We start from the raw sequence: 72089 nt of genomic DNA on the forward strand, positions 1-72089 counted from the left end.
GTCTTCCATCATAACCCCTCTTTCTCCGTGCTTGGTCCAAACATTATAGTGGGGCATGAAACCGGACTTAAACAGGTGGACGTTAATGGTTCTTGACGTAGAGTAATTGTGATCATTCTTACAGACAGCATATGGACAAGGCATAAAACCATCCGCCCGCTTGTTTGCCTCAGCCGCAAGTAGAAAATTTTGCACGCCATTAATGAACTCGGGAGAGCATCGGTCATCGTACATCCATTGTCGGCTCATCTTCATTACACAACACCGAAAAGACCAAATTAATACAAGTTCATACATAAAGTTCATACATAAAGTTCATACAACACTTAAATGCAACAAACAAATAATTCTCTAACTAAAGCATTTAAATGCAACAACAAATGCGATCAAGATCGCAACTAAGGTAACAATTGATCCAACAGCATAATGATACTAAGCCTCACTATCAATGGCATATTTTCTAACCTTTCTAATATTCAAGCGCATTTTCTCCATCTTGATCTTGTGATCATCGACGACATCGGCAACATGCAACTCCAATTCCATCTTCCCCCCCTCAATTCTTTTCAATTTTTCTTTCAAATACTCGTTTTCTCTTTCAACTAAATTTAACCTCTCGACAATAGGGTCGGTTGGAATTTCCGGTTCACAAACCTCCTAGATAAAAATATCTATGTCAACTTGATGGGCATAATAATTTGTCATAAACACGAAATGCAACAACTAGTTTTAAAAGAGAATATACCACATCCGAATCATAACAAGGACGAGGGCCGACGGGGACGGATATCAAAACCAAGGCACTATGTATAACAAACAACGTACGGGTAAGATAATTATGCGAGTAACTATATATCCAAATCACACAAACATCAATTTGGTAATGTAAAACATTCATGAACAAGAGGCTCACCACAAGGTAGTGCCGGCGACGGGACGGTGCGGGCGATCGACGGTGGTTACGACGGAGATTTAGAAGGCACTACGTAAACCACACCTACATATGCAAACTAAGTGTTATTTTTGACCTCAAATTGCATATAAATCAAATACTAGCACGTATATTTCCTTCCAAATTACTAAACTCATAAATTAATCACTATACAAAGCATTGCAAGAGCTAATCTAGCAATGAGAGATGAAAGGACAAAGTTGCTAACCTTTGTGATCATTTGAATGGATGGGGGCCTTCAAATCTTGACAATTTTTGGGCAAAATGTGTGATGAGCTCGAGAGGAAGAGGGGAAGAACAGAGAGGAGAGGGGAAAGGGGAAGAACAGAGCGAGCTCGGGTGGACGAAGGGTTTATGTACGACGACCTTTAGCACCGGTTCGTGCCACGAACTGGTACTAAAGATGCTGGAGGGGCCCCGGACTGACAACATCCTGCCACCACTCACTTTAGTACCGGTCCGTGGCACGAACCGGTGCTAAATGTTTGCCACGAACCGGTACTAATGAGAGCGGCCGGCTAGCCGTCGGAACCGGCACTAATGCACACATTAGTGCCGGCTCAAAATCAAACCGGCACTAATGTGCTTGACATTTGACCTTTTTTCTACTAGTGAAGGATTTATAGAAATTTCCGTACCGGAGTTGGACCAACAGGGAATTGATTAAAAATTTCTAATGAAGTCCTATATATATTAAATAAAAAATTAAATAAAAAATACATAGAAAAGCTTCGTGTATAATTACTAAAATTAGCTATTACATAGGCCAGATATGATGAATTTGGAAACCTGAATAACTCAACTGGATTTGAAATGAATGTTCTATGAATTTGTAATTTTGACTAGAAATGGAAAATGGTATTTGACACTGTTCACGCAGGTTGAACAGGACGACCCAGACTCTTAGGCATATACGCACATGTGCCGCATTGGCTTAGCCCATGGGCTGGGATGCGACGTCCATGGCACACTCTTGAGGTCAAATTTGTCAGGACGTCATTCAAGTAACGGTTAATGATGGGCTTTGACCCGACGGAATGCTTCGTCTGGGCATTTGAGAGGCTGTGGCCAACGGAGGAGGGGAAAAGTGAGGAGCATTAAGGTGGAGGGGCAAAACTGAGGAGAACTAAGGAACCAGGGGCACGAAAATAGAAAGCCCTTTTTACTAACAAAACTCTCATCTAGCAATAATTTTTTCACAGTTTTCACACAAACTTAGAATTCATATTAGCATTCTGCTAACAAAAGCAAAAAGACAAAAATGCCATGAAAATGATACTGACGGATTCATCATAAAAAACACATTGAGTACCGCATGCATAATAATAAGGTAAAAAAGGATAACATATGTATTTATATGTCTATGACAAAACCAAATATACTAAGAAAAAACATTTTGTCTAGAGTTCTCTTTAGGCAGATTAAATAACTTGATCTCTTTATTAAACTTTCAAAAGTTCTAGCCCACGCATCGAGCATGCGACTTGCCTAGTTATTTACTAAAAGCAACATGTTACCATCCACAAAGTCTTGCAAAAGCCTAAATAAATAGAACATGAAGCTCAGAGCAACCCAACGCTAACAAGATTACATCTCTCAAATATGTATCCCATGATTGGATCGCCATCCAACCTGGTAGAAAAGCATGCATATTATCTTACCTGCCTGATTGGTACTTAGTCCATGTAATTTAGCGTTAGGGAACATGACTGACAAGATTTTGCCATCGGGTGTTGATAGAGAGAGCTCACCAGTGTTGATAGAGAGATATCATCAACCTCTCCATTATTATGGTGGATTTTAGACCATCGATCGTTGCAAAATGTTACAGTATTTTTAAGCCAAACATTATTGTCCCTTAGTTTTTTGTACTCAATCTCTTGTGGCTTGTAGTACTCAAGTACTACATAATATCAAAAAGCCTGCTAATTTGGAGGCCATGCCAATTCATTTGAGCAATAATACATAGGCAAAACCTTCCAACAATAGTTGCAATGATGCTCTGGAATTTGGAGATCAAAAAGATACAATCGCCAATACAATTAGGTAGATGCCCAAGGGTGTTTCCTTTCCATTTTATAAATTTACATGGTTTTGACTCTATCATAATTATGTGAATATTTTTACTTCTAACACGATTGGAATGCAATCCCTGTAAAGAGGAAAAGTGAACAGGATCCAAAATATACCATAGCAAGCGTTCATAGAGGGAGCTCCTCACCTTCAAATTTGAACTAAAACCACTACAAGATTTTGGAATGGAGGGAGTATCTCTGAGTGTGCATGATTTATTTACAACACGCACTACATCGAAATGGCTTTTGGGATAACACATGAAGTACTAACATACTTTTGTAGAGTCATTCAATTTGAAAGCTCCACGAAAAACATGTGCCAGATGATGGAACGTGGATATCACTGATGTGGTGTGTGTTACACGTAGTTGTTTCTTGGACTGCGCAAGTAAACCAGTTGTAGTGAAGAACTTTGACGTCGACCGCATGTTGATTATAATGTTTGTTTCTCCATTGCATGAAATGTCTTTTTCTGCAGTCGCGTCTCAGACAAGCTAGTGCTCGGATCGTGACACGACCAATAGTAGAGTCATGTCCTTTTGTGACCGACGAAGTGCTAGCGAGTATCGTTAGTGAAACCCAAGATAAACAGTTGGGGAGGAAAGCCTAGCAGGCAAAATGGACAAGGGAACCATGGTAATAAGGTGTTGCTCTCCAAATGACGTCGGTGCTCACGCACATTCTAGTCATGAAAGAAAAGAAGAGCAGTGGGCATGGGTGTAGGAGTTCATTTTTGTCTCGCATGCGAAGAAAAATACATGCATGTACCTAGCAGAAGTTCCATTCACATATTCTCGCGGGGCGGAAGAACTATGTTGGACCCCATGGCTTTACTATGACCAAGACCAAACGAGTTAGTTTTGCAAGTGCAAAAGAGTAGGCATAGTTTCCTCGATAAAAAATGAAAAACAGAATAGCTCCATCTAATAAGTCGACACCATCACTATTTAAGGGAAAAACAATTCAGCAGTAGCAATGAGAGCCACTTGCTTTTCTTTTCCTTGTCGTGTCATTGTATTAGAAGAAGGTGAGCCAATTGTTCGGAAACAAAAATGTAGGACATGCCATCTGATAGAAAAACAAATCCTATCTACCCAGCTAATGTCCATTTTCTTAGATATATATATATATACTGGAAGAGCTAACTCTTTTGTCTTCTCCAATCAGTGGTGCATACAGTCTAGTCTATTTTATGTTCTATAACTAGTGAAAACTGGGTAAGTTGATGTCTTCTACACAAAGCATGGTAACCCAAAAATATGAAGTTACACCCGCTGATTGGAAAAACTATCTTCAGATGGCAAATCAAAGGTACTTTGTCTTATGTAGATGCATAGGCATTATCTTTTCGTTTCGAAAAGAACGGGCTTCCCATATTGTAGGATGCACATATCCATATTATTTCCTAAAAGCAACATGTCGACTATCCACAAAGTCTTACGAAAATTTAAATAAAGCAACGTGTCGAACATCCACAAAGTCTTATGAAAATTTAAATAAATAGAGCAGAAAGCTCACAGCAACTCGAGACTTACAAGATCACATCACTCAATCACATATCCCATGATTGGATCGCCATGCAACTCGGTTGAAAACCATGCATATCATCTGACCTGCCTGATTGGTACCTAGTCCATGTAACTTACTGTTAGGGAAACAGATTAACAAGATTTTATCATCGAGTGTTGATAGAGAGAGATCCCAAGCCTCTCCATTATTATAGCAGATTTTAGACCACCGATCATCACAAAATGTTACAGTATTTTTCAGCCAACCATTATTATTCCCTTAGTTTGTCGTAGTCAGTTTCTTCTCGCTTGAGGAAATACTACATAATCTCAAAAAGGGCATCTAATATGGAGACGATGCCAATACATATTGATCAATGATATATAGGTAAAACCTTCCAACCATACTTGCAACTATGCTCTCGAATTTGCAGATCAAAAACTTACATTGGCCAATAGAGTTTGGTAGATGCCCTAGGATGTTGCCTTTCAATTTTACAAATTTAAATAGTTTTGTGTCTATCATAATGATGTGAATATTTTACCTTCTAGCATGATTGGAACACAAGCCATGTAAAGAGGAAAATTGAACATGATCCAAAATATGCCATAGAAAGTGTTAATGGAGGGAGATTCTCAAACTCACAATTATTTTCATGTACTTCAGAGCATGGAAGATTTATTTAAAACACACACTACATCAAAATGGCTATCTGGATTATCTTATTGCCATCTCATGAAGTGATATCGTACTTTCGTAGAGTCATTCAATCTGAAAGCTCCACGAAAAACATGTGCCAAGTGATGGAATGTGGACTACCTATGATGTAGTGTGTGTTAGACGAAGTTATTTCTTGGACTGCACATGTAAACCAACTGTAGTGAAGAACTTTGACATCGACCACATATTGATTATAATGTTTATTTCTCCATTACATAAAATCTCTTTTTCTGTTGTCGCGTCTTAGACAAGCTAGTGCTAGGACCGTGACACACCCAAGAGTAGAGTTCATGTCCTTTTTTGAGCGGCGCACTGCTAGCGAGTATCGTTAGTGAAACCCGAGATCAGCATTTGGGGAGGAAAGCCTACCAGGCAAAATGGACAACGGAACCATGGTAATAGGTTGTTGCTATCCAAATGACGTCGGCGCTCACGCACATTCTAGCCATTAAAAAAAGAACAACAGTGGGCACGCGTGTAGAAGTTCATTTTTGTCTCGTTTGCACACACACACACACACACACAGCTAGCAGCCGTTCCATTCACATATTCTCACGGGGGCGGCAACACTATGTTGGGGCCCATGGCTTTACTACGACCAACACCAAACGAGATAATTTTACAAGTGAAAAAGAGTAGGGATAGTTTTCGCGATCAAAACTAAAAGGTAGGACGGATCCGTCGAAGAAGACGATACCATCGTTCTTACGGATAAAAGACTTCATCGGTAGCGATGAGAGCCACATGTTTTTCTTTTCCTCGTTGTTTCATTGTATTAAAAGAAGGTGAGCCAATTGTTCTGAAACAACTAAGATGCTGGCCAGGCCATCTGATAGAAAAACAAATCATGTCTACCCAACTAATGTCCATTTTCTTAAATATATACTAGAAGAGCTAAATCTTCCATCTTTTACAACAAGTGGTGCATACATTCTAGTCTATTGTATGCTTGATAAGTAGTGAAAATTGGGTAAGGCGATGTCTTCTACACAAAGCGTGGTAACCAAAAAAATGAAGTTTACACCTACCGATTGGAAAAACTATCTTTAGATAGCAAATCAGAGGGACTTTGGCTTATGTACATGCATAGGCATTATCCCTTAGTTTTGAAAAGAGCGGGTTTCCCCGTATCGTAGGATGCACATATTCATATTAATTACCAAAAGCAACATGTCAACCATCCATAAAGTCTTACGAAATTATAAATAAATAGAGCACAAAGCTCACAACAAACTGGGACTAACAAGATTACATCACTCCATCGCATATCCCATCATTGGATCACCATGCAACCCGGTTGAAAACCATGCATATTATCTTACCTACCTGATTGGTACCTAGTCCACGTAACTTAGCGTTAGGGAAAAGCATCCACAAGATTTTGTCATCGAGTATTGATAGAGAGAGATCCTAAACCTCTCCATTATTATAGCTGATTTTAGACAACCGATCATAAAAAAATGTTACAGTATTATTCAACCAAGCATTCTTATTGCCTCAGTTTGTCGTACTAAGTCTCTTCTCGATAGAGCAAGTACTACATAGTCTCAAAAATGCCATCTAATTTGGAGGCCATGCCAATATATATTGATCATGATATACAGGTATAACCTTCCAACCATACTGCTGGCAACTATGCTCTCGAATTTGGATATCAAAAACTTACATTGGCCAATTGAGTTTGGTAGATGCCCAAAGATTTTCCCTTTCAATTTTACAAATATAAATGGTTTTGTCTCTATCGTAATGATGTGAATATTTTACCTTCTAACGTGATTGGAACGCAATCTATGTAAAGAGGAAAGTGAACATGATCCAAAAGATACCATTGAAAGCGTTAATAGAGGGAGATTTTCAAACTCTCAATTATTTTCATGTACTTCAAAGCATGTGTGATTTATTTACAACACACTCTACATCGAAATGGCTATCGGGATTGGCTTATTGTCATCACATGAACTGATAACGTACTTTCGTAGAGTTATTCACTTTGAAAGCTCCACGAAAATCATGTGCCAGGTGATGGAACGCGGACTACCTATGTTGTAGTGTGTGTTACACGAAGTTGTTTCTTGGACTGCACATGTAAAGCAGCTGTAGTGAAGAACATTGACGTCGACCGCATGTTGATTATAATATTTGTTTCTCCATCGTATGAAATCTCTTTTTCTATTGTCGCATCTCAGACAAGCTAGTGCTAGGATCGTGACACAACAAATAGTAGAGTTCATGTCCTTTTGTGAGTGGCGCACTACTAGCGATTATCGTCAGTGAATCCTGAGATAAACAGTTGGGGAAGAAAGCCTAGCGGGGAAAATTGACAATGGAACCATGGTAATATGTTGTTGCTCTCGAATTTGGAGATCAAAAACTTATATTGGCCAATAGAGTTTGGTAGATGCCCAGGGGTGTTCCCTTTCTATTTTACAAATTTAAATGGTTTTGTTTCTATCGTAATGATGTGAATATTTTAACTTCTAGCGTGATTAGAAAGCAATCCATGTAAATAGGAAAAGTGAACATGATCCAAAATATACCATAGAAAGCATTAATAGAGGGTGATTCTCAAACTCTCAATTATTTTCATGTACTTCTGAGCATGGATGATTTATTTACATCACACGCTACATTGAAATGGCTATCGTGATTGGCTTATTGCCATCACATGAAGTGATAACGTACTTTCATAGAGTCATTCAATATGAAAGCTCCACGAAAAATATGTGACAGGTGATGGATCGCGGATTACCTATGATGTAGGTTGTGTTACACGAAGTTGTTATTTGGATTGCACATGTAAACCTGCTGTAGTGAAGAACTTTGACATCGACTGCATGTTGATTATAATGTTTGTTTCTCCATCGCATGAAATCTCTTTTTTTGTTGTCGCGTCTCAGACAAGCTAGTGCTAAGATCGTGACATGCCCAATAGTAGAGTTCATGTCCTTTTGTGAGCGGCGCACTGCTAGCGATTATCGTCAGTGAATCCCGGTATAAACAGTTGGGGAGGAAAGCCTAGCGGGCAAAATGGACAACGGAACCATGGTAATAAGCGGATGCTCTCCAAATGACGTCGGCGCTGACGCACATTCTAGTCATGAAAAGAAGAAGTGCAGCGGGTACGCGTGTAGGATTCCATTTTTGTCTTGCTTTCTAAGAAACATACATGCATATATGTAGCTAGCAGAAGTTCCATTCACATATTGTCACTGGGGCGGAAGCACTATGTTGGAGTCCATGGTTCTACCACGACCAAGACCAAACGAGATAATTTTGCAAGTGCAAAAGAGTAGGGATAGTTTCCTCGATCAAATTGAAAGACAAGACAGCTCCATCGAATAAGATGACACCATCACTCTTTAAGGGAAAAAGAATTCATCGGTAGCAATGAGAGCCACTTATTTTTCTTTTCCTCGTCGTGTCATTGTATTAAAAGAAGGTGAGCCACTTGTTCCAAAATAACAAAGATGTAGGCCCGACAGTCTGGTTTTTTTCGGAAACGAAGGTTGAAACCCCCGGACTCTGCATCAATCGATGCACACAACCATTTTTTATTAATTATTCAACAATGGTCAGACAAGAACATACATCAAACCATCCGAAGTCATCACTCACACCTACAAACTGGATAATGTGGAGTGCCCTCACTCCCCACCTTATAGAACCGGGGTCACCGCGGATCCGGCTGCAATGACGTATCAGGAGCCTGCACCTGGTGCAGCAAACCTAAAGCAAACACCGCATGCACACGTTTTAGAAGCCACCACCACCATCGAACCGATGAACCATCTCCGGGAAGGTGCACAAAATCAGAGGGGGAAATAGAATAAAGGTGCACAAAATCGTGCATTAGACAGTTCATGCAAAAGTCTAAACTGAAGAAAAAAGACAGACAATATATTTCAACAATCCATGTCACATTTACACTAAAAAAACCTTAGACGCGGCATGGATAAATGTCGCAGCTATTTGTATTAAAAGCATGTTTCTTGGATCTTTAACTCCAACGTAGAGTAACCAATTTTTCAAGACACTGAGTACCCTGCAAGAAACACACAACAATCGACACATGGCGGGACTTCTATACTTGCTCACGGTCCCCACCGGGACATCAGAGTACTATTAAACAACAGTGGGCAGGAGTTGTCACAATAGTTGACAGCGGCCCACAACAAACATTTAGGGAAAACAACACCAATCGACTAAAAAAATGAGTGGTACTAGCTAGGGCGCAGTTTGTATGTTAATTATAATCTGCACCACTTATTTCTCCACAAGCCTTCACTCGGTGTCGCCAACCCCCGATCCGATCTCTGTGCAGGGCAGGCTAGGCACATCCCCACCGCAACACCACGACCAAGGACGGCTACAAGAGCCACCACACCAAGCATCCAATTTGTGGAGGCCCCACCCGTGGGATGGCCAGGAGCCCAGGACTGCTCGGCCCGGGTCCACTGCTGAAACCCGACGCCACACCCATCGGGGAAAGAACAACGGCACACGTGAACCCTTAAAAAAAGAATAAATCTAACCTGGTCGAAAATCATTTATACTAGTAGAATGCTCGTGCATTGCTACGGCGATAATGCATATAAATATATCAAACAAACTATTTTTCTAGCCTCACTGATACCTAGTCCGTCTCATGGTGGTAGCTAAATTAGTACATGTACCTAGCCATGGTAAGCGGGCTTCTGCTTTTTTTTTTATTGCAAATTTTTGTAGGTAGCTTACCAAGCTGACCGCTCGGTAAGCAGGCTTCTGTTTTGACGTGAATAGCTATAAAAGATCCAAGGCAAAGGATTTTTAATTTGAGTTTGAAATTAAAGGTGCATACTATTGATTGGAAAAAAGCGGACAATATATTTAAATACTCTCTCTCATGTTTACGCTCCACGAAATCTTAATGTGTATTTGATGCATGTCTCAACTATTTGTATTAAAAGCGTGTTGGCCAGATCCTGAACTCGTACCTGGAACAACTGATTGATTAGGCTTTCCCAATACGAAAGAAGTGGACAATTTTTCAAGATACCTAGCACCCTATAAGAACCACACAACAATCGACACATAGCGGGACCTCTATTATTGCTCACACTACCAATAGGGACATCCTAGTACTGTTAAACTACAGTCGGCAAGAGTTGTCAAAATAGTTGTTAGCGGCCAACAGAAAAAACATGGTGGGAAAACAGCACCAATCATGCTAAAAATTCAGTGGTAGCAGCTGGGCCACGGTTGTATGTTAATTATAATCCGCGGGCACTTATATTTCCATAAGGCTCCACTCGCCATTGCCTCCCCACCCACCCTCCCCATCACCCAACAGGGATAGGCCCAGCACACCACCACCACAACAGCACAACCAAGGACGGTGGGATCCGACTTGCTTACTCCCTCCCCATGCTCCCATATGTGCTCACACCTCATCCTACGGCTATCTTTTTTCTTTTTTCCTTTCTAATCTAATCATCTCCCCCCTGATTTTAAGGGGATGGGGCCGGGCCTTATTTTGTTCCAAACAAATCAAGCCACGTATGCGGGAGCACGGATGGACGCACGCGCCGGGAGCAGGCAAGTCTCGTCCAGGACGGTGGCAAGAGCCACCACGCCAAGCAGCCAAGTGGGAGATGGCCCGACCGTGGGACGACCAGGGCTGCTTGGCCTAGATCCACCACCGAACCCCCAAGGCCAGATCCTCCGGGGCAAGAATAGTTGAACTGGGCCGTGGATTAGGCACGAGCCACACAGCAGTACATCACCCAAGGGTATCCCCCACCCACCCCACCCCGTCGGGCGCGATACACTGTCGGAGCAACCTCCATCATCATGACGCGAAGTTTCTTAGCCCGAGCTCAAATGAGCTCAGATGAATAGTAAAATCGAAAAAAATTCAAAAAAATCAGAATATTTTTGTGACAAATGTTCTAAGAGCCTGCAAAATTTCATCAAGGAATCACATTCCTGGAAGGCGTAGCAAAAAAATTTGATACTCTAAAAATGCTACTTCCGAAAGCATTTTGGGACACTGATTTGTTTTTTTGCCACGACTACCATAAATGTGATTCCATGATGAGATTTTGTAAGCTCTTAGAACTTTTGTCAATGTTTGTCACGAAAAAACTTTCAGATTTTATCTGTTTTTACTGTTCACCCGAGCTCATTTGAGCTCGGGCTAAGTAGGTGACTTTCCCCATTATCAGTGCTCGCTAGGGGAGCCACAAAAGGTGAGGGATTGGCGGGGCCTTGGCACCGGAGGTGACCACCAGGGGAGGAGGGAGGAGGTGGCGCCTTTGGGAAAGAAATTAGGTGCCACCTGCCACCCTGCAAGAGCGGCGCGGAGGCTTTCTCTCGGGATCAAAAACTTTGGTGACTCTCAAATTTACGTGTGCCTATGAAAATAGACTAATTTTTTGATAAAGGGTGCTTCATTAACTCAAAATATAGCATCAAGAAGATACATAATTATGAGTGCAGTATCTGCATATCCATGATATACTCAACCCAAGGTAACAGGTCCAATATGAAAGAAAATAATACGACAGATAGGCAACAATAAATCCCTATAAGACCGACACTATACCTGTGTCAAAGGAAGAGGTGGTACGATCCGGAGACTATGTTGCCACCCATGCATGTTCGGTAAGAATTCTCTAGCCACCTGTTCCAACCACATACACACCGTTCTGAACAATGATTGGTACTCCATATGGTGTAAGATAGACCATGTACGAAGCAAAGGCATACAACAAAAACTAACCTGCAAAAGAGAAGATAGTTTACCATTAAAAACAAAATCATTGCTACTTAGCCGAAGCGGCCATAATAAGGCAGATGCTCCCACCCTTATTAGTGTGCTAAATCTATTTCGTATTCCTTCCAGCCAATGACCATATATATTGGCAACACTTGCGGGCATGTACATATGTGATGCTATTTGGATGAATGACCACATTGGAAGAAGAGGTGTTTGATCATCTTGTCGTGTGTACAGAATCTACATTTCTTACTTCCTTGCTAGTTGTGTGATGTTGTCTTTACTCAGCACGACGCCTCCCCGAGGATACCACATGAAAAACTTTATTTTTAGAGATACCTTCCATTTTCATTTTTTTAATTACCGACTGGAATATCAGAATGCATGGGAGCAATGTACATAGAGTTGATTATGAGAGAACTTGATACGGTGAGACTCCAACCAAACACATCCCGTCCTGTTTCCAGTCTGGATACCAGGTGTTGCAATGACATGAAACGGGGGCCAACCAAGTCCCGCCGAAAAGATACATTCGGGGGGGGGGGGGGGGGGGGGGGGGGAGGGTGTTGAAGCCAAAGCACTTGCGCAATTGTATTATTCTTATCGCAGGCAACATAGTACAATGCCGGACGGATGTTGTTCCCGGATAGTGTTGTTTCCTAATCACTTATCCATCCAGAAATGAATCTCTAAGCCGTCCTTTAGGATGCTTTTTTGCCGACATCAGGCCAGCCCAGAAATGTAAGTCCCACGGCTTCCAAAATGCCTCGGAACACTACTTTTTAACCTAGATACTTATTGTGTAGCAAAGTTTGCTAAACACCCTCCTCAGTAAGAAGTTTGAAGAGTCATTGACTGAGTAAGACATCATTCTTGACCTTGAGGTCATGATCCTGGTCCTCTGGTCGAAAAACCATGCTCCGTTTGTGAGGCGGTATTTTTATGTTTTCACTATCTACTTGTCGAAAGAATCTGGATCTGAAATAACACATCCTATACAAGACTCCTTTAGGGGGTACGAAAAATGAAAGCATATAGAGAACCATGTTCATGAGAATTGAGTTGACCAGAACTAACCATCGTCCAACAGAGAGCAATTTTCCTTTGGAAAGGTACTAATGTCATTTGAAAAAAAAAGTACAAGTTTATTTCAAATACTATATGTAACTTTGAGTTGTGGTAGTAACTTTGGAAAACTAGCAGTAACTTTGTAATATAAATTGTGTAACTATCATACCATGCGTGCACTGATGAATGTGTCGATTGAGAAACTGTGAGACTTATGTTTATATATATACACAAGGCTCCTATGCACGGTACAAGGCGAGAGCCTGATGGCAAAGCTCGAAGGCGTCACCAAGGATGTCGACGAGGCGATGGAGAGGTGGCACGACGAGCGTATCCGGCTGTACGACGCCTTCACCGTAGCCGGCCTCCGCGTTGAGGCCATCGAACCCGGCCGCACCCTCTGCTCGTTCACAGTCCCTCCTCACCTCACAGTAAGTAACCAAACATCCCATCCCATGCATACTCACAGTCTCATGGAGCGTTGAGCTGAACATCATATACATTTCTGCACGTACGGCAAAATCCAAGAACTCCAGCAAGCGCATGCATGGAGGCGCGGTGGCGTCACTGGTGGACCTGGTCGGGTCTGCGGTGTTCTTCGCCGGCGGCTCGCCGACGACCGGGGTCTCACTGGATATCACCATCTCCTACCTGGACGCCGCCAGTGCAAACGTACGAGTATCTTCCCGCGGTTCATTATCTTCCTTGTGACTGATCGATCAACTAATGCTCATTCATGGCTAGAGATTCTGATTAACAAACGGAGGCATGCTGCCATGCAGGAGGAGATCGAGATCGAGGCTCGGGTCCTCGGCATCCGCGACAAGACGGGATGCGTGACCGTGGAGGTGAGGAGGAAGGGCACTGGCCAGGTGCTCGCGCACGGCCGCCACACCAAGTATCTCGCCGTCGTCTCCAGTAAACTGTGAAGGCCTGCCATGAAAGAGGCAGACTTGTTCTTCTAAAAATGGAAGGGGCTGAGTATATACGCACAAACCTGTTGTCTTTGCTGGCTAGCTTCTGCACGATGTTTTGATGATGCAATATATACTATGTATATTTGTGCTAGCTGTCTTCATGTACAATATGGCATCATGGCCTACACGATGACTGAGCGTCTGAAATATTATAAAGAGATCTACTTAATAATGGTCCTACTGTTGTTCCTCTCTTCTCTTCTAGTATATGGAAATACCTCTTCCATACGAAAAGGCAGCGCTCACGAAAGTTTGTCAAAAAAAAAAGTGTGGTCAACCAAATTGTAAAATCAAATATCGTAAAATTGTACTAAATTAAAGACACTTATTTTGAGACGAAGGAAGTATTAGATTAGATTCTATCTTGATGAAAAAATTAACTACTTGTCAAGAGTTACTCTGCCTCCCGTCGGCACCCAGCGCCGCCACTGGCCCGTCTCATCTCGGCAGTCCTTAGGGCCATGGGGGAGCGGTGGATCCTGACCCTTGCTGGCGGGAGGGCTCCGTTAGATGTTTCTTTGACTTTTTGTTAGGGTTAGTGTCCTGCTCAGGAAGACGAGCCGGTGGAGACTCCTTGAAGATGGAATAAAGTTCTCCCCGCCTAGCCCCCATCCCGGTGTTGCGTCTAGCTTCGTCAGTGAGCCTGTCGAGATGTGCCCGGCGGATCTGTCTTTGATGGATTTGCTCGGATCTATTCATCGTTCGTCTACAATCGTGTGTCTTCAAGTTGAATCCTTCCGATCTATGGTACTCTCCATTGATGGCGATTGCTGTTCTGGCGCGTTGGTCCTATGGGGCTTTCGCACAACACTTCCCGACTTTTTACCACAATAAATTTTGCCTGGCTCCGGCGAGGGAGGGGTGATGACAGCGGCGCGCCTTCGGCCTGTTTCAGTGCTTGTAATTGTCGCTAGGTTGTATACGGATCTGGATGTAATTAATTCTATTGTTTGTGGTCTTCATTGTAATGTCACGATTGGAGATGAATAGATCGGAAGTTTTCTTGCAGAAAAAAATTAACTCCATTCTTAAGGGGCAGTCTAATAATGTGAAGGAAACACCTTCATGAATATCAGGCCCGTCAATGAAGGGACCAGAAGTGGGCGAGCACAGCGCCCCTGTCCCCCAAAAAATATCATGAGGTAATCAGGCCGAATTCATTTGTTCTGATTAGATTACGTGAGAACGACAGAACTGGCCATGTACATGTTATTATCAGTAGTATGACCTGCTATTATCAGTTTGACCTGCTATTATCAGTAGTATGCTTAATTTTTCTTTCTGGGAAGCGTTATAAAATCGCCATGTACATGTTGTGTGCTGCCTTGGTTTGGCCTCTGTGTCGGTAATTGATTTTTATTTTATCTGAGTTTGATTTGCGCCCCAAGATTTCTGGAGACGGCATTGAATATATTATACAACATAAATTGGAAAACACTAGCAAAAGAGCCCGTGCGTTGCAACGGGAGAAAAAAAATACCATACACCCCAAATTAGTAGGTAATATTTTTTTGTCATGACTTTAAATATTACACACCAAATTAAAAACTATAAACATTTTCAGAAAATCATTTGAGGTTTCTTTATATTTTATAGTAAATATGCCCGTGCGTTGCAACGGGATAAAAAAGTATCCCCACAGAAAGTATAGGCGTTTGGCACGTGCACGTTGTAATCGGCTAAGTAAATAAATACTCCCTCCGTTCCTAAATATAAGTCTTTTTAGATATTTCACTATGGACTACATACGGAGCAAAATGAGTGAATCTACACTTTAAAATATGTCTATATGCATCCGTATGTAGTTTGTAGTGAAGTTTCTAAAAAGACTTATATTTAGGAACGGAGGGAGTAAATTTCTAGTTCTTTGTTATTCCAGCATAGCAATTCATTGAGGATATCTGAAGACTCTATTAATATTTGGAATATCAGGTCATCAGAGGACCAACCCCATCATCATGAGGGCCTTTTGTTTCCAGCCGACGTGCAGTATGTCGTAGTCTTAATTGGCCTGGTTTTTATGTAGCATCGATTCGTGTCTCTTGTGAAGACCATGGCAATCTCTGCCTACATCCCACATCCGTTATCTCACCACTTAGGTGGTAATCATCCAGCAGCCAGTTTCTAGATATGTGCAAGTTTTGCACGTATATAAACTGGTATGGTTATCCCTATAAAAAAAACTGGTATGGTTGGATATAGAGAGCCGAGGTGGGCCTATCAATAATTGGACGAACCCTCTTAGATACAACACACAAATATGTGCTACGTCAACTGGTCACAGCTTTATACGCTGAACTGGAGGACCTGAGTTCGACTCCACGTAGCTCCGCCATTTTGAAACGGAGGGAATAAGGTATATTAATGTACAACAATGCATGCAACACATACGTGACCCAAGAGGTTACCTCATTTTTCAAAAAGTACCTGCCTACCTCAACATATACTTGAACTGAATTTTAATCTTCTCATTGTTGCGCTGGTCTAAAGGAAAAAAAAAAGATTGATAGCTGCTTGCTATAGGTTAGGTCATCATTTCATTAAGTAAGGTTGTTTTTCCACAAAGACAAGTTGTTCAACTCTAGATTATCAATGGGGCAGAGGAAAAGATCTATAGAAGAATAAAATTTTGGCACATATTTAATTTCCAGAGTATGGACTTGAGGCTGACATCAGTGAGAATGTAACCAAGGGTTCTTCTGGTTACAGATGGCGACCCTGTGGAGTCAAGAGGGATAAAACAAGGTACATCAATTTGCCTATTCCCATATCAAAATGTTGTGCGCTATGAGTTCGGCCCAAGTCCGTTTTAAGTGGAACCTATTTATCCTTGACCAACATCCACAATCATCAAATGATACATCATGAAAGTATATTCAAATATGAATCTAATTATATGTTACTTTGATGTTGTAGATACACTGGTAATGTTTTCCACATACATTACCAAGGAAAAAAAATAGCGCCGCCCTTTAAATTATGCTATTAGCCACATACATTGGTTTATTTAGTGAGATAATTCTCTACACGCTATAGCGCTCAATTAGCCATGCTATTTTTTTCAGTAGTACATACGTGAGCGTCTTATAGCCTTGCCACAGTGGAGGGCACAAGATTTCGGGCTGCATCCCGTAACTTCACCTTCTCAACCTTTCCCAGCGCGTTCCTCGGGAGGGCGTCGATGACGACCACCTTCCTGGGAACCATGAAGCGTGACATGCGCTCGCGGCAGAAGGCGATCACTTCATCCTCGCAGACCCCAGCAGCCTTGTCTCTAGCCACGAGGAACGCGCACGGCGTCTCGCCCCAGTGCGGGTGAGGCATCGCGACCACTGCCGCGTCCGCCACAGCTGGGTGCTGGAGCAGCGTGTACTCCAGATCCTTGCTGCAGATGTTCTCACCGCCGCTGATGATCACATCCTTTGACCTGTCCTTTATCTCCATGTACCCGTCCGGGTGCACGACGCCGACGTCGCCTGTCATGAACCACCCGCCCTTGAAGGCCTTCTCATTCGCCTCCAGGTTTTTGAGGTACCCCTTCATGAGGCTGCTGCCGCGCAGCGCGATCTCACCCAAGGACTTGCCGTCGCGCGGCACATTAGACATGGTGTCATCGTCGACCACGACATTGGCATCGGCGAGAGACAGGATGCTGACCCCCTGCCTGGCCTTGAGGTGTGAGCGCTCCGCGAGCGGTAGGAGGTCCCACTGGTGACGCCACTCGCAGGCCAAAGCGGGGCCTGCCTCAGTGAGTCCGTAGGAGTGCGTCACCTTGAAACCGATCCGCTCGACACGGTCCAGCAGGGCGGCCGTCGGCGGGGCGCCGCCAGTGAGGACGTGGACGGGAGCCGCGAGCCGCGGTGCCTGGCCGGCAAGGAGGATATTGAATACCACGGGCGCGCAGCACATGTGAGTGACGCCGTAGTCGGAGATAGCACGGTAGAGGTCGGCGGCGCGGTTCTCGCGGATGCAGACGTTGACGCCGCCGCGCGCCGCCACTCCCCACGTGAGTGTCCACCCGTTGCAGTGGAACATGGGGAGCGTCCAGAGGTACACGGGCTCGTTGCCCACCCCCCATGACAGCAGCTGGCCCATGGTGTTGAGGTATGCACCACGGTGGCTGTACACCACGCCCTTGGGCGCCGACGTGGTCCCCGAGGTGTAGTTGAGCGCGACCGCATCCCACTCGTCTTCGAGCGAGGGCAGCTCCGCCGCTGGGTCTCCTTTGCGGACCAGTGCCTCATACTCAAGCTTGAACAGGCCGAGCCGGACGCCGGTGGGCCTGTCGATATCGTCGATGACGGCGACAAGCGGAACGGGCGCGCCGGCATCGGCAACGATCTGGAGCGCGTCGTGAGCGAGGCGCACGTACTCGTAGTCGACGAAGAAGACCTTGGCCTGGGCGTGCCTCAGGATGACCGCCACCGCCTTGGCGTCCAGGCGCGTATTGATGGCGTTGAGCACGGCAGCAGCCATGGGCACGGCGAAGTGCATCTCGTACGTTGCCGGCACGTTGGGCGCGAGGACGGAGACCACGTCGTTCTTGCGGACGCCGAGGGAGACGAGGGCGGCGGCGAGGCGACGGCAGCGCTCGTGCGTCTGCCTCCACGTGAACTTGAGACGCCCGTAGACGACCGACGTCCGGGCGCCGTATACTGCACTGGCGCGCGGAAGGAACCCGACCGGATTAAGTGGCACGTAGTTTGCCGGGCGCTTGGGAAGCTTGTCCATTAATTTCTTCCACCACCACCGTACGTGCCTTCAGCTCAATATTTTGTTTATCGTATCCCGAGAGTTGAGAGGCTGCGACGCTAGTAGGCTTATTTATAGCTTATTAGGGAGCATGTTCAACTTTGTACATGTTCTAAGAGCATTTCTAACTAATCCCTAAAACCGGTCAGAGATGTAAAAGATCGATTTTGAGGGCCAAAACCGAACATAGCCGACCTCTTAGAGCAACTCTAGCAGACCCCACATCCCGCCCCGACCCGGAAAATAACCGCCAAAATACGGGTCGGGGCGGAGAAACCTGCCTGATCAGACCCCACATCCCGCCTCGGTCCGCAAAATTGTTTGAGGGGCGCGGCAAAATTCCAACCCCAACCCGGGAAAACGCGGGTTTCCCCCTCGCGGCTGCGGTGCCCTGCATATAAGCGGAAGCGGTTGGTGGGGGACATTTCAGCCCGCGCTTTCCCCCACCAACCACCTCCCCTCCCCACCTCGCGCCGCCGCCACCCCGCACGCCCAAGATTCCGGCGAAAGCAGCTGGCAGGAGCTCGCCGAAAGGCCGCCACACGCACGAGGCCTCCACTTTTGTGGATCTGCGGACCTTCACCGGGGGGCCGCCGGATTTGGCTTTTCCGGCCGCCGGTGGCTGCGCCAAGCGATGGAGTGGTCGGGGAGCATCTCCCGCAGCCCCGGCAAGGGCGCATCGCCGCATGCAGGTACGGGTTCGTCCTCCCGGCGCCGCCGACAATTTGCGGGCATGGATTCGTCTGGCCGTCCACCGGGCTCGGCACTCGCGCAACGGCTCAGTGGCTCGCCGTTGCCGCTCATACAGTGCGACGACTGCCCGCGGACAGTGCTGCGTCTAACTTCGGGCACGCCGAAGCACCCGGATGGGTGTTCTTCAAATGCAAAAACAACGTGGTACGTGCACTTGCGGTAGCTCATTTTGATAGCTCATTCTTTGGTTCGATTGCGGATCCTCATTTCGAACATGGTCATTTTTTGTGTAGGAAGATGGATGCTCATTTTGGTTTTGGGAAGGCCAATACATTGATTTGTTGAAAGAAAGAAACTTAATAAATGTTGATGCACTCCTTAGTAGAATCGAAGGCAATGATGTGGCTGCATGTGCAACTAGAGGGGAAGCAACGTCTACTTCTTTCGAATCAACGATGAAGAATGAAGAATGCAAGATCAAGAATCCGCAGATCAACAATGAGTGCATGGAGAAGATATTGCATCAACTAGTGGGAGCAGTTATGGAAGTTGAAAATCTTCTAAAATGCATACTTGTGGTTCTTTTTTTTTGTCTTGCTATTCTAGCAAAGATTTGGTGATGTCTTATGTATCCAATGTTGTTGAAAAAGCAAAAAAATGCATTATGCTAGATCAAATTAAGGTGCAAATTAAGGTTTTCCAGGCCGGGAGGAGCTGCGCCAGATCAGACCCCGCAAAGCCGACCCGTAAAAAAGCATATTCCGCGAATATCCTTTTTTACGGGTCCGTTATGCGGGGTCTGCATATGCGGCCGTGCGCGCCGGCCCGCAAACACGTTTTTCCGTGAACTGCAAACACGTTTTGCGGGCCGGACGGATGCGGGGTCTGCTAGAGTTGCTCTTCTCGGTATTAGAGGAGTACAATCTTTTACTCCTCGGCCATCCCGGCCATTAGATTTACTCGACGACTTAGTATAATTTTTCCCTTCCCCTCCATGGCTGCCGCTCAACCCCGCTCGGCCGCATCCACTCTGTTGCTGCCCTACTTCATTCGTCAACCACCACGCGTCACCGTCGACACCCTGTAGCACCCACCGCGCTCCTCCCCGCTTTGATTCGGTCGTTTCTCGTCGTCATCGCCGCCTAAATCGACACATCTACGCATGTCGCCGCCGTCACCGGATTAATTCGACGAACCCAGACCCCCGACGCCGTCGCATTTTGGCAGGATTCATCGTGGCCCGAACCGTGCAGCCACATCGACCGCTCCGCACTGCCTCAAGGTATGTCCTCCTCTTGTCGGCGCTCGCATCTCACCTATTGACCGAGTGCCGACACCGCCACGTCCTCCAGTCGGCCGTGCTCAGCCCTCGTCCAGCAGCTGTTGGCGAGCCTCTACTGGTCATCAAGTGTGGTGACTGCTGGTGGCTGGTGTTGCGCCTCGTCTCAAGCACGAGCAAACATCCTGAATGGATTTTCTACTAGTGTGAATGGACAGAGTGAGTGCAATTTTGTACGGTTGTTCTTCGGGTTCGACACAATTTGAAAAACATTGCTTGCTTAAATTTTTATGTAGAAAGGACACAAGTTTTAGTATCGGAAAGAAGAGTACATTGGTCTACTGATAAATAGAAATTTACTAGATTTTGGTACACTAATTGCTAGCGATGAGATTATAGAGGATGCAATGTCCAAGTTTGAGGAGGCAGAGAAGAAACAAGTGTGGAAGCTCGAAAAGCCTACAGATAAGAGCAACAATGTAGGCAATGAAAATGAGCTGGAGAAAGTATTGATCAGACTACTAGGAGCAGTCAAGGAAGGTCTGTCTCTATTGAAGTTTGTGATTATTCTTGTAGTTTTCTTTGGATTAATTCTCTTCACGAAGAACTCATGAAGTATGTTACCATGGTGTCGTTTAATGAAGTTTCACTCGATGACACAAAAGTAAATGAGTTTGCGTTAAATTTTTTAAGGAGTTAGGTTTTAGGGGTTTGGTAAGAAACTGCAATTTTTTTAAAGGAGCAAATATAAGGAGTTAAAAGATAAGAGGCCATATAGGGGCCTAAATTTTAATTGATCATTTAGAGATGCTTTGAGGCTACCAAATAGACATAAAGTTTAATGTGGCAAATTAATTATAGAGAGAGAAGAGAGTAGTTTGGTGACCCTAGCAAGAAGCGATGCTAAGCACGTGTACGTAGGCAAAAACACAATTCTAAGTCTATAACAAATTAATAGGAAGCTTAACAATAAAAAAGCTAATCATTTATGCATTGGGATTTGAGTTGCTAAGCCATTTAATGCACACATCACCTCATCTAAAAGCCTTTGTATTGGAACAATTGGTGTCAAAAGTATGCTAATTTAGTGTAAGCATGACATGAAACAATAAAAAATTATAGATACGTCGGAGACGTATCAGTAGTGTTGTTGCAAAACCAACCGCGGTTTACTGCAAGCACGCACGATGCTACTGTTGGATAACGTCTAATGCTTAAAACCTGCAATTGACCAGTTCGCTCATGGTTTGCACTTGCTCCCCACATCCCTATCACCCTTGTCTGTTCTAAGGGGGAGCACACGACGGGAAGGCCATCGCCTACGGCTCTAGTGACCAGACTCTGCTGGTGGCACCCCGAAAGGCGCCGACGCTGGATGCGTGACGTCGTATGCACCAAAATCTTAGGCATGTCACCTTGCTTGGGCAAATTGCTAGCGTCGTTGGCATGCAGATACGAACCGAGAAGTGCCAACTTACCTGCGCGGTACACCCCACCAAAATGATGACTTTTATCTAGCGTGTTATGATTTTAGTACAACGACATCAACAATTCTGCGGTACACAGTTTAAAAATTTGCCAATTACATCGGCGGCGCTTTTAAATTGGCAAGTTCTATGGCGTATCAGGCCTTCTAATATGTGACTCAAAAATCCCTAGCCCATCTATCAAGCCAAATCCTCTAAGAAATGAAGATAAATCTCTCGAAAGATCTACCAGCTAAAGATAGAACCTCTAGCCTAGATGCGCCAACCGTGTTGGCGACTACAGTAGGTGTCACGCTGGCAAGGCGACCGACGGCTGGTGACAAACTAAAGTCAAATGCGCCGATCAGAAGGGTGCGTCGATGTGCAAGTAAGGTTTTTGAAGGGCCAGCAAAGTCTAAACAAAAGTAATTTAGTCCAAATAATACTAGAGGGTTCATGCGTTCATTGAGGGGCGAAGGCACCCAGCATACGCGGCAAAACTGAACAACCAAATCAGGTCTTTACTATACTACCAGTACGACAAACTAATAATGCCGGTCCAAACCCGCTACGGCCGCTTTACTTCAAACAAACCTTAGTCATATTCAAACCTACACATTCTTCCCGTGGAACTTACTCCCTCCGTCCGAAAAAACTTGTCCCAAACTTGTTTCTCAAATGGATGTATCTAGCATTAACTTGATGCTAGATACATTCATTTGAGGGACAAGCTTTCTCGGACGGAGGGAGTACTAGATAAAACACACACACACGTATGGTGCTGGTTGCAGCACTGCCATGTCTCCGTAAGATGTCAAGAACAAGCTAATAAAACGGCACTACGCGTCGCTTGTTTGGACAACCTCCGGTTCTTGACCATCGTTCAACCTTGACTTTGGGCAAACGGGCGGCAGTTACAGTAACTTTGTATCGACTGGTGCCGTGCATCCATGGCTTCGATCGTGACTTTCCATGCGTCTGTGACGGCAGAGTGGACTAGGAACTAGGGAGAGATTATGGCAATCTAGTTCTTTTAATCAGGTTTTTGTTTATGCTTTGTCCAGCTAACCAACCCTTTCATGTTTTTATATCTTGATTGAGGAAGATGTGCATGTTGGGCGTGGTGTTGACCCGGCCGGGTAACAAATGTACAGCACGTAGTAGTGTGTATGTGAACCCATTGGCCATTGCATATATCCTTTGTGAAAAGATGTCCACGTCTCTTTCTCGCTTACCAAACCGATTAGAAAATGAAATCTAGCGGTTCCCGGTTGGAGAGGGCGTCTTTCCACGGGAGGCTCCGAAATCTAGAGGTTGTGGTAAAAATTTAAGAAGGTTTCGCAAAAATTGTGACATACACTGCTTAGAAAGAGGCAGCTCCTCTGGCGCTCCCACGGGCGGCAGGGGAGGAAACCCTAGCCGCCGCCGAACCGCGACCCTCTCCCCATCCCTCCCCTCGCCGCCGCCAGGGCGTGCCGGCGGGCGAAGCCCGCCCGGCATGGGCGGCGGCGGGGCGCTCTCTCCTTCTCGCGAGGCGGGATCGCCGTGGGGTGATCTACCCTGGCCGGAATGCGGCGTTGTGCGGGACGCGTCGACGCTGGGCTGCCACGGTGGCTGGCGTGGAGGGCTGCACGAGGCGGGCTGCGTGCTGGCGGCGCCCGTCGGTGGGATCTGGCGCTCGTCGTCGGCGATCGTCGGCGGGCAACACCCCGCTGGCGGCCGCCGGCGGCGGGATCTGGCGCTCGCGCTGGTCGGGCGCGACCCTCGTGGGGAGCCTCGGATCCATGGCGGCGGCCCTGGCTGGTGGCACGCGGCGTAGCTTCGGCGGGCGGCGCCGGCGTGGACAGGTGGGCCACTTCCCTGGCCATGTGGATGGCGGGGAGGTGGTGGGCTTCGGCTGCGGCGACGGTTCTTCGCTGGATGTTGGTGGCCATGGTGATGTTCGTCCTCGACCCCGATCTACTCCGATCTGTATCGGATCCGGCCCTTGGTGGCTTCGGCCACCGTTCATGGGTGCTGGCCTTGCAGATCCGGTGGCTGGAAGGGTTCCGGGGGAATCTCTTGGCCGGCGTGGCGGCCACTCCGATGGCAGTGCCTTTGGGTGTTGCTTCCCTCGTTGGAGGCTTCGGAGAGGACCTCCTTCCTTCTACCCCTCCCAGGAGCTCAGGTGAAAACCTCAGACCCCCCTGTTCCAAGCAACGACGACATCACGGTGGTGTGCTCCTTCCTGAAGGCGTTGCTCGGGGGCTGCTCATGCGGCGGTGGAAGTGGTGGCGGTTCGGCGTCGACACATGCATTCTGGTCAGCTTCATCCTGGAGGCTGCGGCGACGTAGGCGACGCTCGTCTGGTGGAGCTACTGCCGATGGTCGAGGCATCGTCGGCAGTCTGCGCCATCAGGCTCGGGGTGCTCAGGGGGGAACCTGAGGAAGTGCTGGCTGGAGGGATGGTGGAGCGGTGCTTCATCTCACACATTGATGGCGGCGGAGATCGATGGCATGGCGCTGTGGAGACTCGACGTCCGATGCGCGGAGATGGGCTCGCGCAGGGGGAGGTTGCTATCTGGCGTCATGGTGACGTCGATGGCAGAGTGGCCAGACAAGGTAGAAGCCTCAATATGATCTGGAGACCTGTGGAAGATGACGGAGACGACACACGAGTGCGTCTGACAAGATTGTGCCCTAGACCCGGTATGTGGCTCGGCTGGGGCTTCCGAATGAGTTTCGGCTTCCGGCTTTTGATGTTAGTTAGGTGAGTGGTTTGGGTAGTGGCCCAGCTAGCACCCCTTCATCATATTGGATAGGAGTAGCGGCATATGTTGCCAAGATGGTGGATTCAGGCACATTGTTGTAATACTTTGTACGGTCCTCGAGAATAATCAATAAAGTGGCCGTATGCATCTCCCAGATGCAGAGGCCGGGGGTCATCCTCCTTTTCTAAAAAAAAACACTGCTTAGAAACCAAAACATCTCCAAGGAAGAATCATGGTTCAACAGGGAACGAGTCTTGGTTTATGACGAAGTGTCGGTTGCTTCATCGTTTGGCCTTCGAACTTTACTTCACTCAACATACACAATCACATATAACATGCCAAAATTTGGCATTTTCGAGATTCACTTTCTATATTTAATATATTAAGCACATTTCTTGGCATTTAATACAATAAGATAATTTCTAAGCCCTTTTCTTGCCGGTATTTTCCCAGGGGTGGCGGCGGTGGGAGGGGAGAGGGGTGTGGAGCCCCCTGCTTGACGGAGTTGTACCTGGGGTGGTGCGTCTCTAGTAGTGCCTCGTCCCTACTGGTCTAGCTCACCAGCAACCAACTAATCTGTTGTGTATGGCGTATCTTATATTTCCACGCAATAGATAAGAGACACCAGTCTTTGGGTGACATGTTCCATATTGAAAATAATACTATCCTCTTTCGAGAAGTCTGGAATATTGGAAGGAAAAATTGCATACTGTATACTTTTCAACAGAGTGCATACATTTTCAGGACGTCGAAATTGACTTTTGCAGCAGTTCCTGTCATATTAAGTAACCGAGCAGACCCGTAATTACAAGTAGACAAGTAGTACAGTTTGCACCAGAAGTCAGCCAACAGATTTGAATTTGACCCATGTCTTTTTTTTCAACCAAGTAATAACAAGAAAATTACAAATTTGAATATGAACCATTCCAGCAGATTTGAATATGAGATGACCCAGGATTTTCGTATCTATTAAAAAATATCTAAAGTCTACAAAAAGTAATAAGAAAAATACAAACGACACTATGCAATTCATTTTCTCAGTATCATGAACGAAAATTATCAACACTTAGCAAATTATTTCAGAAGAACGGAATAAAAGATGAACGTCAATCCAGGTCTTGCCGCAATTCAGGTTCTTTTGTTTCATTCTATGCCCCACAATTTTCGAACCGTTCTTGAGTAAAATTCTCCATCATCCAACACCTTGGGATTCATTATCGAAGATTCTCCCATTTGTTTGTATTCATATGTTCAAACAACCCATAATTATGATCTTCAGAGAAATTTGACTTTTCAAAAAATTAATACACCTTATATTCGAAATAGAGGGAGTAGATAGGAAAAGGCAAAACTAATAGAGCGGCCCGGATTATTACGCTGGAAACTAGGACGAAAACCAAACTGAGAAAAGAATAAAAGCAAAACGAAACAAAAAAAACAACGCTTATGCCAGCCTATCAAGAACTGCACCACCAACATGACCACCACCCGGAAATAAGTGGCGGGTTTTTCAGAGTCGCCTCCAATCGTTGTCGGCATCGTCCCCGTCAAAGAAATAAGCTTTCACACAGAACCGCCCACGACCGCCTGGCAAACCATGGAAAAGGGTTGGTCACGCTAAAAACCTCCATGGCAGCAACAACAGCTATCGAGCTGAGAGGAAACACTCTTCGGCAATCCCTCAAAGGAGGAGAAAGACACCATTGAGCGCCATCATCGCCGGCATCGATCCTCGTCGAAGACTAAACTTCCACCGGAGCCTTGAGCCTTTCCACCTATCAAGCCCCATGTAGGGAGCCCAGCCGTTGACAGCCAGTATAACAGAGCCTCAACTCCATCCGCACCTACATCGGTGAACTAAAAGCACGCAGATAAGAGAAAACAGGCACCATCACCGCTTCACCCATCTAGCTCAGTCCAAGCTTCGGGCACACGGCAAAGCATACACCAGATTAAAATAAGTAAAAATGTTTGCTGAGTGCCGCCTGGCTGACAATGGGCAAACATGAACAGTACTAATAAATTACGCTTGATTGTCACATATAGAAAACACTCAACAAGCCGCCATCTGCGCCGAGCAGGGACACATGTCTCTGCGTTTGCCTAGTGCCCTATATTTGCTGAGTCGTTTTCAGGTGGCACTCGGCAAGGGCACATGTTTTTGGTTCGCTCGAGTGTTTCCCCCACACTCGCTTTAGGGAACCATTCGCTGAGTGCCTGACGGAAAGCACTCGGCAGCCTTTTTTATTGGAGGGAAGGTGCTTGGAGGGGGGGGGGGGGGGGGGGGGGGACGCCCTTGTGTAAACCTCGTTTTGAGCACCAAAAGGCCTCGATCATGTTACCAACGGCGGTCATGCTAGCCATTAAGTGCGTCGACGATGGCCATGTGGCAAAAACCTTCGTCGAGCTCTGACTGGTAAGCCGAGGGCCGTTTCACATATAAGCCGAGTGTTTGTCGTATGCCAAGAACTTTTTTTTTGTCTCACTCAACTTATTTGGATGTAAGCCGAGCCTCCTTTTGTTGCCGTGAGTTTTTCATTTCATACTCGGCTTATGTGGATGTAAGTCGAGCACCCGTGTTTTGACACTCGACTTACAGACAGATACGCGGCAACGTGTGATTTTCCTGTAGTGCGCGGTGCTTCAGTCAAACACTTTGAAGTCTCCCTTTCTGTAACATCCATTTGTCGGAGGCTACACGCTATGTTTTTCAAAGCCCGAAGCAGTAAAGGCACTCCGCAGTCCACAGATACACTTATTAATTATCGAGCTTCAACACCTGTCTAAATCAAAATCTACTATAATGGCTGCCTTAAAAAGTCAAGCAAAGCCTAATCTTGCAAGGAACTGCATCGAGAATAATCTCACAAGTAATGTTTAGACAGGAAGTAAACACATGAGATTTATTTGCAAGACACGAGACAGAAGACATGAGATGAACGTGCCCGTGCGAATCGATGAAAAAACGACCTTCATCATCTATATATGATTAGAGGGAACATTAATTTTACATCTTTGGTTTAGCTCTTTCATCCAAGGAGTAGAAGGTCGCCGTATCATGATCATGATCCTCCGGGATGGCCATGATGAGGTCGACGCCACCACTGGCCGCGCACGACGGCAAGAAGATCATGAGGCCCTCGTTGGGCAGGTCCGGCGTGATGAACGCGGAGGGCGGCCCAGTGCCGAGGTCAATCTGGTTGAACCTGAAACCCAGGCTGCTATCCACCTCCAGGTCTGGACAGAACATTGTGCCATTGGCCGCCGCCGTCGCCACGAGCCCCTCCCCGGTAGCGTCCGCTACGCTGCCGAAGTCCACGAACGACTGGATGTACTCGGCGTCCACGCGGGCGACGGCGTCGCGGATGGCCTCCACCACGCCGCGATAGCTCCAGCCCAGGACGTCCCGGGCCCGAAGCCTCGGGAACGCCCAGAGCACCATGTTCCCAAAGAAGTCCGGCGGCACGGGAGGGCTGGCCCTGGCCCGGCAGTTCACGGCCACCCTCACCTGCGTGAACTGCTCGGGCTTCAGGCCGCGTGCCCCCGTGATCTTATTCCACGCATGCGCGAGCAGGCACTGGAACGTGCTAGAGCGGATTCCCACGCGGGCCTTGAGCTCGGCAATGAACTCGGCCGTAAAGCGCACGGTGACGTTCTTGATCTTGGTCATGGAATCCGGGACAACGGGGTACGACCTGCCGTCTTCTCCCTTGAACTCGGTGGACCTGTGGTCGAACACCGGTGTCGGCACAGTACGAGGCACGGCGGTCGCGGCGCGGTCGAGGAAAGGGGCCTTGCCGTACTGCGAGGACATCTGGCTGCATGCCCTTGCTCTAAGGCGACCACCCTGAATGTCTGTCCTATGCTTAACTAGCTGCCACTGGTGCTCGGTAATATCTTTGTGAAGCTGCTCATGTCAACCCCACTCTTCAATCCTTTGATACATTTCACCAAGTAAAATGCCTGAAGGCAGTCCATGTTCCTACGAGATCTAATAGGTTGGACAATGTAGTACTCACAGCCCATCTCCATGTCCCTATCATCTTGTATGATCATGTTGTGGAGGATCATCCAAGCCGTCTTGATGTTTCACAATGTCCTCTTGTCCCACAAGCGGGCGGAACCTCAGAATGCAAACCGAGCTTCCAACGCACCAAAAGTTGAATGTCTTTCTCGCAAGATTTTTGAGCCTTGGCAAGGTAGATATTCTCCTCTTACTTTGAGGGTTTGATATTGTCTTGCAAATGTGGACCACGTAGGATAGATGTCATCGACTACTCTATTTCAAAATGCAAGGCATATCAATTTTTTTAAAGGTCAAACTTCTCAATCTTTGACCAAGTTTATAGAGAAAAAATATCAATGTTCTCAATAGCAAATGAGTATCATTAGATTAATCATGAAGAAAAAATCATCAAATCTTCTGCAAATTTTATTTCCACAAGTCACAAGTGCTCATTAGTGAAAACATAGTACAATAGTCAGATCAGATAACATAATGTAGAGTCGATACACAAAACAGTTGGGACATACAAATACTTCAAGCGTTTTAACAAACCACATGCAAAACATATTTGATGGGAAAGATAACACACTACGCTTGGGTAGTATGTATATCCCTCGATTACCTAGACAAGATATTCATCTTGTCCTTGACAAGCCGGGACCAAGCAACAGTGACCTCCACCTGAGAGCCACAAACCAAACATGTACGCTGATTTACATTGCAATACTGTGCAGGGAAGTAAACAAGGCCAGATCCGGATGGATGACTAGATCCCCCGTAGGCTTGTATGGCAACTTTCAATCCTCCTTCTAATTGTACCGAAACAACGTTCCTTAACAGGGGAAGGTAACCATCTAGTCCATCTTCGGGTATTTTTTCAACAGAATCAAGCAAAACAACTTGCTTACATGTGGGATCAGCAGACTCTTCAGTAGATGAGGAGCAAGCAACTCGGCCTCCAAATTCAAAAAGAGGCACTCCTCCAACCACACGAATAGACAATATAGTTGCCTGGACCGCTCTATGAAGTGTCTCAAGGCTCAAGTTTGCCGAACAAGAGCGGCCAAAGAAAAAAGCAGCATCACCTCTAGAAGTGTCACTGGTAGAAAAAAGCCCTTTAGTCCCAGTTTGCAACAGCCTTTAGTCCCGGCTGTGCAACCGGGACTAAATATGCGCGACTAAAGACCCCCCCCTTTAGTCGCGCCTCTTACGGACCGCGACTAAAGGCTTTAGTCCCGGTTCTTGTGGCTGACCGGGACTAAAGGCCCGTCCACGTGGGCGCCCGTGGTCCGTCGGGGCGGAGGACCTTTAGTCCCGGTTCTCGTGGCCAACCGGGACTAAAGGGCTCCTCCGCAGGTTTAGGGTTTTAGCCCCCCTAAACCTGGTTTCTTTTTAGTTTGGAGTGTTTTATTTCTTTTATATTATATTTTGTGTTTTATTTTAATTTTGATAAAGTTTCAGTACACATATTCTACGCTACTATATACATGCATATGAAATTTCAAACAAGAAGAATTCAAGAGGAATATATAATATATATTCAATCTCGGGTGACCATATACAACTTCGAACAAGTTTCCATACACAATTAGGATGGATGACCATATACAACTTCGTACAAGTTTCAATCTCGGGTATGCATATAAATTTCTTCGTCCTCGGTATAGTGTTCTCCTTTAGGATTGATGACTTCCCTCATGAAAAATCCTGCTAATTCTTCTTGAATTGGTCGGAAGCGAGCTTCTGGACTAAGCCTCCTCCGCAAGTTATCCGTCGCGTTCCGCACGCTATCCGATGCCTTCCGCTCAGAGGTGTGTCTCCGGATGTTCTCACAAACATAGTATCCACATAGATTGGTCCCCGGTGGCTGCTTATCCACATTAACTAACCTTCTGAAATCTAGCTCATGTTTGAATTCACCGACAATTTCTTCTGAGAACCGTCTCCAAACCCTACAGGGCAAAGAAAATTAAATGAACAAGGGAGTTATTAGTTACTTGATATTAGGAAATGAACGAAAGAGACCGATCGATATAGAGCTGAAATGATTGAAAATAATTACTTTTGCAGCATTTTTCTCATGTCGGCCCAACGCTTTGGATCCGAATCCATAGAGTCCATGATTAGAACTCTGGAGGTGTGAAGTTCAATATTTAGCAGAATCCAGTGGAACCTGCGGACACGTTACATGCATAGTCATGCATAACTCATCGATTAGACATACCATGCATGGGGTAAACAAAAGAGAATGGGCACAAGAGAGAAACACTCACCCAAAATGGTAAGGAAATAGAATATGACTTTTGAGTTGATGCTTTCTAAGAAACTTGTACAAGTCTTTCTCCACGTCTTCGGGGTGATGTTGTAACACATGTCCATTAACGATATGTGGGTCAATGAACCCAACATCATGGATGTTTCTTATTTTGCATTCCCAAATCTTCAATCTGCATAATAGCGTACGCAACAATATAGTTAGGACAATATATATATATATAGTGCAGGCAATGAAGAACGAGATGAGGTAGAAATAAATCACTTACAGAACGTAGCAACTCAGCATAGATTTGTCGAGGTCGCGCAGATTGAACAGCTGGAACAATTCACTCATATGAACTTCTACAGAGTACCGTTTGGTGTGATGCTCATCTGTAACATCTGCATAAATATATTCTTTGTCGGCCATGTTATGAATTGCTTGTACCAACGTAGCAGATTTCGCATTTGTGGTGGTAGACTCTTTTCCCGCGCAGGCTCGACGAGAGGCCCATTCCGCACATATTGTAATGCTATCTCACATACTGGCGCATCCTCAAGGCCTAAGAAGGCACGAAGAGTCAAACCCATCTCGGACGCTTGTTTCATGGCACTCGCTACAGTCAATCCAAGTGCTGCCACAGCTGCTATGATCTCGGGGTCCTCTTCCGGACCGGCTTTCACTATGAGCGGGGGGATCGATTGTTTCTTCTGCATCCCGAGCTGGTCAACTTGTTTCCCGCTTTTTTTTACTTTCTTCTTTCTCCTCCTTCAATATTTTTGCTTGCCTACGAAGTTCATGTCCATAGTCGTCAGGCATATTCAGCTCGGCTTGGGACGGTGTCGTCAAAAAATCCTTAGCCCACTTCTTTTGCTTCTCAGTGAATACTTGCTTGGGCTCAGGCTCTTTTTTCGCCTTCATATCCGCCTTCCATTTCTCATAATCAGCAGACGCGGCCAATTTGGTTTCAGCTTCACTAAGTTCCCCAGGCCTTGGGAGGAGAGGCTTCAATGATGGCTCCGGTACCCTTGTGGTCTTAGGTACATAAGGGTCCGGGTTAATAGTCCAGGAGCGGGTTTCCTTGCTGTCCGCCTGCTTCTGCTTCTTCGCCGGAGGTGGATTGGGGGGCGTCGTACCCGTCGGAGGAGGATTGGGGGGCGTTGTACCCGCCGGAGGTTGTGGATCGGGGGACGGCGTCGAATGGCGTGAAGGAGGTGTAGGTGAACCACCACGACCACCACCACCGCCACCACCGCCACCACCACCACCACCACCACCATCGGAGGGGGGTGGACTTGCTAGCCTTGGCGCCTCGCCTGGAAACACTATGTACTTCTTTTTCCATAGAATGAACTGGCGCTTGACATCTCCAAGTCTTCTCTCCCCTTCGGGTGTAGGTTTGTCAATCTCCAGGTCCTCAAACCCTTGGACTATGTCTTCCACCGTGACACGAGCATAGCCATATGCAATGGGGTTGTTGTGGTGGAGTGCTCCAGGTGTACAGGGTAAAGCACTGCCGCTAGCTACCTTCGTGGAAACGTTCCCCACGGGATAATGCAGATCACATTCTTTCATCTCCTTTACATCATCCACGGGGTAGTGAGGCTCCGGTGCACGAATCTCGATCATCGGTGCACTAGCACCAGGCGGGGCATCCGTGGAAGCCACGCTGCTTCTCCGCTGCTGGCTTCCGCGATCCGCTTCATGATCTTCATGCGGCCCTGCAGCCGATTTTTCTTTCACTAGTTCATGCACGGTCTGCTTCAACTCATGGAGTTCCAATGCAAACTTCGTCATAAGATCTGCATCCCGGTCCGTCTTTCTCTTACGGCTTCTGTAACAGTACGGGTCATTGTCCTGGGAAAACCCTACTTTCCACGGAACTTTGCCTTTGCCTCGTACACGTTCTCCGTGTTCATCATTCCCGAGGGCTGTTGTCAGTGCGTCTTTCTCTCTGTTGAACTTGATCAAGCCCTCTTGAGCTTGGGTCATTGCGTCAATAAGGGCTTTGGTGGGAGCAAACTGTCTCTGCCGGTGAACACACACCCCTGTCTCCGGGTCTAGCGATCCCCCATGCCCGTACCACCAGCTTTTGGCCCTTGGGTCCCATCCCTCTGTACCTAGAGGGATTCCTCGCACCCTCAGGTCCTCCTCCATCTTCTGCCACCTAGGCTCCGAAAGGCGGTATCCTCCTGGCCCCATAATATGATGGAACTTTTTCTTACTCGCATTATCCTTATTTTTTTGATATTTCCTTGAAATGCTCCGATTGCTTTTGCCTCACAAATTCTGGCCAATCATCTTTCAGTTTCTCATGTTGTCCATTGAAATCCGGAGTCTTGCCCTTGTTGACATAGTCACGGGTTAAATTTTTCTTGAAGTTCTGGAATGCTTCACCCATCTTCTGAAGAGCGAACTCTTTAACTAGCCTCCTCCTCTGACGTCCACCCGGAACCTCGTTACCGAATTCATCGACTTTGTTGTATTCCGGAGGTAGAATGAAATGTTCCATAAGCTTTCTCCAGCAATCCTTTTTCGTTCTCTTGTCGACAAAACTGAAACCAAGACGTGCCTTCTTTGGCTCCTTCCATTCCTGGACGGTGATCGGGACATTGTCTCTAACAACGACTCCGCATTGGTTGATAAACTTTGAGGTGTGCTGTAGGGGCTTGCCGGTTTCACTGACAAACTCAATGGCATATGTTTCTCCTGTTTTCATCGCCTTGGATTTGCCACGCTTTGTCGTACTTGATCCGGAGGGCTAAAAAAAGAAAGAGAGTCGCGCGCGTTAATACATATGTATTCACATTTCAGTAAGTTTGTATCACGAGAGGCTCAATGTATATATATACCTCGCCGGAGGTGGTTGCTACTTGCAATTCGAGATCGTCGGTTGTTGACGGTTGACCTCCGTCGACAATGTCCGTTCCTTCACCTTCTTGATCATCGACAATCTCTGTTCCACCGTCAAGGTTCAGAAAAGAAGAGACTACATCCTCTTGTTGCTCATATTCTGAGCCCGGCACATAAGGAATCTCGTTGTTGATGATGCCCATTAAATAACGTTCAGCCTCCGGATCCCTAAGCGGCTCGGTTCTATCGTCCGCCATATGTCACTCCTGCATGTAGTAAAAATTCTTTAAGTATAAAGGAATTAAAAAATAAGATTAAGGGGACATAGAGGAGGAGGAATTAAATCTTTAAGTAAAAATTCTTTTTTTCTTCTTCTTCCTTTCTTCTTCCTCTTTCTTCTTTCTTTCTTCTTCTTCCTTTCTTCTTCCTCTTTCTTCTTCTTCCTTTCTTCTTCTTCCTTTTTCCTTTCTTCTTCTTTCTTTCTTCTTCTTTCTTTCTTCTTCTTCTTCCTTTCTTCTTCTTCCTTTCTTCTTTCTTTCTTCTTCTTCCTTTTTCTTTTTTCTTTCTTTCTTCTTCTTCCTTTCTTCTTCCTTTCTTCTTCTTTTTTTCTTCTTCCTTTTTCTTTCTTCTTTCTTTTGATTTTCATTTGGTTTTCATTTTTTTCTTCTTCCTTTTTCTTTCTTGTTTTTTCTTCTTCCTTTTTCTTTCTTCTTTCTTTTTTTCTTCTTCCTTTTTCTTCTTTCTTTTTTTCTTCTTCCTTTGTTTTTCTTCTTCCTTTTTCTTTCTTGTTTTTTCTTCTTCCTTTTTCTTTCTTCTTTCTTTCTTCTTTCTTTTTTTCTTCTTCCTTTTTTTCTTCTTCCTTTTTCTTCTTTCTTTCTTCTTTCTTTTTTTCTTCTTCCTTTTTTTTCTTCTTTCTTTTTCTTCTTTCTTTTTTTCTTCTTCCTTTGTTTTTCTTCTTCCTTTTTCTATCTTGTTTTTTCTTCTTCCTTTTTCTTTCTTCTTTCTTTCTTCTTTCTTTTTTTCTTCTTCCTTTTTTTCTTCTTCCTTTTTCTTCTTTCTTTCTTCTTTCTTTTTTTCTTCTTCCTTTTTTTCTTCTTCCTTTGTTTTTCTTCTTCCTTTGTTTTTCTTCTTCCTTTTTTTTTCTTCCTCCTTTGTTTTTCTTCTTTCTTTTTTTCTTCTTCCTTTTTCTTCTTTCTTTCTTCTTTCTTTTTTTCTTCTTCCTTTTTTTTTCTTCTTTCTTTTTTTCTTCTTCCTTTGTTTTTTTCTTCTGTTTGTTTTTCTTGTGTTTTCTTTTGTTTTCTTTTTTCTTTCTTTTTCCTTTTTCTTTTTTCTTGTGTTTTCCTTTTTTTTGTTTTTTTCTTCTGTTTTTTTTGTTTTCTTTTGTTTTTTCTTCTTCCTTTGTTTTTCTTCTGTTTTTTTGTTTTCTTTTGTTTTTTTCTTCTGTTTTTTCTTGTGTTTTCCTTTTTTTTCTTCTTTCTTTTTTTCTTCTTCCTTTGTTTTTCTTCTGTTGTTTTCTTCCTTTTTCTTTTGTTTTCTTTTTTTCTTCCTTTTTCCTTTTTTCTTCCTTTTTCTTGTTTTTCTTCTGTTTTTCTTTTGTTTTCTTCTTCCTTCTTTCTTCTTCTTCCTTTTTCCTTTTTCTTTCTTCTTCTTCTTCCTTTTTCTTTCTTCTTCTTCTTCCTTTTTCTTCTTCCTTCTTCTTCTTCTGCCGGCGCGCGGAGGACGGCAGGCAGGGCCAGCGGGCGGCGGGCGGCGGGCGGCAGGGCATCGGGCGGCGGGCGGCGGGCGGCGGGCAAGGGCAGGCGCATGGGCGGCGGGCAAGGGCAGGGCACGGGCGGAGGCGGCGCTCACTGGGGACGGGGGCGGCGGCGCGCAGGGCTTCGGCGTCGGGGCAGGGCTTCGGCGTCGGCGCCGGCGTCGGGGCAGCGCTTCGGCGTCGAGAGAGAGGAGAATGGGAAGTGGCGAAACTGCTAAGTGCAGTATTTATAGACGCACCTTTAGTCGCGGTTGGGGAGGCGGACCGCGACTAAAGGTACCCTTTAGTCGCGGCGGGCCACACCAACCGCGACTAAAGGGTACCCTTTAGTCGCGGTCCGCCTCCCCAACCGGGACTAAAGGGTTTTGGCGCCGCTTTCGTTCCCGCGCAGAAAGACCCTTTAGTCGCGGTTGGGGACAACAACCGCGACTAAAGGGTACCCTTTAGTCGCGGTCCGCCTCCCCAACCGGGACTAAAGGGTCTGTGCTGGAACTGGCGCGGTGCGGTGGGATGTTTAGTCCCACCTCGCTAGCCGAGAGGCTTCGACAGTGGTTTATAAGCGCGGCTGCGCTCACCACTTCGAGCTCCTCTCAAATGCAGGCTTACGGGCCTATTCTGTCACTATGTGCCTGTGGGCCTACTGGGCCTTCTACGGGTCTGAATCCTGGCCCATTAATGGGTTTCTAGTCGTATTCAGGCCGTGGTGGCCCAGTAGGTGGCATATTTTTTATTTTTTGCCTGTTTTTTGTTTTCTTTTTTGCTTTATTTATTTTGTTTTGTTTCTACTTACAACAAAAAACTTATTTATTTTATTTTATTTTGTTTCTAATTACTTATTTATTTTACTTTATTATAATTATTTTTGCTATGAAAGTTTCTAATTACTTATTTATTTATGTTATTAAAATTTATTTTATTTTGTTTGTACTTATATATTTTATTAAAGTTTATATTATTTTGTTTCTAATTCATTTTAAAATCTTAAACATACAATTATATATCAAAAAAATCAAAAAATAAAACTAATTCATTTTAAATTCTTAAAAATACAAATAATATATCAAAAAAATCAGAAAAATAAAACTAATTCATTTTAAAATCTTAAAAATACAATTATATATAAAAAAATCAGAAAAATAAAACTAATTCATTTTAAAATCCCTTGAAGGTTTGACAAAAGGTTTGATACATCATTCAGTTCATCGACCAAATACAAAGTTTGGTACAATAAATTATTACACATCAATTCTTCCCTTGTGTCCCTGCTTGCTTACGATTGTGCCGTATCCATGGAGCATCCTCATCATTTAACTTAATGCTTGGGTCAGTGTTCACTTTGAAGGGCGGAATTTCACCAAACATATTATAATCTTCTGACATGTCTGTCTTGTCCTCCACTCCCACGATGTTTCTTTTCCCTGAAAGAACAATGTGCCGCTTTGGATCATCGCATGATGTACTGATCGTTTTCTTATCTTTCCGTTTCCTCGGTTTGCTACTCATGTCCTTCAAGTAAAAAACCTGAGCGACATCTTTGGCAAGGACGAATGGTTCGTCAAGGTAACCAAGATTGTTGAAATCCACCATTGTCATTCCGTATTGCTCGTCCACCTTTACCCCACCTCCTGTTAGCTTGAACCATTTTCACCGGAACAAAGGGACCTTAAAGGAGGGTCCATAGTCAAGTTCCCATATCTCCTCTATGTAACCATAATATGTGACGTTTTGCCCATTCTCGGTTGCTGCATCAAAGCGGACACCACTGTTTTGGTTGGTGCTCTTTTTATCTTGGGCGATGGTGTAAAATGTATTCCCATTTATCTCGTACCCTTGGAAAGTCGTTATAGTCGAAGATGGTTTCTTGGCCAACATGTACAGCTGATCTCCAACATCATTGTCATTCATTAAATGTTTTCGCAACCAACTGCCGAAAGTCTCCATGTGGGCCTTTCTAATTCAGGATTCAGGCTTCCCCGGGTTGTCCGAGCGTAAAATATTCTTGTGTTGCTCGAAGTACGGAGCCACCAAGCTGGAATTTTGCAGAACTGTGTGGTGTGCTTCAGTCATAGAATGACCGTCCATACACATCGTGGATTCCCTTCCGATCTTGCCTTTTCCACTTAGTCTCCCCTCGTGCCGCGATTGAGGAATACCAATCGGCTTAAGGTCAGGAACATAGTCAATACAGAACTCAATTACCTCCTCATTTCCATAGCCCTTGACGATGCTTCCTTCTGGCCTAGCACGGTTACGAACATATTTCTTTAATACTCCCATGAACCTCTCAAAGGGGAACATATTGTGTAGAAATACAGGACCGAGAATGGAAATCTCTTCGACTAGGTGGACCAGGAGGTGCGTCATAATATCGAAGAAGGATGGTGGGAACACCAACTCGAAACTGACAAGGCATTGGACCACATCGTTCATGTAAGCAGTGCGTGCATGCATTGTATCCCTTATTTGTCTGTCCCGAAAGGTTACTGAGAGCAGGCCAATTGTTGATGGTTACAAAAAGCAACGCTCGTAGGTCAAATTCCTCTCCTTTGTGCTCATCCCAGACACGTACACCAGGTCTGGCCCACAACTGTAAAAGTTCTTCAACTAATGGCCTTAGGTACACATCGATGTCGTTGCCGGGTTGCTTAGGGCCTTGGATGAGAATTGGCATCATAATGAACTTCCGCTTCATGCACAACCAAGGAGGAAGGTTGTAGATGCATAAAGTCACGGGCCAGGTGCTATGGCTGGAGCTCTGCTCGCCAAAAGGATTCATGCCATCAGTACTTAGACCAAATCTTATGTTCCTTGCGTCAGCTGCAAAATCTTTGAACACTCTGTCGATCTTTCTCCATTGCGTTCCATCAGCGGGGTGTCTCAACTCCCCGTCGGACTTACGGTCCTCTTTGTGCCATCGCAACGACTTGGCATGTTTTCGTTCATGAACAGACGTTTCAACCGTGGTATTATAGGAGCATACCACATCACCTTGGCGGGAACCCTCTTCCTGGGTTTCTCGCCCTCAACATCGTCACCAGGGTCATCGCCTCTGATCTTATAACGCAATGCAGTGCATACAGGGCATTCATTCAAATTCTCGTATTCACCGCGGTAGAGGATGCAGTCGTTAATGCATGCATGTATCTTCAGAACCTCTAAACCTAGAGGGCAGACAACCTTCTTTGCTTCGTACGTACTGGCGGGCAACTCGTTATTCTTCGGAAACATATTCTTCAACATTTTCAGCAAATTTTCAAATGATGAGTCACCTACACCTTCCTGTGCCTTCCATTTTAGCAAATCCAGTGTGCAGCCCAGCTTTTTCAGACTATTATCGCATCCTGGATACAACGACTTTTTGTGATCCTCTAACATGCGATCCAAATTCTCCCTCTCCTTGTCAGTTTCGCAGCGTCTCCGTGCATCAGCAATGGTCCGACCAAGATCATCAGCGGGCTCATCATGTGCCTCTTCTTCACCTTCACCTAACCCTTCCCCACCTTCAGCATCATCCTCCATGAAAGTATCACCGAAATGATCATGATAGTTGTCATCGATATCATCCCCTTCTTCATCTTCTTCCATTCTAACCCCTCTTTCTCCATGCTTGGTCCAACAATTATAGCTTGGCATGAAACCGTGCCGAAGCAGGTGCATGTGAACGTCTCTTGAGGAGGAGTAACCCTTCTGATTCTTACAGACAGCACATGGACAGATAATAAAACCTTGCTGCTTGTTCGCATTTGCCACTACGAGGAAATCTTTCAAACCCGTAGTGAACTCGCCGGAGAGTCGGGGACCGTACATCCATTGCCGATTCATCTGCATTATTATTATATAAAGTATATAATTAACCATCATGCATTTGTTAAACTAACTAGCTAGAAATAATACAAATTAAACAATGAACTACACACATGCATATTTTATCAATGACACATGAAAGGTTCAAGTTGCTAACCGCGATCGCGGAGGAAAAATAAATGAGAAAGCTCAAGTGTGGCTCGGACACTTCATATCATGTTTGTTTCAGGCTCTCGGGCATTTCATCGAACACCTTGTGTGCATAGGAGGAACCAAAAGCAAACCCACCACCCCCTACTGAAAATTGTGAAGTGAGCTGAGTGAAGTGAAGTGAGCTGAGTCCTATATATAGGGATGGGCCTTTAGTCCCGGTTGGCCTGGCCAACCGCAACTAAAGGCCTTCGGGGACCTTTAGTCCCGGTTGGCCAGGCCAACCGGGACTAAAGCCCCTCCCGTCCGCCAGCTGGATGGGCCTTTAGTCCCGGTTGGCCTGGCCAACCGCGACTAAAGGCCTTCGGGGACCTTTAGTCCCGGTTGGCCAGGCCAACCGTGACTAAAGCCCCTCCCGTCCGCCAGCTGTCGACCGAGCGCACTGGGCCCAGATAGTTGGTCGCGGGTCTCCTCCCGAACCGCGACTAAAGACCCCTTTTGTCGCGGTTCGATTGTTTTGGGGACTAATGGGGGCGTATGGAAGCCTCTTTTTCTACCAGTGTGTAGTGGTTAGTAGAACTGATCAATGCTTTATCTTGGGACTGATCTGTTCCACAATTTATCTTTAGTTCGACTTCAAAGTCAACAGGTTCGTCAGCCACAATTGCACGAGAAGGGCCAGTCAAGTGCAAAACAGGATCCTGCAAACATCATCATTATCATCACTAATGCTTAACTAAAACGGACGAACATATAAGATGAGATAGTATGGAAAGTATTGTAAACAGTTAAGTTTAAATAGACCATCACAACTTTTCTTATGAACAAACTCAATGAATTTTTTGTTTCTCAACACAAGCTCCCATTTTCAGTAAACTAACTATAGGGTATAAAGGTACTGTCCCGCAAGACATGTTCACAAAGGAAAGCTAACCAAACTAGAGAGTACTTATTTACTTAGATGCATAGGCATAGTCAATCTGCATGCTACTTGCTTTTTGCTCGGGTGCACGCACTACGGGTTTTGTTCGTGCTAGAGCTTTTTCTTTTCCTTTTAGTTATCTTTATTTCTGTCTTTGGACGTCTCAAGTAAATAAATTTTTACGCGCCAGTGCATGCTCAAGTAGCTAGCTAGATAGGATGTCTTTCCTACAAGGACGCCTAAATATTGTATCTTGTAACTGAAAAGATATCAGTCAGTCACCTAATCGAACACTCAAGATGCATCATTGTGGTACAAAGGCATCAAATAACTAATTATTTGCATCCATATGAAGTTGCGTAGACAATCACATGAAGTTGCCATGTAATTTTTAGCAGGAAGAATATCTGTTCAGTATTACCGCAGGTAGAATTTTGAAATATAGCAACCAGATAAAAGAAATGTGCTGCTTTGATCAGGTTGTTTTGATCCAAGTGTAACAATAATCAAGCTATGCTTATAAAAGAACCAGCTGAGCCATGTTGACATGTTAAGTTTCTATGTTTGCTACTCCCTCCGGTCCAAATTAATTGACGCTGACTCAATACAACTTTAGTACAAAGTTGTAATAAGTCAGCGTCAATTAATTGGGATTGGAGGGAGTAGTATAATACACAAGATCACATGCATGCAGAAGGAAGGAAAACAACGTTGCATACACACCTTTTCTGTGACTACTTGGCAGTTAGCCCTGGAGCGACAGAAGAGAAGGTTGCGGTTACAGTCCACATCATCTCGAGCAGCCACCACGCCATACACATAGAGTGGCCACTTCAAGTTGTCATTTAGGTCACAGATTTTGAAGGAGTAGATCTGCAAGGCATCGGTCCTGTAGGATGCGATGACACTAGGTGCGCAGTGCGTAAAGTACATAGGAGACAGTGTGGCTGCAGCATCAATGTGCGTAGTGTTATATAAATCCAGAAATCAGTAAATCAAGGTACTACATATTTTTTACTACACAAGAAGCAAAGCAGCAAGTGATATGATTGCATTGATTGAGACATGCAGATTAATTAAGAAATAAAAAGGGAGCAAAGCTGACTAACAAGATGAAGTTAGGTGGACGAACGTCTCTTACTTGTATCATTGAAGCTGCCACACCGTGACACCGGGCTGCCCCAAGTAGATTCCCAGCCAATACGGCGCTCTTTGAAAAGAGAAATTTCAGCATCCTCGGAAGATTTGCATGAAATTGGCGATCCATGCGTCGCTATGGTTTCGGAGATCCTGAGACATTCTTGCGACAGGAGATGGAATAATCTGAGCTTCTCCAAGGGGATGGTGGCACTGAATTCTTTCCTCAGAGACTGGATCCGGTAGGCCAATTTGTGCGCCTCGTGCAAGAGCAGATCGAGGGCCTCCTCACGATTATCCACGAGGTAGGGCAAACTCACTGGTTTGATTTCTTTGATCTGGAGGGACATCTGCTCGAGCAGCTGAGGTGATATTGATCTCCCATCGCCATCGGCATCATGGCGCTTTAGATAAGCCTTCTTTCCGGTCATGGTCGCCAGATCCCGGGACGTGATTTCCCTCCTCAGGAGATCCGTCTCCCATCTCAGGATCTCTCGGTGGCGACGAAGAGCCTCTACCATGTCTTCATTCTCCGACGGGATCGATCCCCTGTCCAGCTGCATCTTTCGGCCCTCTCTGTTTCCGCCGCCGCCGCCTAGGGTTAAGTTCTATTTTTTGCGAATAACCTACTCGATCGATCCTACCTGCTTTAGGTTAGTTCGAACCAAGATGATTTATGGTTCGGCGATTCTTCGAGTTCAAGTAGAGGACGGAGACCAGGCCGGACTGCGCTTGCGACACTACGTTTCTAAGTAATCCCAAGTTCCAACTCGGCCACTTCCTATTGTTCGCAAAGAAAGGAAAAGGAAACTGCGATCCGGCGGCGGCCTGCGTGTCTGTCCGTCAAACACACGCTTACTATAAGTAGGAGTATTTTTGTAATCGAATTCAGGACTTTTATTCAACCTAAATACATTTGTTCAGTAACACCCGTGTGAGAAAAAATCCCCCCGCACCACGTGCACATCTCTTGCCCATCCCCGCTGCAAACGCCAGGAGTAGCTCTCCCGCGACGCGGAGCAGGACCTTGTCGTTCGCCAAATGCTCGCCGCCGGCCCTACCACGGGTGCTCGCAGATCTTTGCAGCACAGCCGTTGGGGTTGCAGCTTTATGATCAAAATTGTTCCAGTAAACGACATCATGGGCTTCCCCCACCACTGGCCCACTACTAGCAAGACCCCTATAGGCAATCTAATAGTGGCGCGGGTTACTAGGATCGCGCTACTGATATTTAGTAGTAGCGCGGGTGAAAACGACGCGCTGCTGGTAGATAATAGTAGTAGCGCAGACACAACAGGCCCGCGCTACTACTACGTGGTCCCTGCCGTGGGAGTAAGTCTGGTAGTAAGGATAGGGCTACGAAGGAGGAGGCAAGGCCCTAGCTACGGCGAGGTTGTACACACGAGTTTTACGAGTTCAGTCCCTTCACGGAGGAGGTAACAGCCCTACGTCTCGGTATCCTGAGGCTTGTCGACTCGAATGTGTGTGTGAGTTACAGGCGTGCGAACCCTTGTGCCAGAGGAGGCGGGTGGCTTATATAGAGTGCGCCAGGCCCCTCCAGTCCTTAGTTACACAGGGTTCAATGTAAGTTAAGACAGGGGCGTTACTGGTAACGCCTGCTATAATTGACTATTAATGACTTTTAAGGCTAGGAGTGAACGCCTGACCGTTGCCATCCTGGGGTGGCTTTAGATCTTTTGTACTCCGAGTAATTCTTTGTATGGTCGAGTGACTCTATCTTGGTCGAGTGGAATTGGGGTATCCGAGTGGAATAGCCGGTCGAGTGGATTGCACTCCAAGGTGATTTCAGTCGGTATCTTCTGTTGTACTTCTAACGTCTTTGAATCTAGGGCAGTGTCCTTGGATAGGGCGTCTAGGTCAGGCCTATGACCCTACCCTAGGTACATGTCATCGTCATTAGCCCCCGAATGGATTGAGGACCGAGTGAAGAAGGGTTGAAGTTGGTTCCGACTCGATTCCATGCTTCGAGGGCATTACATCGGAGTCTGGAAATCATACTGGAACTTCAACCTTGCATCAGTCGCCTTGATCGATTCTGAGGTCGTCGAGTGAATTACGCTGGTAATCTTAGAGTGAATTAGAGTGTGAAATCTTCGGCGCGATTGATTGCTCTGCAGTTCCCGGATCTCGCGGGATTCAAAATCTTGGAGAAGCGTGCGGGACGGAGCGTAGCGCAATAAACGGAACGGATAGACTGGGACGCCTCGATCTCTGCGCCGCCTCTTTCGCCACGTATCGGGCGAGCGTCTGCTGTGGGGTGTGATAGGATTGCTAGGGCCCACGGGCCAGCCACTCGGAAGCGGGCCCATAAAAGGCGTCGACGTCGATGCAATGTACAGTGCGCCTCATTTGATCCCCTTCCTCTCCGCCTTTCCACCTCGTTTCCCTTTGCTCTTGACGCTTCCGTCCGCCCCGCTCGCACTCTGCCGCCATGGGGAAGGAGAAGACCGTGGCCATGGAGCATGCCAAGAAGGCAGCGGCGAAGGGCAAGAAGACGGCTCGGGGGTCGTTGAGGGAGTCCTGAACTAAGGGGTCCTCGGGCGTCCGGCCTGTTAGCTACGGGCCGGACTGATGGGCCGTGAAGATACGAAGACTGAAGACTGCATCCGTGTCCGGATGGGACTCTCCTTGGCGTGGAAGGCAAGCTTGGCGACCGAATATGTAGATTCCTTTATGTGTAACCGACCTTGTGTAACCCTAGATCTCCCCGGTGTCTATATAAACGGGAGGGCTTAGTCCGGCGGGGGGATATTCATTACCATAGTCATACAGGCTAGACTTTTAGGGTTTAGGCATTACGATATCGTGGTAGATCAACTCTTATAACACTCATATCCATCAAGATCAATCAAGCAGGAAGTAGGGTATTACCTCCATAGAGAGGGCCCGAACCTGGGTAAACATCGTGTCCCCTGTCTCCTGTTACCATCGACCTTAGACGCACAGTTCGGGACCCCCTACCCGAGATCCGCCGGTTTTGACACCGACATTGGTGCTTTCATTGAGAGTTCCACTGTGCCGTCGGCGACAGGATCGATGACTCGCCTTGTCCTTCAAGACAATATCACCGCTGGAGGAGAATTGGCCCCAGGCCAAACCCTCCGGCTGGGCGGCTTTACCATGACCGCCCGTTCGGCCGTTAAGCCGACAATGACCTCTCGAGCCATCGAAAATCCCCTTCGTGTCGACTCCAAACACTCTAAGCAGATGGATCCGGCGGAGTTTTCGTCTTTAAAAGAACTCCTTGATCGCATCGCCGCCCTGGGAATCGCCACGGATCGGGCTTAAACCCGACCAAAGAGAAATAAAATCTCCACCGATCACCCACCAGATAGCGATAGTCGAGGAGCATGACGGAGACTCTTCCCCTATACTGAAGACGGACTATGTCCGGATCGCCGACCCTACAGAACCGAATACCCAACAGCAAAAGGAGGTGACCGGCCTTCCGAAAATAGAATCGGACGGCAGGCCTAAGCAACTAGAAGATACTTCGGAGTCCGGACCGTTAAGTCTGGAAAACGTTCAAACTCCGGATCATCGATCGGGTCAGGGTCCGGATCCAGTTCCACCCACCCACCCAGACATAAGCGCTCTCATGAGCATAAAACAGCAGTCTCAGGAAACGGTCCACCACTTCTGGGCCAGATTCCTCCTTGTCAAGAACAAGGTTCAAGATTGCCGCGATGAGGACGCGATATCAGCGTTCTGCAAGAACTGCACGAACGAAGGAATCCTCAACGCCATTAATCGCTGCCGCATACTGCACTGCGCTGACTTGGCAACTATCGTACAGAAGTACAACACAATGGAAAGCGCCTGGAAAGACCAGGCAGCTTGTTGGGAGCCATCGGTCCCAACTCAACCGCCGGTCCAGGCGAAAAGGGCGCATCCCCGGGACACGCCCAGTCCAATAGCCAAGAAATATAAACCCATTACGCGGCACGGAACGGTTCTGGAGGGATGGCTCGACGGCCCATGCAAAATACACACAACACCGGACACCATACCAACCCACAGCCTTAGAGCATGTTGGATACTCCGGCAGGTAGCCAAGAGCGGCGAGGGCATCCTTACCAAAGACACCCCAGAGCAACACCCTCCAGAAGACGACGACCCCAGAGTATTGACGGTCTTCGAGACATTTGCTTCAAACAATAAGCGCAAAAGGGCACTCCGCAACCTCGCCGAAGTCTGTCAAATCGCCGCGACAAACCCTTGGAACGACATGGCTATAACCTTTAATGCCGGCGACGAACCAAAATTCAGGACAGTCCGAGCACCAGCCGCATTAGTCATCAGTCCCATCATGGACGGCTTTCGACTCACTAAGGTCCTCATGGACGGCGGCAGCGGACTAAACCTCATTTACGAGGATACACTCCACACGATGGAAATAAACAGGAGCCCCATCGAGCAAAGCAGCACGACCTTCCGAGGAATTATCCCCAGTCGGGAGGCACGGTGTGCGGGAAAATCACACTCGACGTAGTATTCGGCACGCCGGAGAATTATCGGTCCGAAGAAATAACCTTCCAAGTGGCTCCTTTCAGCAGCGGATGCCACGCCCTGTAAGGACGAGATGCTTTTACACGCTTCCAAGCTATACCTCATTACGGTTACATGAAGCTCAAAATGCCCGGACCAAACGGCATAATCACTCTTGTTAGTGATCCGGACATAGCACTCCGCGTCGAAAACAAAACCGCATCCCTGGCCCTTGAGGCACTATCTGAAGCCCTCGCGGCCGAAGAATTAACCGCACTGCGCTCCACGGTGGATAGGGACGATGTGATCTTAGACAAACAACCCAAATCCACCTCCTTCAAATCGGCAGAAGAAATAGTCAAATTTCAGGTCCACCCAACGGACCCCAAGAAGACATCATCTATTGGAGCACAACTCGACCCAACGGTCGACGCCGCATTACGGGATTTCCTTCACGAAAACTGGGATATATTCCCCTGGCACCCTTCGGATATGCCTGGAATCCCACGAAAGCTAGCCGAGCATAGTCTCAATATATTAAAGGGACATAAACCAGTCAAACAAGCACTGCGGTGCTTTTTTGAACCCAAATGGCAAGCCATGGGGGAGGAGTTAGCCAAGCTAATTGAGGCCGAATTCATTAGAGAAATAAAACATCCAGATTGGCTGACAAACCTGGTGATGGTACCAAAGAAGGACAAATTCTGGCGTCTGTGCGTCGATTTCAAAGACCTCAACAAGGCTTGCCCTAAGGATCCCTTCCCCCTCCCCCGCATTGATCAAATCATTGATGCTACCGCAGGACACGACTCACTGTGTTTCCTTGATGCATATTCCGGATAACATCAAATCAAAATGAAGGAGTCCGATCAAGCTACAATAGCATTCATTACCCCATATGGGCCATTCTGCTTCAACACCATGCCCTTCGGGCTTAAGAACGTCGGCGCCACATACCAACGCATGATTCAAACATGCCTAGAGAAACAGATCGGCAAGACAGTTGAAGCCTATGTCGACGACGTCGTCATCAAAACCAGGCACGTCGAAACACTAATAGACGATTTACGTCTCACATTCGACAACCTCTGCGCATATGACATTAATCTCAATCCGGAAAAGTGCGTTTTCGGCGTTCCCGCTAGAAAACTGCTGGGCTTCATCGTTTCCAACAGAGGAATTGAAGCAAATCCATCCAAAATCCGAGCTCTGGCACAATTGACTACGCCAACAGACCTTAAACAGGTCCAAAAGCTCGCAGGTTGCATGGCAGCTCTAAGCCGTTTTATCTCCAGATTAGGAGAAAAGGCACTACCACTCTATCGCCTTCTACGGCGAACTGATAACTTCGAGTGGACGGACGTAGCAACAGCCGGACTGGAAGAAATAAAAACCCTTCTGGCAAGCAATCCAATCCTGGCCGCGCCAAACGTCGGCGAACCTATGTTATTATACATATCGGCAACACATCAGGTGGTGAGTGCCGTGCTCGTCGTTGAACGAGAACAGGACAGACACAAATTCCCGCTTTAGAAGCCAGTATACTACGTATCCACTGTCCTTACACCATGCAAATCCCGGTACCCCCACTATCAAAAGATAGCATACGCGGTCTTCATGGCATCCCGAAAACTCCGACACTACTTCCAGGAGTGTTCGATCACGGTGGCTTCCGAAGTACCACTGAACGACATTATAAACAACCGCGATGCTACAGGCCGGATTGCCAAATGGGCCATTGAGCTCCTTCCATTTGATATTACATACAAACCTCGTCGAGCTATTAAATCCCAAGTACTGGCTGACTTCGTCGCAGAATGGACAGAGGCCGAACTCCCTAAAGAGTACGACACATATTCCAATTGGGTTATGTATTTCGATGGCTCCAAAATGCTGGCAGGGCTAGGAGCGGGTGTCGTTTTAACGTCCCCTACTGGAGACGTCGTTCAATACGTACTCCAAATACTATATACAGACTCCAACAACGTAGCCGAATATGAGGCCTTGTTGCATGGTCTCCGAATGGCTGTCTCCATGGGCATACAACGCCTAGAGGTGCGCGGAGACTCAAACCTGGCAATATCTCAAATAAATGGAGATTTCGATGCCAAAGACCCAAAGATGGCGGCTTATCGTAATGCCATCCTAAAAATGTCGGCTCGGATCGAGGGGCTCGAGTTCCATCATGTGGCCCGTGAAAGTAATCAAGCGCCGGACGTTCTCGCTCGTATTGGCGCCAAGCGCGACCCCGTCACACCTAATATATTTTTGGAAAGGCTTTTGAAGCCATCCGTGGTGTGGCAGGGGGAAAGCGGCAACACTAGTCCGGATCCGAGCACAAGCCCAGAGGCCGAACACACAGATATCATCGGCGGCTCCGCCACAGAAATAACACCGTCGGCCCACCTCATTATGGCAGTCATCGCCCCATGGACCGAACCTTTCTTGGCCTACCTTAATAGGAAAGAACTTCCTGAGGATCAGAATGAGGCCCGCCGCATCGTTCGGCATTCGAAGGCCTACAAGGTCCACGACGGATAGCTCTATAAGAAAAGCGCTACCGGAGTCCTTCAAAGGTGTATCTCCGAGGAGGAGGGGCGGCAGCTCCTGGCTGAAATTCATGCCGGTCTTGGCGGGCACCACGCCGCAGCTCGAGCCCTTGTTATTAAGGCCTTCCGTACATGATTCTATTGGCCGACGGCCCAAGCAGACGCACAGGACCTCGTCCAACATTGCGTCGGATGCCAACTCTTCGCCAACCAAAGCCACATGCCCCCCACTGCCCTACAAACAATCCCCATCACTTGGCCTTTTGCGGTCTAGGGACTGGATATGGTTGGACCCCTTAAAGGAGGGAGCCATAAGAAAAACCATCTGCTGGTCATGGTGGATAAATTCACCAAGTGGATAGAGGCTAAACCAGTTAAAACGGCCGAATCCGGGCCGGTGATAGACTTCATATCCGGCATTGTGCACGTTATGGTGTTCCGCACAGTATCATCACTGATAACGGCTCCAATTTCACAGCCGACGAAGTGAAAGCCTGGTGCGCCAATCTGGTCATCAAGCTCGATTACGCCTCTGTCTATCACCCGCAAACAAACGGTCAAGTTGAAAGAGCCAATGGTCTCATTATGAGCGGCATCAAGCCTAGACTAGTGCGGTCTTTGAAGGTATCAGACAAGCACTGGGTTGAGGAGCTCGACTCCGTACTCTGGGGGTTGTGGACCACGCCCAATCGCACTACCGGATACACACCTTTTTTCATGGTGTACGGCGCAGAGGCAGTACTACCCTGCGACATTATTCATGACTCACCTCGAGTGCGCATGTACGAAGAGAGAGAAGCCGAACTCGATCGGCAGGACAGCTTAGATGCCCTGGAGGAGGAGCGCGACGTCGCAAAAGCCCGTTCCGCATTTTATCAACAGCAGGCTCGCAGGTATCAAAGCAGCCTACTGGAAAAACTCTTGGAGGAAACAGCAAAACCTACTGCAACAGAAACATCAACCTCGCACTCTGGTTGACAAACAATTACTGATTGGTCCAATCTCAACGGATACACTTGGAGCACCTGTTTATCACATTGGGAAAACGTCACCAACTACTGCACGGTCCAGCGGTTCTGATAGCGCTCACAAAAATTCTTCAACCAACACAAAGAGCCTCACTATATCCCAACCTGCACAAAAGTTAAACATTGTCACTGAACAACGTTCGTCTTCACTGCCAGAAGCTAAGGTCCATCTTGTTTCAATTTTGAGAGATGAGAAGAACATTGCTGAAACTGAACGCACCAGGGCTACTTCCTCCCTTGCTCCTAGAGTAGCCGTCACCACTGATTCTGACAGCGGTTCTGGCACAGTACTGGACACGAGAAAAGCACTTCCATCCACTAGTGATGCTCCATTCATTACTACCACATCTATCGATGCGGAAGACAATAACATTGCAGAAGAACATGAACAATGTACCAAACAACCACGTATTGATCCCATAGACAGCGTCCCTCTTACCACAACCGCACATCCGCCAGAACTGGAAACACAAATGGCAGCTCGCAAGAGGTCCTTACTGCAGTCAGAAGATCCAGGAAACAATAATATGGCACCTCCTAAGAAAAGAGTTAGAATGCTGGAGCCTCCACATAATTCAACAGAAACTGCAACCAATCAGTCTCTACAGGCTGACAACCACAGAGGCCTCCTTGATACTGGATTCATTGATGATGATGAAATATGGTCTGACCCATCTATCTATGAACAACTTGACAGAGTCGTTGAAGAAAAGAAGAAGCAACCCTTTCATAACCAAGTAGCATCCCAACAATGCCAACCTGATACTATCTCACACTTGACCAAGAATTCAACCTCGTCATCCAGATCTTGCCTTTCTAACTATCAAGAGCCACATATGCCCAGCAGGTCAGGCTCAATGCCAGGCGGTAGCCACCTCTCACAAACTTTTTATACGTCATACTCTACAGGTTTAACTCAAACTGTCTTGTCCGACAGTTTGCCAGCAACTGCTTTGTCCCAACACTACCAACCAGTTCCTATTCTCAAAAACAATTACTACCGACGTCCTGGTGCTCAGAATAACGGTAGCTCAAACAGCAGCCAGCACTCACCTTATGCAATGAACAACCAAAGTCACAAACAGTACCACCAACAAACCCCTATCCATAATGCCCACTACCCCCAACACAATAATGCTCAAAATAACAGCACTGCACGGTGCCAGCAACGCCAACCTGAAGAGCAGAACCATCAGCAACCACGGACAAGCGAGTCTCGTGGGCAAAGTTACAGTGCCTTGCAACAACAGTTCAACAACATGCAGTATTCCGGCCATCCTCTGCAACATTTTCCAACAGATATTCCTTCGAGCTCAACCGGTGATCCAACTGTCAGAACATTACAACTGCGCATGCAGCACCAACCACAAGGCCTAATGGTCCAAAGAAACAACAATTGTAATGAGGGTCATCTGCAACTTAGTAATGGTCAAATGAACTCCGGTGGTCATGTCTTCCAGCCTCATCAACATCATTCTCAGCTAGAACAGACTCGATTCACTGACCAAGGGAATGACCATCAAGATCACTGCCAACTTTTGGAAATAAGAGATTCTACAACGCGGGAGAAAGAAGTGTATGAAACAATCATCGACAATACACCAGGCATCAGTCAAAATGATAGGTAATGAATTAGTTCTTCCTGTTACAGTAATGTTTTGATCCCTGCTTTTACTACTGCAATGCATTCTGCCTGAAGCTTTCAAATTAAAGTGTTTCGGCTCGGTTCTTCTACTATTGTAATTGAATACTCATCAACTCTAATGTTAAATAAGAAAATCATATGATTTAAAATGCATTTATCTTTTTTGGCAGCAAGAGGATATTCTTCGTTGACCGACGTTGGGCCGATCATCGAACTTTAGGTTTGTCAATGAAGGTATACGGATATATCAACTCATTCGTGGTCGATGCTTACTCAGAGTTGCTGATGAAAGAACAATTCTACGCAACGCCAACATTTGTTCACACGCATATAATGTACATTGACACTTCTGTAAGTTCTTGCTTCTCATAAATAATAATAACAAACCACATTTACTACTACTACCACGCTGAGTGACGCGGCTTCAATTTTCTACAGGATAAATTTCAAGTTCTAGGAGCAAGCACTGAACTACTCAAGGAACAAACTGTAGAAAAAACTATTGGGTACAGGCTGCCCAACAAATGCAACATCGTGACTTCACCCTACTCACTCTATCTGTCCAGTGTTCGTCTTCAATTCTACCAGATTTTCTTGTTACAATGATATAACTTCCTGTTAATTGTTTTAGGTCTTAATACCTATGAGAAAGAAACCACATTTTATCTACCTCATCATCGTGAATCTTGCAATGCGTTGCTTCGAAATTCTGTGTCCTTATATCAATTGCGACAGTATAAAGGAACACTCGGACATTGTCATCGAAAACTTCAAGAGAGCTTACCATTCTGCTTACAACAACCATCCTCACACAATGGTCTCCTTTCATGTCAAACCTGTTCAGAATGTATGTAACTCAGACAGAGAGTGAGTTTCTTTTAACTGTAGCTCTACCTCATTTACACCATGCATTTTTTGTTCCACTACATATCCCATATCTACTGTCCACCTTCTAACCAATAACATAATGCTCTCAAATTTCAAGGATGACAGTGCTATTTACTCCGTGCATTTGATGCCCCTCATTAATTTGAATAATAATTCATTTTTTATCAATAATGTAAGTTCACTCTCATTGACAACACATCAACATACGTTCATCCAAGCCAGCTGAACATTAAGTTTTACAATAAATTTTATTAGTTTGTGCACTTATGTGTTTTGCAGATCCATGTGAAACCGATGAGAGAACAACTAACTTTCAAAATGATAACATCGAACTACAACACAGGCCATATATTTTAGGCACTGAGCATCGTACTCAACAAACACAACATCCGGCACGAAAGAAGAAGATTTGGAAGAAGATGACTACTGCTTAAATGTGCCTTAATTTAGATGGAGCCATCCGAACATTGTTTCAGCCATATCGACTCATGTAATCACAACAATGTTTCAGCTATTTTTGTGTCGATCCAAGATATCTGCTATGGATCCCATTAACCACAGCTGTGCGTTCAAATGGTCAAGTCTTCAATTCCTGAACAGCAAACATTTACAAATAAGAATCGTATTTTTTCCAAAAGTTGTAAACATGATATTCAAGACATCAATTCCTTGCACTAGAACACCACTCACTTCGAGTAGACATAATAAAAGAAACAATTGGAACATAGAGGAAAAACACTATCGATTCGTAAGCATCTGACAAAGGAGCTAAATGACTCACCTCCAGTAATGCTGGTCACAGAGGCACTGTCGTGCCTCTTATCCACGTAGAACGTGCCACTCTTACCACGGACAACTAACCTGACACACACAAGTGCGCCACCAGTTAACACAGGACCGTCCCCTCGATAGCTTAACACCGGTCTCTCTCCAAGCCAACGAGTCATGGAAGCACGACCATGACTCAAGTTAACGAAAGAAGATTCATCCTCTGCGATAGACGACTAAACTAAACAAAATACCAAAACAGAAGAACGACCGTGACTTCAACTGAAAAAGGTCCGTGACCTCACAAGTTTCACCAACGAGTCTCTCTCAGCAAGTAAGTGAAAGCAAACATTTTGAAAGAAAGACACGACCGTGCCTTTGAATAACATCGTAGACGTGCCTCTCCGAACAAACGTGTCAGAGGAAGCATTTGCGAACGACAGACACAACTCTGACTCAACATAACATAGGACATGCCTCCACTAACTAGACATACGTGACTTCACTAGCCAGACTAACTAGAAATATTACAGAACATACAACCATGACAGTGACTCATACTAACATAACGCGGTGCCTCTCCGAATTTAGTACCCAAAGGAAGGATAACGCCTCTGCCAAACATACGACAATGCATCCAATACCTTCACGGCAATGCCTTTCAAAATCAAAGCACCACCACAATAATTGGAACACAGAAACGCAACCGTCACTAACACAATACTCCCATAGCAACTCTCACACTGGATTACCGTCCCCAAAACAAACAACATATATTGAAACAGGCAGCACAGTGAGAAAATCTGAAGAATCTTAAACACACCCAAGCTCTGCATAAAAACATTTCAAACACACAACCACAACCGTATATTCTATATAAAAACAACCGTGCCAAACACTGTACGAACACAAAGTGAAAGTGACGCCCCTACCTGTCAGTGTGACCATATTGAGAGAAGAATTGAAGCAGCTAGCAAACTAATAACACCAGAGCGTGCCTTGCCTAAAACAAAAACAATGCATCCCTGAGTAGATGGCTGTGCGCTACCTAGATTCACGAAACTGCACATCTGAGTGGTCCTCTTAATACATCTCATCTTATACCAACGAGTAGCAAAAAATCATAGAGGAAAATATTCTTGAAGGCACCCAATCAAGAAAAACATAATGGAACGAAAATAAACTTAAATTTCCAAACCAGTCAACTCCATCTGGTTCAAAATAAAACCACCACAATTACAAATTCATCAGTCGATGTAATATTACCCAATACAATAACTATCAAATAACCAATTCATCACACAATCCTCAGAAACGTCCTCGCCATCTGAGATCAGGAAGACAGCGACGATGCAGGATGTCCCTCATCGACAGAAACCGGCGGTGCAGCTCATAGCTCACATACCCTTCCTAATGGAAAAGCAAATGAAAACATCAATATACAAAAAAATAAAAAACGTAATGTTCTTGCAACAAAGGCAAAAACTAACGAAAATGAAATCTTCACTTACAGTAGCTCCATATTTCAGGTGATCAAAGGTAAGTGGCTTCCAATCCCAGTAGTGACGAAGAAGTTCTGGAAAAGAGGACTCCAACTTGGAGTAAGATTCGTCAATGATGGCTCCTGCTAAGTCCTCCATGGAATCCCTTTCTTCACCGCCTTTTATCATGAACTTCTCTTGGATGTCGACGTGGTACCCTTCTGGAATTCTGATGAAATCTTGAAAAAGAGCATCTCTAATATTCTTGACGCCCACACCAGAGAAAGTTATACCTCTATTCTCAAGGAAATCCTTCAGGGCAAGGCACTCCGTCCTGGCCTTGCAGAAGTGATAGACCAAAACATGATTCCGCATAGCCAGTTGCATGACGGTGACTTTTCTACGCCCATAACAATCCTTTCGTGTGAACTCCATGCCGAGACCAACAAACTTGTACTTCTCCTCGCGCAACCAGTCCTCGTACAAGGTAGTGATCTCCTCCACCTTGCCAGGCTCGTTGGTGTACCACATATTGAGCTTCGTGTTACCATCGGCAACTATCGGATGGTACTCGGTGGTGTTCAAAAAGTCGTCCATGGCAGCGAGCAGCAAGGTGCCAATGGAGACTCCTAAGACCCAGCGACAAGGTTAGGGAGTGGTGAGGAGGATGGGAACTTCCTGATGTTCTGCGGCTACAATACGACGTGGAGACCTCACAAACACGGCCAGTATTTAACCTTGGCGAGGGACGTTTGAGTTACCATACGCATTAACGTGTGAACTAGGAGCAGCGTATAGACGGTTGTGCTTCCGAAGCTCATGGAACCATGCACTTCCTAAAGTCACGGCTGTGCACAAATAATTGATACCGCGGAGAAATCGAGGAGCCTCTAACTTTATTTTACGGTAACTGACACACTGAATAGTCACATCGAACAGCCACCACATTGGTCATCGATTCCTCCTTTGAACGAAGACCACCGACGGAAGAATCCAATGAAGCGAACGAACAGCCTGCCGTACACCTTAGATCCGAAGGCCAGAACTCATCCATCCCTCATCTAGCTAGATTCACACCATCTGTCCCTCGATAGTCAAGGCTGGTTTCACGTGAGGCACGAGTATGCAGGCACAAGACGCACATACATGTCTATTCCACAGGCACGGGCGTATGACTTTTCGAGATATCGGTCAGTATCACCAAAGGCACGTACAGATGCAGGCAGAAACTCGCCGGAAACACGTGAATGCAGGCAACGAAGGCACGCAAACATAGCCTCTACAGGCACGTGGATCGGCTTCGCGAGGCACGTGGTCTTTTCCGTCTTGTTTTTCAATCTCGACCTAAATCCTTTGGATACAAATCATCTGAATGCAAAAAAGAGAGCTGGAAGAGGCACCGATGAGAACACTCTGTTCGAGAGCCATGGCATGTATCACGTGAGATACATCAACACAAGAAGCGAATCAATGGCAGAAGTCAGAGAGCCACAATTTTACATTCTCCGGAGGCACGGGCGTGTAGAAGCACAGGCACGATGAGTCACAGCCACCGCATCCCCTCACGGACGGGCTGGCACCACGGGCACGTAGAGTCACAGCCAGCGTGTCCCCTGAGACACGCGAATGCAGGTACAGGAGGCACAGAACTGCAGCGTATACAGGCACGAAATTGCGGCTTCTCGGCGCACAGGCACGGCTTTGGAAATGGCGTTCTCGAGGCACGGCACGGGCGTGTAGAAGCACAGGCACGACGAGTCACAGCCACCGCATCCCCTCACGGACGGGCGTCTGGCACCATGGGCAAGTAGAGTCACAGCCAGCGTGTCCCCTGAGACACGCGAATGCAGGTACAGGAGGCACAGAACTGCAGCGTATACAGGCACGGAATTGCAGCTTCTCGGCGCACAGGCACGGCTTTGGAAATGGCGTTCTTGAGGCACGGGTACAAACCAGCTAGATGCACAAAAAGTGGTGGCAGAGGCACGGTTGGGTAGTCTGAAGAGAAACTGTCGTGTGACACCAGCACATACAGACATCGCGTGTGTCACGTGAGGTACATGAATAGCGGAAAAGAAGCCACGCGAGTGAAGCCTCCACAGACACGGATGCTGGGCTTATCAAGGCACGGTCCCGAAGAACACAAAGACACGGTACTGAAATGTTGCCTCGTACGTTAGCAAACGTGCCACTCTTGAGCGAATGTGTAAAACACAACAATACAAACACAAACAAACGGCGCTGAATATAAACCAAACAAAAAACATGCTTCTCCCAAACAATACATATGCGTCTGCACCAGAGGCACGTAGAGTCACAGCCAGCATGACGCCTGAGACAGGCAAATGCACGTACAGGAGACACAGAATTGAAGCGTATACAGTCACGGAATTGTGGCTTCTCGGAGTTCTCGAGGCACGGGTACAAACCAGCTGGATGCACAAAAGAGTGATGGCAGAGGCACGGTTGTGTAGTCTGAAGAGAAACTGCCGTGTGACACCAGCATATACAGACATCGTGTGTGTCACGTGAGGTACATGAATAGCAGAAAAGAAGCCACGCGAGTGAAGCCTCCATAGACACGGATGCTGGGCTTCTCGAGGCACGATCCCGAAGAACACAAAGACATGGTACTGAAATGTTGCCTCGTACGTTAGCAAACGTGCCACTCTTGTGCGAATGTGTAAAACACAACAATACAAACACAAACAAATGGCGTTGAATATAAGCCAAACAAAAAACACGCTTCTCACAAACAATACATATGGGTCTGCACCACAGGCACGTAGAGTCACAGCCAGCATGACGCCTGAGACAGGCAAATGCACGTACAGGAGACACGGAATTGAAGCATATACAGTCACGGAATTGCGACTTCTCGGAGTTCTCGAGGCATGGGTACAAACCAGCTGGATGCACAAAAGAGTGATGGCAGAGGCACGGTTGTGTAGTCTGAAGAGAAACTGCTGTGTGACACCAGCACATAGAGACATCACGTGTGTCACGTGAGGTACATAAATAGCGGAAAAGAAGCCACGGGAGTGAAGTCTCCACAGACACGGATACCGAGCTTCTAAAGGCACGGTCCCGAAGAACACAAAGACAGGGTACTGAAATGTTGCCTTGCGAACATGTAAAAGACAACAATACAAACACAAACAAACGGCACTGAATATAAGCCAAACACAAAGCGCGCTTCTCCCAAACAATACATATGCGCCACTTCAACAGGTTCCCTAAATGTACATGAACTCGCGCAAACGTCAACAATGAACTTGTAACATGAAAAACATAAAAAAATTATTTTCACATAACATAAGACAAGCCAAACACGATACTGTGAAAATAAAAAACCAAAATCACAAAAAGGTACTCCATAGGATAGAACTAAAAGTACTCATTAATTATACAAAAAAAGAAATGAAAGTCTTCCAGGAGTCCATTCCGCTCAGAAACGTCCACACAAATGTCCAACGTGACCATTCTACTCAGTTGGAGTTCTGCTCGGAAACATCAACGGCGTCTGCGGTCGGGAAGACAACGAGGATGCATCATGTCCTTCATCGACAGAACTCGGCGGTAGAGCTCGTAGCTGACATACCCATCCTAAAACAAAAAGCGGATGAGAATGAAGATATACGTAAAGAGGAAAAGTACTATTGTTGCAGTAAAACAAAAATATAACGACAGAAAATCATAAAAAATGAAATTTTCACTTACGATTGCCGCATATTTCAGGTGTTCAAGGGAAAGCGGCTTCCATTCCCAGTAGTCATGCAGACCTTGTGGAAAAGACGACTTCATACTCAAGTAAGATTTGTTTATGACGGCTCCTGCCAAATCTGCCATGGAATCCCTTAGATTGCCTCCTTTGATCATGAGCTCCTCTTGAAGATCGATGTGACACTCTCTTGGGATTTTGAGGAAACTGTTTGCGAGAACATCCCTATCGTTCCTGACGTCGACACTAGCGAAAATTATACCTTTGTTCCGAAGGAAATCCTTTAGAGCAGCGCACTCCGTCCTGGCCTTGCACAAGTGATAGACAAGAACATGCTTGTGCCTCGCCAGTTGCATGACGGCGACTTTTCTACTACGATCAAAATAATCCTCTCGTGTGTACTCCAGATCAAGACCAACAAACTTGTACCTGTCCTCACGCAGCCATTCCTCATAAAGAGAAAGAATCTCCTCCACCTTGTAGGGCTCGTTGGTGTACAACACCTCGAGCTTGGTATTACCATCGGCATCTATAAAGAGATGCTCAGTAGTGTTCCTGAAGTCGTCCATGGAAAAGAGGGTGACACGACAATGGAGTCTGACTGTGCTTCTCGTACGAGGCGAGGATGATGGGAGCTACCTGCACTTCTCTGGAGAGAATAAGACGCGATAAACTCCTGGAATAGACCACTACTTAACCTTGGGGAGAGACGACTCAGTTACCATGCGCCCATTAAATTGCATCGGGAACGGTGTGAATGGATGGTTGTGCTTCTGTAGCTTATGAAACCATGCACTTCAAAAGTCATGGCTGCCACGCTGTAATCGAGGAGCCTCTAGGTTAACTCTAGCACGGTATCTGGCACAATGAATACTAACAATAAATAGCCATCCCATCAGTCACCAGCACATCTTTTGACCGAGAGAACAATGAGAGGAGGCAAACAAGATGACCCTGTCATACAAATACTACACGGGGAGTGAACCAAAGTAGAAGCACGGTTCGGCCAGCACAAAAGCCACACGCGTGCCTCCACTTTGCTTAAAGACAAACCTCAGTGATATGAACGGACCTGCATCTCTATGCCTGCGTACCACCGAAAACATTGCCAAAACAAAAGCAAGTCCATAGTTCTGACATACACATAACTGTGCGCTATCATACATATTCCCGCCTGAACCCAACGTACATAAAAACAGTGGCTCCCTGGGTCAACGACTACTTGAAAAAAAATTGCAATAACAGAGTCGCGAACCGTGGCTCCATTCCAGATGCAAAAGTGCCTCTCATTAGGAACCATCATGCCTCCCGTCAATTTGCCTCCCCCGACGTATTGACCATGCCTCTCCTGCTACAACGACCGTGCATCTAATAACATCATCACCATTCCTTTCCTAAAGACACACCCAACCATACCTGATTAAACATGTGATTAAAAAAATTAAAACACAGAAGCACGAGTATGCTTTTCAGCATGTATAATCGTGCCTCACAAAAAGTATGTAAGGCGGGATAGGCACGTAAAAGACTCCGCTGGGAGGCAGCAGAGCTGGACAACTATAATGGGAGGCAGCTGGACGAGTCAAACATCTCGTGTCCCCATAACACCTCGGAATGCAAGCACACCATCTACAACCAGCATTCATTCCATTTCACAGAATAAAAAATAAAATAAGAAGCACTCATTACTACTCTTGCTTTGTCCCGTCTCCTTTATATTTCAATAAGCTCCGACTCCCTCAGCCACATCACAACTCATTTGCCTTCCCCGTCGCCTGTTTCTAGGGTTCGTGCTTCTTCTCCGTCGCCTGCTTCTAAGGTTCGTGCTTCTTCCCAGCACACAATCGATTAATTTCCAAGCCATGCTTCTCTCGTACATTGTTGGCCGTGGGTGCTTGCCCTAAGCTTCCATCACAACCCATCTGCCTTATCCGTCCGCCTACTTCTAGGGTTCGTGCTTCTTCCCCGCACACAGTCTCATTTCAAACAAGTTATTGTAGAGTTTTTATTGGGTCTCTCGATTAACTTCTAAGCCGTACTTCTCTCGTAGATTTTCTAGCCGTGTGTGCTTGCCCTAAGCTTCCCCTACCCCAATCTCCGTTCGTCAACCCTCGTTCTTCTTCTCTCCCAGGTAAAAAGCATATGCGTAAGTGTTGGGGAACGTAGTAATTTCAAAAAAATTCCTACGCACACGCAAGATCATGGTGATGCATAGCAACGAGAGGGGAGAGTGTTGTCCACGTACCCTCGTAGACCGATAGCGGAAGAGTTAACACAACGCGGTTGATGTAGTCGTACGTCTTCACGATCCGACCGATCAAGTACCGAACGTACGGCACCTCCGAGTTCAGCACACGTTCAGCTCGATGACGTCCCTCGAACTCCGATCCAGCTGAGTGTTGAGAGAGAGTTTCGTCAGCACGACGGCGTGGTGACGATGATGATGTTCTACCGACGCAGCGCTTCGCCTAAGCACCGCTACGATATTATCGAGGTGTAATATGGTGGAGGGGGGCACCGCACACGGCTAAGAGATCAATAGATCAATTGTTGTCTCTCTGGGGTGCCCCCTGCCCCCGTATATAAAGGAGCAAGGGGGGAGGCTGCCGGCCTACGTGGACAACACTCTCCCCTCTCGTTGCTATGCATCACCATGATCTTGCGTGTGCGTAGGAAATTTTTTGAAATTACTGCGTTCCCCAACAGTGGCATCCGAGCCTGGTTTTATGCGTTGATGCTATGCACGAGTAGAACACAAGTGAGTTGTGGGCGATATAAGTCATACTGCTTACCAGCATGTCATACTTTGGTTCAGCGGTATTGTGAGATGAAGCGGCCCGGACCGACATTACGTGTACGCTTACGCGAGACTGGTTTCACCGTTGCGAGCACTGGTTGCTTAAAGGTGACTGGCGGGTGTGGCTACGCCCGGTCCTTGCGAAGGTTAAAACAGCACCAACTTGACAAACTATCGTTGTGGTTTTGATGCGTAGGTAAGAACGGTTCTTGCTAAGCCCGTAGCAGCCACGTAAAACTTGCAACAACAAAGTAGAGGACGTCTAACTTGTTTTTGCAGGGCATGTTGTGATGTGACATGGTCAAGACATGATGTGATATAATTTGTTGTATGAGATGATCATGTTTTGTAACCGAGTTATCGGCAACTGGCAGGAGCCATATGGTTGTCGTTTTATTGTATGCAATGCAATCGCCATGTAATGCTTTGCTTTCTCACTAAGCGGTAGCGATAGTCGTAGAAGCATAAGATTGACGAGACGGCAACGATGCTACGATGGAGATCAAGATGTTGCGCCGGTGACGATGGTGATCATGACGGTGCTTCGGAGATGGAGATCACAAGCACGGTGCTTCGGAGATGGAGATCACAAGCACAAGATGATGATGGCCATATCATATCACTTATATTGATTGCATGTGATGTTAATCCTTTATGCATCTTATCTTGCTTTGTTTGACGGTAGCATTATAAGATGATCCTTCACTAAATTATCAAAGTATAAGTGTTCTCCCTGAGTATGCACCGTTGCGAAAGTACCGAACGTACGGCACCTCCGAGTTCAGGACACGTTCAGCTCGATGACGTCCCTCGAACTCCGACCCAGCCGAGTGTTGAGGGAGAGTTTCGTCAGCACGGCGGCGTGGTGACGATGATGATGTTCTACGGACGCAGCGCTTCGCCTAAGCACCGCTACGATATTATCGAGGTGTAATATGGTGGAGGGGGGCACCGCACACGGCTAAGAGATCAATAGATCAATTGTTGTCTCTCTGGGGTGCCCCTGCCCCCGTATATAAAGGAGCAAGGGGGGAGGCGGCCGGCCTAGGAGGAGGGCGCGCCAAGGGGGGAGTCCTACTCCCACCGGGAGTAAGACTCCTCCTTTCCTTGTTGGAGTAGAAGGGAAGGGAGAAGGAGAAGGAAGGAAGGGGGCGCCCCCCTCCCTAGTCCAATTCGGACTAGTCCATGGGGAGGGGTGTGGCCACCCTTTGGGGCCTTTCTCTCTTTTTCCGTATGGCCCATTAAGGCCCAATATGAATTCCCGTAACTCTCCGGTACTCCGAAAAATACCCGAATCACTCGGAACCTTTCCGATGTCCAAATATAGTCGTCCAATATATCGATCTTTACGTCTCGACCATTTCGAGACTCCTCGTCATGTCCCCGATCTCATCCGGGACTCCGAACTTCTTCGGTACATCAAAACTCATAAACTCATAATAAAACTGTCATCGTAACGTTAAGCGTGCGGACCCTACGGGTTCAAGAACTATGCAGACATGACCGAGACACGTCTCCGGTCAATAACCAATAGCGGGACCTGGATGCCCATATTGGCTCCCACATATTCTACGAAGATCTTTATCGGTCAAACCGCATAACAACATACGTTGTTCCCTTTGTCATCGGTATGTTACTTGCCCGAGATTCGATCGTCGGTATCTTAATACCTAGTTCAATCTCGTTACCGGCAAGTCTCTTTACTCGTTCCGTAATACATGATCTCGCAACAAACTCATTAGTTGCAATGCTTGCAAGGCTTAAGTGATGTGCATTACCGAGAGGGCCCAGAGATACCTCTCCGACAATCGGAGTGACAAATTCCAATCTCGAAATACGCCAACCCAACAAGTACCTTCGGAGACACCTGTAGAGCACCTTTATAATCACCCAGTTACGTTGTGACGTTTGGTAGCACACAAAGTGTTCCTCCGTTAAATGGGAGTTGCATAATCTCATAGTCATAGGAACATGTATAAGTCATGAAGAAAGCAATAGCAACATACTAAACGATCGAGTGCTAAGCTAACAGAATGGGTCAAGTCGATCACATCATTCTCCTAATGATGTGATCCCGTTAATCAAATGACAACTCATGTCTATGGCTAGGAAACATAACCATCTTTGATCAACGAGCTAGTCAAGTAGAGGCATACTAGTGACACTCTGTTTGTCTATGTATTCACACATGTATCATGTTTCCGGTTAATACAATTCTAGCATGAATAATAAACATTTATCATGATATAAGGAAATAAATAATAACTTTATTATTGCCTCTAGGGCATATTTCCTTCAGTAAGCAGCATGCTCCGATCCGTATTTACATTTTACGTTTTGGTTTTTAATTTGATAGTTATTGAAGCATCAAATCCGGTACAACGACTTCATTCTCTAAAGGAATATAAAAACCATTTGAAAATCTAAACATGTGTTCTAAACTCTGTCATACTGCTTTTCTGGAAGAAGTAGATGAGAAGATTTCTGGTAAATTTGTAGTTGTTGTCTGCCTTCGTACGAATATTTTTAATATGGCTAACATAGTTGAAGCTAGTCGTTGTCTACCTTCAACGTTGAAGCTTGTTTTTAAATTGTTATGATTATGATATTCTTGTTTTCTTAACATAATTGTTCTGAATTATTTAGGTATGATTTTCCCTACCTGCCGCCAACCAGGCGGCCCTTGCGAACCACACCCTGAAGTTCTCCAGGAGTTTGAGGTTATTCTTGATGAAAATTGCTGGAGCCGCATGGTTAGTAAGAATCACTAACATATTAGTTGCTTACAACACAGTAGAAATCGTCACTGTTACTCATACCCCCTTGCACCTACACTAGGTTCCCCTGCTGTCACATCTTCGCACCTGCCTTGTGTTTTCATTTTCCATTAGTTTGCCTGCCTATGCCCTGATTAATATAGTCCATTAGTTTTGCCTGCCTATGTCTTGATTACTATAGTGCATCTTCAGTTCTAATTAAAATTAGTCAACATATGCCAAAAATCTGTATCCATTAATTTATAATACCATTATGTTGTTATCTGTAATTCTTATCAAAAATTCATATCCAAATTAAGAAAACTTTTAACATTAATAGTACGCGAGTTCAAAGTTATACTTACAGGTTGTTATTTTTACTATTTTTTCCAGTATGTACCTTGTAATGTCAGAGCTTTTCTCGCTGACTACATTGACGAGAGGAAGGAAGAAGCAAGAAAATTGCGTAAAGAGCTGGTAGAGCCAGCCCTTCTTACACATGAAGGAAGGTCTTACAATGCTTTGTTTAAGCATAGGGCGAACTACACAAAGTTCTGCGGTGGTGAGTGGAACACCTTTGCGGATGATTATGAACTTCGTGCTGGAGACCGCATAGAATTTGAACTACCAGACGAGGGTCTCAATCTCGAAATACAAACATATCGTAATGACAAAAGGCTGCTTCCATTACCCCACGTTGGTAGGTATTTAATATTACAAACTTATCTTCTTTCGTTGTATTTTTATATGCATGCATCGAACTGAATAATATTAACCCTTGTTACATAAAACTTTATCTAACTTTAAAATCTTGTTCTTTTTCTAGCTCTCGACGACCTTTCTTCTGATGATTTTGACCATGTTCACTGCTGTGTCTACTCTAAGGATATTGAGCTTACCTACAACCAGACATGATTCTTTCTACAACGCCTTTTCGGAGATACTTTCATCTGTTGCCGTCCATTTGTACACGTCTTGACTCCCACTAACACTGCGTCATGGTCGGTTACATTTGTCCTTGTTAAAATACCAAACGTATTTTGCTCGTATAAAACAATATTGACGAAATCTTGCTTATATGTAAAATTATAGAGAACCTATTTATTCAAACCTAAAACAACAAAACTTTTGTTGTTCTCTTAATATGTTGTTTTATCTGTTTACACACAAACCTGAACATGCCACGAATTATAGTACTTTCAATTTAGAATTTCTTAATGTTTGCGCACTCGCCGTATTCAGCCATTCTTTTATTTATTGTCCAAGTGGCAATTCAGTGGTTTTAATTTCTATTTAGTTTTGATTTCTTCTAGAAAATTCCAAGGAGCGTTGTCTCGACACTGAAGAGATGGGTGGACATGAAGGAAATATGCCCTAGAGGCAATAATAAAGTATTATTTATTTCCTTGTATCATGATAAATGTTTATTATTCATGCTAGAATTGTATTAACCGGAAACATAATACATGTGTGAATATATAGACAAACAGAGTGTCACTAGTATGCCCCTACTTGACTAGCTCGTTAATCAATGATGGTTATGTTTCCTAGCCATAGACATAAGTTGTCATTTGATTAACGAGATCACCTCATTAGGAGAATGACGTGATTGACTTGACCCATTCCGTTAGCTTAGCACTCGATCGTTTAGTATGTTGCTATTGCTTTCTTCATGACTTATACATGTTCCTATGACTATGAGATTATGCAACTCCCGTTTACCGGAGGAACACTTTGTGTGCTACCAAACGTCACAACGTAAATGGGTGATTATAAAGGTGCTCTACAGGTGTCTCCAAAGGTATTTGTTGGGTTGGCGTATTTCGAGATTAGGATTTGTCACTCCAATTGTCGGAGAGGTATCTCTAGGCCCACCCGGTAATGCACATCACTATAAGCCTTGCAAGCATTGTGACTAATGAGTTAGTTGCGGGATGATGTGTTACGGAACGAGTAAAGAGACTTGCCGGTAACGAGATTGAACTAGGTATCGAGATACCGACGATCAAATCTCGGGCAAGTAACATACCGGTGACAAAGGGAACAACGTATGTTGTTATGCGGTCTGACCGATAAAGATCTTCGTAGAATATGTGGGAGCCAATATGGGCATCCAGGTCCCGCTATTGGTTATTGACCGGAGACGTGTCTCGGTCATGTCTACATAGTTCTCGAACCCGTAGGGTCCGCACGCTTAACGTTACGATGACAGTTTTATTGAGTTTTTATGTACCGAAGGAGTTCGGAGTCCCGGATGAGATCGGGGATATGACGAGGAGTCTCGAAATGGTCGAGACGTAAAAATCGATATATTGGACGACTATATTCGGACTTTGGAAAGGTTCCGAGTGATTCAGGTATTTTTCGGAGTACCGGAGAGTTACGGGAATTCGTATTGGGCCTTAATGGGCCATACGGGAAAGGAGAGAAAGGCCTCAAAAGGTGGCCGCACCCCTCCCCATGGTCTGGTCCGAATTGGACTAGGGAAGGGGGGCGCACCCTTCCTTCTTTATCCTTCCCCCTTCCCTTCTCCTACTCCCACAAGGAAAGGAGGAGTGGGTGGGAGTAGGACTCCCCCCTATGGCGCGCCTCTCCCCTTGGCCGGCTGCCTCCCCCTTGCTCCTTTATATACGGGGGCAGGGGGGCACCCCAGAGACACAACAATTGATCCTTGAGATCTCTTAGCCGTGTGCGGTGCCCCCCTCCACCATATTACACCTCGATAATACCGTTGCGGAGCTTAGGCGAAGCCCTGCGTCGGTGGAACATCATCATCGTCACCACGCCGTCGTGCTGACGAAACTCTCCCTCAACACTCGGCTGGATCGGAGCTCGAGGGACGTCATTGAGCTGAACGTGTGTAGAACTCGGAGGTGCCGTACGTTCGGTACTTGATCGGTCGGATCGTGAAGACGTACGACTACATCAACCGCGTTGTGATAACGCTTCCGCTGTCGGTCTACGAGGGTACGTGGACAACACTCTCCCCTCTCGTTGCTATGCATCACCATGATCTTGCGTGTGCGTAGGAAATTTTTTGAAATTACTGCGTTCCCCAACAGTGGCATCCGAGCCTGGTTTTATGCGTTGATGCTATGCACGAGTAGAACACAAGTGAGTTGTGGGCGATATAAGTCATACTGCTTACCAGCATGTCATACTTTGGTTCAGCGGTATTGTGAGATGAAGCGGCCCGGACCGACATTACGCGTACGCTTACGCGAGATTGGTTTCACCGTTGCGAGCACTGGTTGCATAAAGGCGACTGGCGGGTGTCTGTCTCTCTCACTTTAGTTGAACCGAGTGTGGCTACGCCCGGTCCTTGCGAAGGTTAAAACAGCACCAACTTGACAAACTATCGTTGTGGTTTTGATGCGTAGGTAAGAACGGTTCTTGCTAAGCCCGTAGCAGCCACGTAAAACTTGCAACAACAAAGTAGAGGACGTCTAACTTGTTTTTGCAGGGCATGTTGTGATGTGATATGGTCAAGACATGATGTGATATAATTTGTTGTATGAGATGATCATGTTTTGTAACCGAGTTATCGGCAACTGGCAGGAGCCATATGGTTTTCGTTTTATTGTATGCAATGCAATCGCCATGTAATGCTTTACTTTATCACTAAGCGGTAACGATAGTCGTAGAAGCATAAGATTGACGAGACGACAACGATGCTACGATGGAGATCAAGATGTCGCGCCGGTGACGATGGTGATCATGACGGTGCTTCGGAGATGGAGATCACAAGCACGGTGCTTCGGAGATGGAGATCACAAGCACAAGATGATGATGGCCATATCATATCACTTATATTGATTGCATGTGATGTTAATCCTTTATGCATCGTATCTTGCTTTGTTTGACGGTAGCATTATAAGATGATCCTTCACTAAATTATCAAAGTATAAGTGTTCTCCCTGAGTATGCACCGTTGCGAAAGTTCTTCGTGCTGAGACACCACGTGATGATCGAGTGTGATAGGCTCTACATTCAAATACAACGGGTACAAAACAGTTGCACACGCGGAATACTCAGGTTAAACTTGACGAGCCTAGCATATAACAGATATGGCCTCGGAACACGGAGACCGAAAGGTCGAGCGTGAATCATATAGTAGATATGATCAACATAGTGATGTTCACCATTGAAACTACTCCATCTCACGTGATGATCGGACATGGTTTAGTTAATATGGATCACGTGATCACTTAGAGGATTAGAGGGATGTCTATCTAAGTGGGAGTTCTTAAGTAATATGATTAATTGAACTTGAATTTATCATGAACTTAGTACCTGATAGTATTTTGCTTGTCTATGTTAATTGTAGATAGATGGCCCGTGCTGTTGTTCCGTTGAATTTTAATGCGTTTCTTGAGAAAGCAAAGTTGAAAGATGATGGTAGCAATTACACGGACTAGGTCCGTAACTTGAGGATTATCCTCATTGCTGCACAGAAGAATTACGTCCTGGAAGCACCGCTGGGTGCCAGGCCTGCTGCAGGAGCAACACCATATGTTATGAACGTCTGGCAGAGCAAAGCTGATGACTACTCGATAGTTCAGTGTGCCATGCTTTACGGCTTAGAACCGGGTCTTCAACGACGTTTTGAACGTCATGGAGCATATGAGATGTTCCAGGAGTTGAAGTTAATATTTCAAGCAAATGCCCGAATTGAGAGATATGAAGTCTCCAATAAGTTCTTCAGCTGCAAGATGGAAGAGAATAGTTCTGTCAGTGAGCATATACTCAAAATGTCTGGGTATAACAATCACTTGATTCAACTGGGAGTTAATCTTCCGGATGATAGCGTCATTGACAGAATTCTTCAATCACTGCCACCAAGCTACAAGAGCTTCGTGATGAACTATAATATGCAAGGGATGAGTAAGACAATTCCCGAGCTCTTCGCAATGCTAAAGGCTGCGGAGGTAGAAATCAAAAAGGAGCATCAAGTGTTGATGGTCAATAAGACCACCAGTTTCAAGAAAAAGGGTAAAGGGAAGAAGAAAGGGAACTTCAAGAAGAACAGCAAACAAGTTGCTGCTCAGGAGAAGAAACCCAAGTCTGGACCTAAACCTGAAATTGAGTGCTTCTACTGCAAGCAAACTGGTCACTGGAAGCGGAACTGCCCAAAGTATTTGGCGGATAAGAAGGATGGCAAGGTGAACAAAGGTATATGTGATATACATGTTATTGATGTGTACCTTACTAATGCTCGCAGTAGCACCTGGGTATTTGATACTGGTTCTGTTGCTAATATTTGCAACTCGAAACAGGGGCTACGGATTAAGCGAAGATTGGCTAAGGACGAGGTGACGATGCGCGTGGGAAATGGTTCCAAAGTTGATGTGATCGCGGTCGGCACGCTACCTCTACATCTACCTTCGGGATTAGTTTTAGACCTAAATAATTGTTATTTGGTGCCAGCGTTGAGCATGAACATTATATCTGGATCTTGTTTGATGCGAGACGATTATTCATTTAAATCAGAGAATAATGGTTGTTCTATTTATATGAGTAATATCTTTTATGGTCATGCACCCTTGAAGAGTGGTCTATTTTTGTTGAATCTCGATAGTAGTGATACACATATTCATAATATTGAAACCAAAAGATGCAGAGTTGATAATGATAGTGCAACTTATTTGTGGCACTGCCGTTTAGGTCATATCGGTGTAAAGCGCATGAAAAAACTCCATACTGATGGACTTTTGGAACCACTTGATTATGAATCACTTGGTACTTGCGAACCGTGCCTCATGGGCAAGATGACTAAAACACCGTTCTCCGGAACTATGGAGAGAGCAACAGATTTGTTGGAAATCATACATACAGATGTATGTGGTCCGATGAATGTTGAGGCTCGTGGCGGATATCGTTATTTTCTCACCTTCACACATGATTTAAGCAGATATGGGTATATCTACTTAATGAAACATAAGTCTGAAACATTTGAAAAGTTCAAAGAATTTCAGAGTGAAGCTGAAAATCATCGTAACAAGAAAATAAAGTTTCTACGATCAGATCGTGGAGGAGAATATTTGAGTTACGAGTTTGGTCTACATTTGAAACAATGCGGAATAGTTTCGCAACTCACGCCACCCGGAACACCACAGCGTAATGGTGTGTCCGAACGTCGTAATCGCACTTTACTAGATATGGTGCAATCTATGATGTCTCTTACTGATTTACCGCTATCGTTTTGGGGTTATGCTTTAGAGACGGCTGCATTCACGTTAAATAGGGCACCATCAAAATCCGTTGAGACGACGCCTTATGAACTGTGGTTTGGCAAGAAACCAAAGTTGTCGTTTCTTAAAGTTTGGGGCTGCGATGCTTATGTGAAGAAACTTCAACCTGATAAGATCGAACCCAAATCGGAGAAATGTGTCTTCATAGGATACCCAAAGGAGACTGTTGGGTATACCTTCTATCACAGATACGAAGGCAAAACTTTTGTTGCTAAATTCGGAAATTTTCTAGAGAAGGAGTTTCTCTCGAAAGAAGTGAGTGGGAGGAAAGTAGAACTTGATGAGGTAACTATACCTGCTCCCTTATTGGAAAGTAGTTCATCACAGAAACCAGTTTCTGAGACACCTACACCAATTAGTGAGGAAGTTAATGATGATGATCATGAAACTTCAGATCAAGTTATTACTGAACCTCGTAGATCAACCAGAGTAAGATCCGCACCAGAGTGGTACGGTAATCCTGTTCTGGAAGTTATGTTACTAGACCATGACGAACCTACGAACTATGAAGAAGCGATGGTGAGCCCAGATTCCGCAAAATGGCTTGAGTCCATGAAATCTGAGATGGGATCCATGTATGAGAACAAAGTATGGACTTTGGTTGACTTGCCCAATGATCGGTAAGCCATTGAAAATAAATGGATCTTCAAGAAGAAGACTGACGCTGATGGTAATGTTACTGTCTATAAAGCTCGACTTGTTGCGAAAGGTTTTCGACAAGTTCAAGGGATTGACTACGATGAGACCTTCTCACCCGTAGCGATGCTTAAGTCTGTCCGAATCATGTTAGCAATTGCCGCATTTTATGATTATGAAATTTGGCAAATGGATGTAAAAACTGCATTCCTGAATGGATTTTTGGAAGAAGAGTTGTATATGATGCAACCAGAAGGTTTTGTCGATCCAAAGGGAGCTAACAAAGTGTGCAAGCTCCAGCGATCCATTTATGGACTGGTGCAAGCCTCTCGGCGTTGGAATAAACGCTTTGATAGTGTGATCAAAGCATTTGGTTTTATACAGACTTTTGGAGAAGCCTGTATTTACAAGAAAGTGAGTGGGAGCTCTGTAGCATTTCTGATATTATATGTGGATGACATATTACTGATTGGAAATGATATAGAATTTCTGGATAGCATAAAGGGATACTTGAATAAGAGTTTTTCAATGAAAGACCTCGGTGAAGCTGCGTATATATTGGGCATCAAGATCTATAGAGATAGATCAAGACGCTTAATTGGACTTTCACAAAGCACATACCTTGACAAAGTTTTGAAGAAGTTCAAAATGGATCAAGCAAAGAAAGGATTCTTGCCTGTGTTGCAAGGTGTGAAGTTGAGTAAGACTCAATGCCCGACCACTGCAGAAGATTGAGAGAAGATGAAAGATGTCCCCTATGCTTCAGCCATAGGCTCTATCATGTATGCAATGTTGTGTACCAGACCTGATGTATGCCTTGCTATAAGTCTAGCAGGAAGGTACCAAAGTAATCCAGGAGTGGATCACTGGACAGCGGTCAAGAAAATCCTGAAATACCTGAAAAGGACTAAGGATATGTTTCTCGTATATGGAGGTGACAAAGAGCTCATCGTAAATGGTTACGTTGATGCAAGCTTTGACACTGATCCGGACGATTCTAAATCGCAAACCGGATACGTATTTACATTGAACAGTGGAGCTGTCAGTTGGTGCAGTTCTAAACAAAGCGTCGTGGCGGGATCTACATGTGAAGCGGAGTACATAGCTGCTTCGGAAGCAGCAAATGAAGGAGTCTGGATGAAGGAGTTCATATCCGATCTAGGTGTCATACCTAGCGCAT

The 72089-nt window shown here is 45.6% G+C and overlaps 5 protein-coding genes across 5 annotated transcripts; 1 reads left to right on the plus strand and 4 right to left on the minus strand.

The window, feature by feature from the left end:
• Positions 1–13367: 13367 nt before the first annotated feature.
• On the plus strand, positions 13368–14247 carry LOC109759499 (uncharacterized). Its single transcript, XM_020318324.4, has 3 exons — positions 13368–13512; positions 13610–13753; positions 13864–14247. The coding sequence occupies exons 1-3, from the start codon at positions 13390–13392 to the stop codon at positions 14008–14010; spliced, it is 414 nt and encodes a 137-aa protein (XP_020173913.2). The 5' UTR covers positions 13368–13389; the 3' UTR covers positions 14011–14247.
• Positions 14248–17030: 2783 nt separating this feature from the next.
• LOC109759498 (trans-cinnamate:CoA ligase, peroxisomal-like) lies at positions 17031–18836 on the minus strand. Its single transcript, XM_020318323.4, has one exon. It carries the CDS (start codon positions 18787–18789, stop codon positions 17143–17145), a length of 1647 nt encoding a protein of 548 aa, XP_020173912.1. The 5' UTR covers positions 18790–18836; the 3' UTR covers positions 17031–17142.
• Positions 18837–28005: 9169 nt separating this feature from the next.
• Positions 28006–28812, minus strand: LOC109759497 (tryptamine benzoyltransferase 1-like). Its single transcript, XM_020318322.1, has one exon. It carries the CDS (start codon positions 28810–28812, stop codon positions 28006–28008), a length of 807 nt encoding a protein of 268 aa, XP_020173911.1.
• An 810-nt stretch (positions 28813–29622) lies between these two features.
• LOC109775985 (uncharacterized) lies at positions 29623–42443 on the minus strand. The gene is made up of 4 exons (XM_020334688.2): positions 41885–42443; positions 41467–41690; positions 40384–40522; positions 29623–30116 (listed from the first exon to the last, which is right to left on the minus strand). Exons 1-4 carry the CDS (start codon positions 42441–42443, stop codon positions 29623–29625), a joined length of 1416 nt encoding a protein of 471 aa, XP_020190277.2.
• Positions 42444–53068: 10625 nt separating this feature from the next.
• Positions 53069–55345, minus strand: LOC141041435 (uncharacterized). The gene is made up of 4 exons (XM_073507583.1): positions 54779–55345; positions 54673–54677; positions 53281–53360; positions 53069–53091 (listed from the first exon to the last, which is right to left on the minus strand). The coding sequence occupies exons 1-4, from the start codon at positions 55343–55345 to the stop codon at positions 53069–53071; spliced, it is 675 nt and encodes a 224-aa protein (XP_073363684.1).
• Positions 55346–72089: the final 16744 nt, after the last annotated feature.

This window comes from Aegilops tauschii, chromosome 2 (genome assembly GCF_002575655.3).
Source record: "Aegilops tauschii subsp. strangulata cultivar AL8/78 chromosome 2, Aet v6.0, whole genome shotgun sequence".
In the NCBI taxonomy this organism is placed as follows: Eukaryota; Viridiplantae; Streptophyta; class Magnoliopsida; order Poales; family Poaceae; genus Aegilops; species Aegilops tauschii.

Bases quoted from the DNA above. Each gene is read 5' to 3' on its own strand.
- LOC109759499 (XM_020318324.4), top strand. From the start codon at position 13,390: ATGGAGAGGTGGCACGACGAGCGTATCCGGCTGTACGACGCCTTCACC. The intron at 13,513-13,609 runs GTAAGTAACCAA...GCAAAATCCAAG, and splicing joins CAGTCCCTCCTCACCTCACA to AACTCCAGCAAGCGCATGCA. The intron at 13,754-13,863 runs GTACGAGTATCT...GCTGCCATGCAG, and splicing joins TGGACGCCGCCAGTGCAAAC to GAGGAGATCGAGATCGAGGC.
- LOC109759498 (XM_020318323.4), bottom strand. From the start codon at position 18,789: ATGGACAAGCTTCCCAAGCGCCCGGCAAACTACGTGCCACTTAATCCG.
- LOC109759497 (XM_020318322.1), bottom strand. From the start codon at position 28,812: ATGTCCTCGCAGTACGGCAAGGCCCCTTTCCTCGACCGCGCCGCGACC.
- LOC109775985 (XM_020334688.2), bottom strand. From the start codon at position 42,443: ATGCAGCTGGACAGGGGATCGATCCCGTCGGAGAATGAAGACATGGTA. The intron at 40,523-41,466 runs GTGTGTATGCAA...TGATGTTTGCAG, and splicing joins GCCAAGTAGTCACAGAAAAG to GATCCTGTTTTGCACTTGAC. The intron at 30,117-40,383 runs CACTGGTAGAAA...GGACTAAAGGGC, and splicing joins CAGTTCTACTAACCACTACA to TTTTTTCTACCAGTGACACT.
- LOC141041435 (XM_073507583.1), bottom strand. From the start codon at position 55,345: ATGGACGACTTTTTGAACACCACCGAGTACCATCCGATAGTTGCCGAT. The intron at 53,092-53,280 runs GTGAGTCATTTA...TTTGCTGTTCAG, and splicing joins TGTGACCAGCATTACTGGAG to GAATTGAAGACTTGACCATT.